Source organism: Uloborus diversus, chromosome 8 (assembly GCF_026930045.1).
Source record: "Uloborus diversus isolate 005 chromosome 8, Udiv.v.3.1, whole genome shotgun sequence".
Classification (NCBI taxonomy): Eukaryota; Metazoa; Arthropoda; class Arachnida; order Araneae; family Uloboridae; genus Uloborus; species Uloborus diversus.
This window is the reverse complement of record NC_072738.1, coordinates 93,379,876-93,451,964: the sequence shown is the minus strand read 5'-3', so window position 1 is coordinate 93,451,964 and position 72,089 is coordinate 93,379,876. Positions and strand designations below refer to the sequence as shown.

The 72,089-nt window shown below is 34.9% G+C and overlaps 1 protein-coding gene across 1 annotated transcript; it reads right to left on the bottom strand.

Moving 5' to 3' along the window:
- Positions 1–15,974: 15,974 nt before the first annotated feature.
- On the bottom strand, positions 15,975–36,174 carry LOC129227810 (clotting factor G beta subunit-like). The gene is made up of 8 exons (XM_054862422.1): positions 36,071–36,174; positions 34,400–34,663; positions 29,924–30,043; positions 23,349–23,419; positions 19,706–19,800; positions 18,543–18,796; positions 17,545–17,711; positions 15,975–16,340 (listed from the first exon to the last, which is right to left on the bottom strand). The coding sequence occupies exons 1-8, from the start codon at positions 36,135–36,137 to the stop codon at positions 16,152–16,154; spliced, it is 1,227 nt and encodes a 408-aa protein (XP_054718397.1). The 5' UTR covers positions 36,138–36,174; the 3' UTR covers positions 15,975–16,151.
- Between the last annotated feature and the right edge of the window lie 35,915 nt (positions 36,175–72,089).

Here is a 72,089-nt window from a genome sequence, read left to right as displayed (position 1 = left end):
GTTTCATAAGACCACAATGTCTAAAATTTCCTAAGTTAAAATATAAATAATAGAAAATTCATTGAAAAATTCTGCGTAAACGCTTCTCGATCTATCCTAATCTTTTAGGTATTCTGGGAATGCATATTCATTGTAAAAACGATTCAGAAACGTTCCTGGAAAATAATAGGCAGCTGATATGCCCAATCTCTTCCAGTAACATATCTTGAAAAACCAGGAACGTTTTCTGCTAAAAGTCAGTAACCTTTCTGAAATTAACCTTAAAACTTTCTGAAGAAATGCGAAATATTCCCTGTTATAGCCAGTCATGTCTCTAAAATCTTCAAGAAAAATTATCGTAGGTTTAGTGCAATTGATTAGAACCTTCCTGATTTACTAAGAAGGCTCCATAAAAATCAGAGCGACCACGACCAAAGTTATTCAAGAAGGAACCAAGCATATCTCTTGCCTACAATTCCTTGCTTGCGAAGCTGTAGCTATCCACTGACTTTTCTTGCTCTCATTGGGAGCTTAGTCAAACGGGACAGGCCGTAAGCAACGTTAGGCCGATACACTTAATAAACACGCTCATTCAATCTTTAAACTGGTTGCTAAAACTATTTTCCACAAGAGTGAAAAGTCTGCACGCGTGGAACTTGTAGCGATTCAGGAAACTTTTTTGTGAAAATACTTGCTTTTACGGGGAAATAGGTGAAAACGTGTGAAATCCCGAGACGTTCCACGGAAATAACCAGTAACGTTTCGGAATTTTTTTACAGTGTTGTAAAACACCAATAGGGGCCAGTGCATCAGTCTTGGTCACTTCAAATTTACTTATATACTTTGAAGAAAGAAATGAAAAATATTAGTCTGGTATTTTGTTGGTAATTGATGTAACTATTATATTGAATCAATTTTATTCATCAGCTATTTGAATTCAAAGTAAGCAGTGTAAACTCTTCGGATGGGAAAATGTCAGATAGCCACTACTGAAATTTTGGAGTAGCCACTATTTGATTTAACTTGAGGTTTGGGTAAAAATTGAACAAATTGCAATTTTGGCATTTTTAAAAATTGGGACAATTTAGGAAAAGTTGGGCTATAATATACTCATTGAGTTTTAAGATGAGCAATTAATATTGTAGACCCAGAGTTTAAAAATGTACTTCACTGTGGCCACTATTAGTGCGTTTTAAACCTTGACGTGGCCACTACTGAAGCACTTGCCCACTACTAGTGTGTTTTACCTTATTTGTTCAATAGTTCCATTCCCTGAGGTACCATTTTTCCATTTCAAAGAGCAACCGAATACAGCTGAATGTCTTGGGTTGCAACATGCGTTTTCTTTAAGACACATTTGTTCAATAATGGGGTTGTTTCCTTCAGTCAAAAGTAGTAATTTTTGTCACTGAAATTGATAGAATAAGTAAAAAAAAACATTGAAACAGAAAGTACTCGAGATTACTGTTTGCTCTGTGCTCAGATGAGGGGAAAAACCATCGCTGATTTTTCGGATGATCATTGACGATTTTATGCGCTTGGAATACGCTGAATGAACATGATTACTCTCCCAATGGGGTTGTTTCCTTCTGTCAAAAGTACTACTTTTAGTCACTGAAATTAAAAGAATAAGAAAAAATAATAGCATGTGCACAGAAAATACTTTCATTTTCCCAACAGTTGTTTTTTAATTAAATTTTTAAAACGTCCGATTTTTCAAACAAGGCGTGGTCGATGACGTCACAAATGATGCTGTTTGGCACATCTTTCTATCGCGTTACCACGTTATGATAATCAAGAAGCGAATTAAAATTGCGCTCTACGCTTGCTATCAACAATATCGTTGCCAATACACGTGAGTAAAGATGAGAATTAACTATATTGCTCTGTGAATGGCAACAATGAATGGCATTTCATCATTTGGGATGTCATTGGCAGAAGCATCAACAATGAAAGCGCACCGATTTAAGTAATTTTTTAAAAATATTAAACTTAAACAAATTATTTAAGTAATAGTCATATCCTATGTTCCATGCTCTTTCAGAAAAAAATACTTTTAAAATGTTCGAAATAATCCCATTAAATAAGTGCGTTTTTCTGATGTACTTTTTTTTTTTGCACTGCAAATAATAACGAAATTGATGGATGCCTTCGATATAGCAATAGATGTAATATTTTAGATATCGAAATACATGTTTGTTCAATACTTCCATTTTCTGATGTGCTGTTTTTGCGTTCCAAATGACTATTAAATAGCTGAATGTCACTATTAACAGCATGCGTATTCTTTTAAAAATCAGTACGCATAGTACGTTTCAGAAATACATGTGAAAAAAAAGTTTCTCTTAAATAACAAAACACCCCTCAGTATTTTTAGAATTGTGGATAGTAATATACTGGACGGATTTTAGCTTTCTATTTTAACTGAAAGAGGATGCTCAACCCTCACCCCAAACTTCATACGTATGGGAAGGGGAGTTAAAAAATACATTGAACTAAACAAAAACAATACTACATATTGTAATATACACTAGTAATAGGCATATGCATTGCAATAAAATAATTATATACAAAAAAAAACAGCTGAGGTAATTAAATGTTTCTAAAATTATGTTTTTTCTATGCTACGGCTAATGTTGAATTAAGGGGTCATTGAGCACCTTCTTAAAATTTGAGCAAGAAGCTAAAACTTTTACAGTATAATACTATTAGTAAGTCTAAAAAATGACTAATTATATACTATGACTAATTGTATAAAAAGTTTAATGCGTAATTATATCGACGTTTATTCACAAGATGCATAAAGAAAACATAAACTAATTTCGCGTCGTCCTGTTTATAAACAGGAGCTGGCTATAATAGTCTTTTGGCAGTCATTAAGAATTTTTCTCTGTAATTCTTTGCAAAGCAATAACGCATCCATGATCGTTTGCGTCATTTCCATGATAGAATCTTCCTTCACTAACAAATCAGAAAGATAATTTCTATTGTTTAGGAATGGCTCAAAATGATCAATGTGAACGTTTTTAATTGTGCGTCACCGACGCCGGTATCCTCGTAGGTTTTGGCCTCCTTTGTCACTCCTTAAACCTCTTCTTCCAATGAGTTCTGAACTGTATTTCAATAGCTTTACTTCTGGAAAGAGCTCTGGAACCAATCGCACAAAATGTCTCCAGTGGCCCAAGCTCGATTTTTAGTACGCCAAAATGCAGTTGGTTACGCGTAATCTGCAATCTTTAGAGTTTGGATTTTGAAAGAGGGGAATTTTTTTCTGTTTGCATTGCCGCATCCGCGTAAAACCGAAACTCATCCGCGTAAAATAAAATAAAGGTGTCAAATCTTAAACCGCGTATAATCGAAACCGCGTAAAATAAACCCGCGTAAAACGAGGGTCTATTGTACTGTCGTTTACATGCCCACAGCAGTATAGCTCGTTATTACTACATTCCTTCACCATAATATTAATTTAACAATTTTGCTAGCTATTGCTCCAGAATTCATTCATTTATTTCTGGACCAATAAATACAGCTTTTTTTACATGGAAGCAATTTTTTAAAAAATGATTGAAATGAGACGTAGAAATGCTATCGGAATTGTATCTTGTACTTAATTAAAAAGTTTTGCGTTTTTCCCTGCGTTAAAAGTTAAACTAATTAAATGAAGACATGACTCACTCGTCTGCAGAGCATTGAAATAAAGTGCTTTTAAAAGGACAGAACTCATTAAAAAAAGTTTCTTTCAAACTTATGTTAATTTTACTGAATTGCGAGAAATTTTCATTGTAAATTAACAAGTCACGAATAGAACTTCTAAAAAAGAAAAACAAAAAAGATATGTAATTTTTTCTGTTTTCGTTAAAAAAAAACCTTAACAAGAATTTTTTTTCCAAAGAATAAGCTCATTTAAAAAAAAAAAAAAAAAAAAAACACACACACACACACACACATATACGTATATTACTTTATTCGGTTTTTTTCTTTTTCGTGTGTTTAGTTATTTTTTCTGACACATTTTGTGTTAACTTTGGAAAACATGTTTGGTAAATCTATAAAATTCAACATCTGAAATACAATGCAGCTAAATTCTCTAAGCGTAATGTATGTTCTTTAACTAAAAGACAGCAATAATTTTAATTAATTTAATGTTTTGCTTCAAAAGCGAAAATGAGAAATTTTAAATGTGCAATGACTTTTATAATATAAAATCAGGTTTGTCAAGTCTCCGGTTTTCAAACTAGTTTTTATATCATTATTTGAAAGTCATAAAGCGGTTTGGAACTCATCTAGCTGAATTTGGTCAGAAAGCTTTTAAAACCAGTTTACATTGAAAAATGTTTGTTAACTTTTCTCTTGTAAACATTTAAAAAGTGGATTGATCTGGTTTTGTGATGAAACGCTCCAAATAGAAGTTTCTATAAAGAATCATTTAAATTTATTTGTTGCAAAACTGTTGGAATATGGTAGGTAACAGGCAGTTTTTTATCTTAATCTTCATTAGTTTCATGAGATAAACTATTGAACCATGTTATCTTAAATTATCAACAACAAAAAATAATAACTCTTACAATGATGCCTGACTTTATGACTAGACAGTTCTTAAAAGTACATCTTGCGAAGATTTTTCTCATTATCTGGTCGGATTCAAATAATTGACTTGAGTATGACACCTTGTTGGGCATGCACAATATATTACCCTCTATTACTCCCATAAGAAGGCCTTGCACGAAGTAAACTGTCTGACAAAATGCTGCTTGCAGTTTTGGCGGTAAATCCGAATATAATCTGGCTAGCGTCTTAAATTGAGAGGGCGAGGTACTACTTCCAAGGGGATTAAAAACACTTCAAAAAATAGTAACAAAAGTGGTCAAATTTCACGTGTTGCATTGAATAGGGGATCAACTCCATTCATCACATACTTCCAGAGACTACAAAATATCTACACTAAACAAAAGCACATGACCATTCTACAGACTTCATATTTCTAGTGTTTAGGTGCCTTTCACGGAAATTCTAAGCTTGAGTCAAGTATATTAAATTGTGTATAGTAGCTTTAAAATGTATCAAAGCGTAGTAAGATATTTTCTGATACCATAGTTCAAAAGAATTACTAATGAAATATTTCTAATTCATGTTTTCGAGGAGTACCTACCCTAAAAATATTTCTATTTTGGGTATTACTTGATTTTGCGCCAAACCTTATTTTGCTATATTAAGCGGTTTGCATTCGTTCCATCAGCATTTTCCAATTGAGTGATATTCATCAAAAATCAGTTAATTTAATATTAAATAAATTTCAATCATTTACTATAAAATTTTAACTATTAGTTGCTTTGATTTTATTCTAATAACAAATCTTTATAGCTTTCACTCTTTCTGTTTTTAATCTTCAAAAAGATGTTTTCTTTTTAGGAGGAAAATACGAAACCTAACCCCCGAAAAAAGCGTTCTTGAAATTTGATAGCCTATCTAAAAATCCGTCCTGAAGAAGAAATTTGGAAAACGTGGGATGAGAAGTTTCTTCAGAAAAATTCAAGAACAACTTTAAAAAATAGTGTACCTTTTCCACGCAGGGAGTAAAATGTAATTCAACTTTCACTTTCTGCATCTGAGGTTGTTTTGTTGATAGGATTCCTTAGTCAGATTATCGCGTTTCGAATAAAATATTTCATAACGGAGTAATGATAATGGAGTAATTAATAATTACATCATTATTCTGATATTTACGAGAGATTTGCATCAATTTGAATTTGGTGGTATTTTAACGAAACTGCTTCAATTGTTTTAATATTTTATTCCAAACTGATATCGTCGTCTCATAGCAACAATAAGATATCCTACTGTTGCTTTGAGGCGACGATATAGAGACTACTGCTTACTCTTCCAATCCAGTGCACGGGAAAGTAGGCTTGTTTAGTTTTAGACGGAGCTTCTTGTTTATCAGTTTATCTCAAAAGCATTTTTAATTGAGTAACAGTTTTATTATACTACCACCTCGTTCAAGCAAATTTTTTAACAATGAAAAAATACGTTCTTGTTATAATGAGGTCGTTTCCGAAATTTAAAAAGTATTTTTTTTTTCTGAAAGAGCATGCTTAAAAACATAAGATCTGACCATTTTTTAAACAATTTTACTAAGTTTAAATTTTTAAAATAAAGCTTTTATCGATGCGTTTTCATTGCTTACGGTTCTGTCGATGACATCACAAATGATGAAATGTCATTCACTGATGCCATTCACAGAGCACAATATTAATTCCGCCTCTTTACTCACACGTACGAGCAACGATATGGTTGATAGCAAGCGTAGAGTGCAATATTTAATTCGCTTCTTGATTATCATAACGTAGAAACGCGGTAGACAAACGCTCCAAAGTACATCATTTGTGACGTCATAAAGACGACCCCTTATTTTCAAAATCGGACATTTTAAAAAATTAATTAAAAATGAAGCGTTGGGAAAATAAAAGTTTTTTTTCTCGCTCCATGTTTTTTTGAGCAATCACGATTGCTTATTGCTTTCATTTGACTGTTTTTGGCGTGCTATCATTTTCCCCACCGGCGCGGCGCCACCCTCTGCCAGCACCACCCGTCGCGTCGACCGGCCTCACGATGCTGCTCCTCTAGCGAAAACCGTCTCCAGGTTGCGTCCATATCCTACACACACACGCATACATACACGCACCAACACACACGCACACACAAACACATACACAAACACCACCATACACACATACCCTTACACACATACACAAACACATATACACACACGCAAGCATACAGACACCTACACATACACACAACTGCCTACACATTCATGCCTGCACACAGACACAAACACATATGCTTACACACACGCACACATACACATACCCCGCCCCCACGCACACAAACACTCATACACACAACTACCCACACACTCTTGACTGCACACAGACACAAACACACATGCCTACACACATACACATACCCCCCCCCCACACACACACACAAACACACACTCGTGATGTGCGAAAAACATAATTTGAATTCAAGATGACAAAATTCAAATTAATTTTTCTTTTTTTTTTTTTTCGCTTATTCTATCAATTTCAGTGACTAAAGTAGAACTTTTGACTGAAGGAAACAACCCATTTTGTAATTTTTTAAGTAATTTTTTCGGAGTTTAAAAAGTAAACTTTTAGGAACTCGCCCTTCACGCTCAAGTGCCATCAATGATTTAGGTGAAAAATCTTACTCTGTACACTAAGTTGGAAGCCACAGGACGTCATTAAACATTAAATAAAGAACAGTAACCATTATGCCCATAAAAAGATCGAATGAAAGAATTCGGCGCTGTCGATAAGTGAGTGCCTAACGAGGTTTCCGAAAACTTTGTAAGGTGGTTCGATTTATTAGAAAGTTTAAAAAAGAGAAAACTCGAACACAGATAACTATTTTAAACACATTTTCAAAATCAAAATGTTTTTTTTTTCACGATAGTTATGGTTAAGAATTGTTTAGATGTGGTCTGAAACTTGAATCAAAATCGGAAAGAAAATTTGATGTGCTGGAAACACTTTTTCTGAAGTTCAAATGGCCGGAGGCACACAAGCCTTGTGTTCCACTACTTTTATTTCTATATATTTTAATGGACAATCACGTAACAAGAATCTTTTATAAGTTAAGAGAATAAACGACACACTGAAATTTCATTTTTAAGAGCTAAAATGGCTAAAGCTTTTAATTTTTTGGACCAAGCTTGTTTCTGAATTGCATTTCAGTTAAAACTGCAGAGTTATAAGTGAAAAATTAATTTTTCTTTGTTATTATTCTTTTGTTTTAAAATAATGATTGCTTAATACTTGCAATTCTGGCTTAGCTTTGGCCATTTTCACAAAACTGCTTTTGCAACTGTTTTGATTAATGAGGGAGGGGCTAAGCTGTTATATTATCACTAACCGAAGATTACTCTGAAGTTTCGGAGACACGGCTGGCTTTAAATGGGAAGATTTCTGGATTTTTCAGGAAGATTACTGAATTTTATCGGAAAACGTTACTGGTTTTTGCGAGATATGTTACTGGCAGAAATTGGGCACATCAGCTGCCTATTATTTTCCAGGAACATTTCTAAATTGTTTTCTCCAGTGTATTTTTACACAACTCGAAGATAAATATTTATTCTACTACACTGTAAAAACGATTCAGAAACGTTCCTGGAAAATAATAGGCAGCTGATGTGCCCACTTTCTGCCAGTAACATATGTCACAAAAACCAGGAAAATTTTTCGCTAAAATTTAATAACCTTCCTGAAAAATCCAGAAATCTTTCCGTTTTAAAGCCTTTGTGTCTCTGGAAGTTCAAACTTATCTCTGGTAGGGATAATATTACAGCTTGGCACCTTCCTGATTTATCAAGACAGTGCCAAAGCAGTACTACAAGCATGACCATAGCTAAGCTAGAATTGCAAGTAAGTATCAAGCATCTCACTTGCACTTCTGGCAAAGCTACGTAGTCCATACTTATTCGCTTCCTTTGGGAGTTGAATCAGCATGGTCGAGCCGCAAATAAACTGAAGCCGATACACCTTATAAATACTCTAAATTAATCTTTAAACTAAGAGCTAAAAATATTTTTCACAACAGAGAGAAGTCTGCATTCGTGCAATTTGTAGCGATTCAGGAAACTTTTTGTCCTTGATACGTGATATTTCCAGTAAGTGGATAAAAACCATTGAAATCCCGAAAGGTTTAACGGAAATAGGCAGTAATGTTTTTGAATTTTTTTACAGTGTATAGCTTGACCACGAAATGAAGGCTGATGACCTTGAAGCAAAAACATCATTTGCATCATTTGTAATAGGTGGTTTGTTATTATTTTAGAATAGATAAGATTAGCGAGACCATGCCTCTTACAATTCGGTGCTTTCTGGTAGATTCTACCTATTACAAAGGATACAAATGATGTTTCGTTTCAAGGTCATTCATTTCGTGGTCAAGCTTTACTTCTCATATATGTAATAGCCAATGATCGAGTAATGCCCCTGACGTCATCAACAATGAAACTCGTGCCACGGCATGATAATTTGTTATTACGTTTTGGTAATGTTTGAAATGTAGGGAAAGACTTTATTGTGACAAGGCTGAACTCGATCCGGTAACTTAACTGTTTTACTGGTACGATTGCTTCATTTCAAGGGAATAAAGAACCGAAAGAATGGTCAACAATGAACGCTACCTACTGGAGTTTAGGGTTAATCCACTGGAGTTAGGGTTAAAATTCCAACGATCAAAATATATCCAAACAGGCAATGGCTTCGTTCAAATGTAGAGGCAATTATCATCCGTCATATCTTGATGGGTGGTTTTCTAGTAATTGTATATTTAGATAAAGAATAAAACAATAGCACTCAGAAGTTTTTAACAGCTCCTATACTGCGGATTTATTAGGGGGGATCGGATATTTTTAAGAACTTTCTTTATATATTGATTTAATGAATAAACGACAGTTGCAGTGCTAAAATACTTTTTAAAAAGCTAAAATTATGCATTAAAAATGTAACTGGGGCAATAACAAAATAGTTTTGAAACATTCAAACTTATTAGACAGTAAAAAAAAACATTTTATCGTAACATTTTTGTAGTAAATAACATTTTATATTGAATACGACAAAAAGAATGGCACCGTGTACGTTTTGTAGAACGCTATAAAAACAATTCCGAAGCGTTCCTGGAAAATTAAGGGGGGCTGATGTGCCCGGTTCACCTCGAAATGCCAGTAACATATCTTGGCAAAAATAGAAACGTTTTCCGGTAAAAGTCAGTAACTATCCTAAAATCAACCCTGAATTTTTCTGAAAATTTTGGAAATCTCCGTGGTTAAAGCCAGTCTTATCTCCGGAACCTCTTGGAAAATAAGGTCGATTTAATGCACTTGATTAAACCATTTCTGATATACCAAGAAATCTCAGGAGACATTAATGTAACCGTGGCCAAAGCTGAGACAGAATTGCAAGTAAGAGAGAGAACCAAGCATCTCCTTTTCCTTTCAAAACTGCAGCTATCCAGAGACGCATTCGCTCTCATTGGGGGCTTAGTCAATCTGAATGGGCCGTAACCGAACATAAGTCGATTCGCTTAATAAACACGCTAAGTCAATCTTTAAACTGGTAGTTAACAATATTTTTCATAACAGAGAAAAGTTTGCATTCGTGCAGCTTCTAGCAATTCACACACACACACATACCCACACACTCATGCCTGCATACAGACACAAACACATACACTCGTGATTGTGAAAAACATAATTTGAATTCAAGATGTCAAAATTTAAACTTTTTTTTTTTGTAGATGGTTTAACAAAACCTTCCGTTTTTCGAAACTCTGATAGGATGACTGAAACCATTTAAATTCTAGCCGCAGCACGTGCGAAAAGAAAACGTACGTAAACTTCTTCTTTTTTTAGTTTTACTACAAATGAATGCAAACACGAAAAGAGCGGAAAGGAGAAACACAAGAACGCAATTTATAATGATTAGTACATAAATGTATAAAAATTATCTAGAAATATGTTTCGAGCACAGTCATTTTTAACAAGAGTAGTCAGGAAAAATTGCGCTAATCAACTTTTGACTTATGAGTTTAATTAGAATGCGTGCACTTGTTAGTTTTTCAGAGGAACGCATTCTGCTCTTATTTACGAGAAAACAAATCGAGTTTTTAATAGGAGTTGTTATTTTTACGTTTGAAAAGTGTCGCAAATCCTTTTTAGTAATTATTCTATCTTTTGCATCAGAACGGATGAAATTTCAAAATTTTATTTTCTCGCTTTGATTTGTTTCTTTATTTTTAAAGTGCTTTCGCCATAGCAAAAATTTCTTTCTATTTAAAGCAAATGCTTTTCATTATATTTTCTGTCAATGTTATTTTATTTTCTATCGTGCATTTTTATTTAAAACCTTGCGTTTTGAATACTGTGTAAAATTATATCTATCAAATTCAAAGTAACAGATGGAAAATGAAACATTTTTAATACACAGAAAAAGAGTTACGCTTTAACTACTTTCAAAAGTTAATACAAGATTTGTGTCAAACCAAGTATAATTTTAAAACTGATTTGTTTATCCGTTTTAGATCCTTAATTATTTTGAAAGTATTATTTTGAAAGTATTGTTTTTTAGTTTCATTTTTTTCCCTGTTCTTCTTTTTATTTTGTCAAATGCTCAGTTTATAGTTCCTTAAAAGGAAATGCACTTCTATAACTACTTTTGATAATAACCTATTTTATTTGGCATACATTTTGCAATAAGTTTCTCGTTTTATTTCGTAGAGCTAAATGTAGAATTAAGTAATAAAAAGAAAAAATAGTAAAAAAATAAGAATAAAGGGTAAATCATAGTCACCTGCACCACCATTCCAGCTTTGCGGAACGTCAGTGGCGCGGCGAAGTGAAAGAAGTGGTATTTAAACCAACGCCCCGCCGCCAAATCCCCCGTTTGGGGACAAAAACACCCCCTAGAGGTCTTGGTTTTGATATTGTTACCAATCATAATCATTGAGAAGGAATAGATGGAGAGAGTGCAACCCTACCTTCCCGATACGGTAACAGTACCATGTGACCTGGGGAGCAATTTCGAGTTGACCGTAACCGCTGAAGAAATTTTCATTAGCTGAAGCCATGAATGATAACAACCTTTAACTGTAGAAGGGAAAAATCAGATTTATAGTAATAGTGCAGTATTCTAGCATTGTAAACTCTGAGGAAAAAGCCACATTAGGAGGTCCAGTAACTTTTCCGTAGCATGTAGGAATGTTTTTTACTTCTAAATAAAGAAAAAATCACATTTATGTGCATTCAACGAGTATATATTCCACAGTTGCCTATAATTTTTAAATTTTTGTGCTTATTTTACCTATTAAAGTTATAGAACATTGTATATCTTGAGTGCAAATAACATTTTAGTTCCATAAAAACACTTTTTACTTAACTAGTAATTATTTTAACGGCTCTTAAGCATTTTGTGTACATTTGCTTTGTTGGCGAGTATCTTCTCGTTAAGCTTCTGTGAACAGCAGATGCGCAAGAATAAAGATTTGCTATTTTTATGCTTCAATTTAAATACTAGTATGCCTGCGTATGAAGTCATTTTAAAACATTGATTACAATACATATGATACCATAAATTTTCAGTCAATAACAGAACACTTTAAACTATTTGTACATGCCCGTCATTTCAGGGAATAAACATCAAAATACATGAACTATGCAATTGCATTATATTTTAAAATCCGGAAAGAAGTGAGGAGAGGGAGTTTGAATGATAGGCCTGTATTTGTATCCGTTATTTATTTATTTATTTATTATTATGCGGTAAAGGAGTTGGAGCCAGAGTTGCTCAGGATTTGTAACACCGATTTCATAATAAGCGCCGTCGCATCGTCTGAAAAATATTTAATGCCAAAAGAGCGATTGCGTCCCAAAACGCGACAACTTCCCAGCCAAACAAGTCACCTGACCTGGGAAACATTGGTTCCCAAGCTTATTTCACTGAGACATTTGCGATGGCTCCCTCCATTAATATTCCTTCTCAATGATCATAATACAGTAGTTAATACACGAGTAGAGACTTGTGACTATGAAAACTTTTCCGGAAGGAATTTCTGGCTGCGCTAATGCGGAATGTGCACGTTTAGGTAGTGGCTTAAGTGAAAAAAAAAACTTTCAGTTTATCTTTATTTTAATGTATCATTTATACAGGAGGGTGTAACAGTTTATGAAATATAAATTTTTAAAACGGGGGATATTCTTTTATGCTAACCCTGTATATTATACTGTAACTTTTGGAAAAATAGTAGCCCCAAGTTTTTTTTTAAGCTCACACGACCACGTTACAATTACTTCGCCCCAGTTTTCAAATGTCGCTAAAAATCATAACCGAATGTCTCCTTCAGCTGTATTTTCAAAATGAAATTCTATGCTTTCACTCCAATTTGTGCATTATTATTTAGATGATTGAAGTTATGGCTCGGCCATCACATTTTAACTAAATCGTTTTGTTCAGACTACATCAGCAAAGCCAAAATACATATTCGGATTAGTCCCGTTACAACAAACTTCAAGAGACGGCGAATTTTGTTCGTTGTAACGGGACATTCGTTGTAAAAATGGGGTTGATTACTCATTCCATAAAAAATTAACATTTTATTTTAGTGGTATTCGTTGAAGGGATATTTCTCAGTATATTATTTCACCGAGGCTCATTTCGTATTCCCTGGAAAGCGCGCTCCAAAATGTGTAAACATCGGATATTTCGCAGCAATTATGCTCTTGAATATTGCCCTTAAACATGTTTTATGATTACTTGATTGCATTTGGCGAAGAATAAGTCTTATTTTTACGCTAAATTAGGCAGGCTTTCTGTTAGACATTTATTTTTGGCATCAATATTTCTTTTAGATCTTATTTCCCCTGAGTGAACTGAAGGTTTCAATCACATAGTACGCTACTAATAAAATTTAACCAAAATTGGAATTTTTCAAAGACGGTGTTTATACCTTTAACTGTTGCCATTCGACAATAAGTAAAAAGTCCTGAAACGTTTGAAACATCATTGAAATGTCTTTAAAATAGACGTACTTAACTTTTTATTACCTTTTATAGCGAACTGCAGTTAGTCGTATAAAAAGAAATTAAGAGTGAAAAATGATATGAAATTTTCAGAGAAAAGACAAGATGATATTCGCAAAAGATAAATAAATAAGACAAAAAAGGAATGCTGGTAAATAATGTTGAGGGAAAAAATTTTAGATAGTGTTCGGAAAAACGTCAATCCAAGCAAAAAAAATGTTGTAAAAAACGAAGAGGAAATTATTTAAAAAGCTCTTTATGTTCTTTTATCTACTTTGAATTTTTTGCACAGATTATCAACGGCTTTAATCAATACCTGCCTTCATAGAAAACTAATTTTCCCTATCTATCACATGAAATTGATTTTGATATTCAGGCGATAAATTCGGAGTGCAGTAAAAAAGGCGATTCTTTATAGAAAGATAATTTTTACACTTATTTTTGTTCCTATTGCATAATAATATCAATTTCAATGTTCATTTTGTAACGCAAACATTAATTGCGAGTGGAAATAATAATCACAAGTTATCAATTGTGTAGTTTGCTTTACTTACGGTATAGTTATCCACCAGATTTAGAATATTTGTTGCAATGCGTCGAGTTCCCAGTACACATTGGAAACACGTTTGGAACACCTAAAGTCGGAATACTTTAAATCCGGAAAAAAATGTTCCAGTTGCTTAAACGTGTGCTACAATGTATTTCCAATATGCTCCGTTGAAAAGAAAGTATACTGAAATATGTTTCGAATATATACCGCTCAGGACATTTGTTACATTTGAGAGCAGATTGGGAACACATTTGAGCATTCTCGAGCAATCATCGCAATATTTCGACCGAATTTAATTTCAACTGCTTCCTTAAACTACCAGTTAACAGAAATTCTCAATATGATGATACAAGAAAATTCGTTGCAGCAAACCGCTGTAAAAAAGGGTGGTCTTCTTTGGTCGAAGACCGTCTGTTTCCGGCGGTGTTTGATAGCTTCATTGCAAGATTACCGGTATAGTAGAACTCATAACAGTGGGAACCGGACCCCAATGGGATAGTTGATTTTTTTCTTAAAAAAGGGGTTGTTTTTATTAATAACAGCAAATTTGTTGAAAATTGGAGAAAAAATCAAAGAAACAGATTTTAATGAAAATCTTGGGTAAATAATGTAAAAAAAATGCAAGGGCTGGATATCTAGCTACTGACGACAGCCAATAATAGAACTGCACTATGTGACGGCGACTTTTCACCCTAATAGTGTTCGCGCTGTGCCTAGCACATGTAGTCAGAATCACTTTGCGAAAAATAGCACGCTTCTGCCTCATTATATTTTTCTGAAACTCTTAAAGAGATTCGGATAACCAGCAATTTGGAGAGCCGAAGTTTGTATAGTTGGAGATCCACGGTATAATCAAAAGAGCATTCCATTAGTGCTGTAAAAAGTGTTCCTAAAAGTGTGCTGCAAAGTGTTCTGACATGCGATAGTAAGAAACAATAAAATTAATTTGAATCCTGACATTTTTAATTCAAACTATGAGTATAGAAACAGCTCCTGTTCCCCCAAGCCTTCCTGTCCTCCTGGGCGGCTACGTGTGTATAGTTGTGTGAGTATGTACGTGCGCGCGCGCGTGTATGTGTAGGCACGTCTATGTGTATGAGTTTGTATATGTGTGAGCGTGCGTATGTGTAGGACATGGACGCCACAGCCCAAGAAATGCGGATTCCGAGGGACAGTGGTCGGGACCAGAGGAACCTCGCCTGCAGAGACCGGTGGGCGGTGGTGCTGCAGAGGCCCCTGGTCCAAGCTGAAAAAAGATCCAAACGTCAAGGACGGTCAAATGAAAACAATTAGCAATCGCTATTGCTCAAAAAAGTTCTCGATTGCGTTCAAAATAGGTTTAAAAGGTGTTCTGAACCAAGTGATTGTTCTGAAAACTGTTCTCAGAAGTGTAATGAAAACTGTTCCAATGCGTGTGTTTCTGAGTGTTCTAAAAAGCTGATAACTGTTTTTAGCTATGTAATAGTTTTTTGTACGTTTCATGCACAATTTCAATCAGTATCGACTTTGACACAAAATTAATTTTTCAGTATAACCAAAAGAAATTGTTTTTGATATTGAGTCAATACAAATAGCTTACGTTCATTAATATTTTCTTTACCTAAAATATTATCAACCAAAATAAAATATGTATATTGTCCTTCAAAACATGTAAGCATTTTTCTTATTAGTTTGAATGAATATATTATTTCAATGTGTAAACATTCAACAGAATTTTCTCTGAATCAACAACAAAATTTTTATTTCCACCAAAATACATACCGTTTTTTTAATTAAATATTACTAAGAAAACCTTTTTAAAATCGTAAGTACAAATGAAAGGACAAAAACTGTTTGGATTAAATAGAATTTAGTTCTATAAATTACTTTTATTAGCAAATAGACAAAATATGAGATTTACAACGTTTCCCTAAATTGAACTTAGAGAGACATATTTCTTTTGTTTTGAATAAATTCCTGACTAATAACCAAATCCTTCATCTTGAGCAATTTATAACATTTTCACCTCTTGAATTGTCTTTATTTATTCATATTTTCTAAAATCCAGTCTAAATGACTGGACACACGAGTGTATACTCCTGGATACCCTGGTTCACCACATAAATATCCAAAAGAGACAACACCCACAAGCACCCATGGGTGGGCTGGATGATAAGGTTTAAGGTTGGGGAGATACTGCTTGTACATCAATGGACCTCCAGAATCAGCCTGCAAAAAGCAATGTATGTAATATATATTTAAAAAAAAACGCTAAACATTATACACCATTATCAAATCACAGGAAAAAATGATGGTACAACGAAATGTTCCTTTTTGTTTCTGTGTACCGTCATTTCAATTCGTCAACTACGTAACTTAAGCCTTCTAGAACAATAAACATTTTTTTTTAATATTTTACAAAGCTACAGAGCACCATTAAGAAACAAAATTTACTGTGAAATAAGATAATGTAGTTTTGACAAGGCTTTGTAGTAACTGTTGCTTATAAAATCACAGAAAAAATGGCGGTGCAACAAAATTTTCCTTTGTGTCGCTACCGTCATTTCAATTTGTCAACTACTTAACCTAAGCCATATGGAACAATAAACATTTTTTTTATACTAGTAAACTATAGAGCATCGTTAAAAAACAAAATTTACTGCAAAATAACATAAGGTAGTTTTGACAAGACTTTAGTAACTGTTACTACTCGTTTGTCGGTTGAAAACGCTTCATCATTGTTTATTCTTTCTGATGACACTAAAATCACGATCAAGTGAATTTTTGCTATCATACATAGAAAAAGAGGGCTTGGCCTTATTGATCTACATGGCTTTATTTGGAACACCCTTTATTAATGATGTTTTTATTTTTTGAGCAATCACGATTGCTTATTGTTCTCATTTGACTGTTTTTGAAGTTCCTTTGATTTTTCCCACCGCCACCCTCCGCACCATCACCGTCGACGGGCTCCTCACGATGCTGCACCTCTAGCGAAAACCGTCTCCAGGTTGCGTCCATATACTACACACACGCGCATGCATACACAACTACACACATACACACACATACACCTACACACTCCTACACATACATACACCTACACGCATACACAAACACATACACACATACAAACACATCCACACACGCATACATACAGACACCCACACATACACACAACTACCCACACATTCATGCCTGCACACAGACGCAAACACATATGCCTACACACACATACACATACCCCCCCCCCCCCAGACACATACACACACTCGTGATTGCGAAAAACATAATTTGAATTCAAGATGTCAAAATTCAAATTAATTTTTATTTTCCGAGAAATTGTTCCTCCTATTCCGATCCTATTGTTCCGATCCTATTGTTCTCGCCTGTGAACAAAATGGAATCTGGCAGGGCTTGCATATACACTTACCTGACATGCATCTTTGCCTCCCTCCGAAAGTCCAGCGCACAACATATCCTCCGTAATACCTTGAGGTACGTTTCGTATGCCCACTCTCGCATAACTCTTCCTGCATTGTGCATTTGGTACGACAGGTAGATCATCAACAATATGAAGAATTGGAGTTTGCTTGCCACCTGTTGTTTAAGAAAGAAAAAGCAAAGAAATAGATCAGAGCATTGACAAAATTGATCTTGATAAAAGTTCACAAGAAAGAAGTATTTATGAAAATCCATGTAGGACAACTTTTGCAAATGTCACTTTCTCTTCGTTTCCAGAAACTTCTTCATTTACAGTTTGCGTTACAATTGCGTAAAGTAGGTGCGCACAAAATCTGTGCGCATCACACACAGTTTTTAAAACAAGTAATTTGATACTGAACTCAAGCAATGGAACGACTTTTACACACACTGTTGCAACCCCTCTCAAAGAAACAAAATCGTTTTTTAATACGAAATGATTTTGCCTTTTTGACTAAGTAGTGAAAATTTGATTTACGCAAATGCCAGAATATGATACCATATCAAAAGTTGGATTCTTTTTGTTTATATAATTTTAGAGTAGTGGTATAGTCATGGAAAAAACAAAGCATTCTTTCAAATGTGTTGACTATTTACACTATAGACCTTAGACCTATAAAATGCGTCAATTTTTCTGAAAATCTCAATTTCATACTTCGCAATAAAGAATGAAGAAGAAATTCTTATTTCCAAGAAAATCTCACCTTCAGGAACTCAACACACCTGTGTGAGTTCTTTGTTACCCAGAACCAAATTTAAACAAAATTTAATAAAATCACAAATTCAACTGCGCACATTCACGAATCATTTACGAATCAATTTTGAGAACTATTTCTTAAAATACAGCTTAAAATTTATTCTGAAACTTATAAAGTAAAAAATATTTATTGGATGAGAAATCTCTTTACTGAACTTCAAAAAGGACTTCATATTTAAAAGACTACATACCAAATGAAGTATCGCCCCATCCCAGAAGAGTTGTGTTCTTCCCAGTAAGATCAAGATCAGGACTTGGTAAACAGATGTGGGCAATCATTGGGGTGAGGATCTCTTTGTCTAATGTCAGCATGGCAAGGTCATTGTAGTAAATACCGTCCTGATATCCTGGATGGATGGTAATCTTTACTACATTGAACGGATGTCCCTCGTCTACATGAATATTACCAACATGAACTGTGTACTCTTCCGGATTAGGACCAGATCTAAAACAAATAATCACAGCCTTTAAAAAAGCATTGTAAAAAAATGTTTTTTGGTTATGAACATGTAATGCAGTGTAATTCCGAGTAATTACTTTTAAAAAAGTTTTAATCGTTTCCATAATAGAGTTTTATCTCCATTAAGTGGAAGTTAACACATGGACATCACTTTTTAAAAGTTATTTCAGTTAAACGTAGTATCATCAGTGCAGTCTATCTGTGATATTTGGCAGGCGCAGGCCCGTCGAGAGGCCATGTCAGCCTAATCGGAAACTAGGGCCCGGGCCTTGGGGGGGGGGGGCGACACTGACGCAAAAAAAAAGAAAGAAAAGGAAAGAAAGGAAAAAATAAGAAGATAAAACAAAGGAAGAAATAAAATGGGGAGAAAAAACTCCGACTAAGAGAAAACGTAAAAGATTAAGTAATTAAAATTTATTCTTTTGGTATTAACTGTTGTGGTACTTAAAATAAAGCAGTTTTGATTTTTTTCTTCCCCCCCCCTTTTTTTCCTTCTTTTAAAGGGGTGGGAGGGGCTCGGCGACATAACTCGCAAGGGCTCTTGGCTCGCTATGGCCCTAAGCAGGTCAGACGCCCTGAGAACTACTTGAAGCCGACAAAAGCACTAACATAAATACATATCCAGAACATTTTTCTTTCGATTTTCTTCTATGCATTTAGTCTTTTTTTTATTCAACAGAAAAACATTATCGAGGCGGCGTCTCCCAAACTGATCAATATTGATCGACGTCAGTAACTAATATCATCTGCTGCCCCTGCCCTAAGCGCCCAATATTCATACATATTATTTGCTGAACAATAAAGTCAAGGATAACACGGAGCAGAAAGAGTAAAAGTGACATAATATGTAGTTTGAAAGAAAGAGATAATCATCTATTCAGTCAACTTTCTTACTTTTTAGTCACAAAGCAGTGAGCAGCAGATAAAATGTGGACTCGATCAACCAGACTACCACCGCACCAGTGTTCGCCTCTTTTGCGGATGGAAACCTGTTTGGAATGAAATAGTCTGTACAAATCAGATGCTAAAATAAAATTAAAATGAGCATATACAATATAAATTTTTTAAATAACGCATTAACAGATTTGGCGTTTAATTCATCTAAAAGATTTTATGTAGATAAAAAATTTTATGTCATCTAACTATAAACAATATTCAAAATGCTGATTATTCTTTTACCAGCACTGTTATGAAAGTTTCCAGTTCCACAAGAAATTTCCATTTTTCGAATTTTAAATGTTTACTTCATTTTCAGTCTCAATACTACGATTCAAGTTTTTTCACAAGGTGGATCAAATGTTAAGTAAAAAGTAAGAGCTTCAAGTTAAAAAGCTCCAGCAAACCATTCGTTGAACAAATAGAACCAAAATTTTAGGTAAAATGATTTGAAACAACGCAGTGCTCACGGTTACGATTGCAATGAACGAATCTTCAAATTTTCGAATGGCATCACCCACTCTTTCCTTCACAACTGATCCACTAAATCAATCAGCAATTGAAAACTCATAAATGGCATTGGAACGATTGGCGCGTGACTATTATTTCTCATTTTCAAATTCCAGTCTAAAGTAACACACGTTTTATACACTCCTAATGAAAAGTTTTCCCACACATCGTGCTTTTTCACATGATGTTCCGTGTGTGATTGGTGCTTCTACTACAGTCTAATCTTCAGAGCAGAAATTACTAAATAAAGGGAGCAAGTAAAATCATCTGCTTAGCAAAAGCTGAGGCAAAGAAGCCTGGTCACGTGACTCAACAACGATGAATGGTTGACATGTTTTACGTGAAACTAGTAAAAGAAAACTGATTTCTTCCAATGATTCGCTTTAAAATCTATCTCATGATGGCTTTGGAACTTTGCTTCGCTAATGTATGTCTTCACTCCCTCTATTTTATCTCTTCTCAATGGTATAATCCTATGAATTATGTTTATTTAGGCAACGCGCCTCCTGTCTTGTGTTATTAGTCCTTTATGATCCTCTTCTTTGCAAATGCTTTAATCCGGCAATTTTCGTCTCACGCCACTCGTTCGCACGCCATTTGTAGTTTTTCAATGCGCGGATAAATCAAGGAAACTAAGGTGCGTGGCTATTCAAAAATTTCGAAGTTCGTTCACTGTAGCCGTAATTGTGATCACTACGTTATGTAAAAGCATTATAATCTCGATCGCATACTTTTAAAAAACCTTATCAAAAATTTTGATAAGGTAAGGTAAGGACAGTAACTTTTAAACTACCTATGTATTTCTAAATATGGCGGTAACAGATGTGAAAATATGCGAACAATACATTGCAAGGAGGGGAAAAAATATTGCTCATATGCTTAAAAAATTTAAAAATTATGTCGATAAATGTCCCACAATCTACTATATAATTCCTCTAAATGAATAAATATGCGTTAAGTGTAGCATGTAGTCTAACTCAATATATCGCCCGTTAATTTTGGCGTTTAATTCATGTTGAAACAGCGAATGAACTTCCAGCAATAACTCCTACTAAAACATTTTTCCTATTAAAAACCATGTCTTTATAAATTAAATGTTTAAGTGATGCAATGGCGCACCGAAGGGAAGGGGGTTGGGGCTGAAAACAGCCCCCAGAGCCATTGGTTTTAACATAAATGCAAATTTTAATACAGTTTATGCATATGAAAGAGCTGCTTTGATCAAAAAACCCCTTCAAAAGATATTTTTTATTTAAAAAATCCCCTTCAGAAGGTATTTTGCATAACCCCCCCCCCCCCTCCCCAGAAGGTATTTTTCATCAAAAAAAAAACCTTCCAGATGTTATTTTTTGATCAAAATATCCCCTCCAGAAGGTATTTTTCATCACAAAAACCCCTCCAGAAAGTATTTCTGGCTGCGCTAGTGATGTGATGACTTTAAAGTCAATCAACGATTTGAAAGTTAGCTTTTAAAAAGAAAAGAAGAAAGTGTATTTGATACGATGTCTCACCGATGCGCCATATTTAATTTCATGCCCTGAGATCGTATTTTCGCCGGCTCATTCTATACTGTATACAAAGTATGAGAATTTGTTTTTTATGTGCATTGCGTGTTAGCAATCATCCAGGTGTGTGTTTGTACTTTTATCAACCAACCTGAAAATAATAAGTGTTTGTTGACAGGGTGGGGTCCCAATGGAAGGTCATGGGAGGTCACTGTGACCTCTGAAAATTTTTCAAATTTTGTCTGACGATTCGGGGAAAATTATCATCATTCGGAGAAATTTGAAGTTCTATTCGGAAAAACTATCGTCATTCGTCGAAATTTTGCGTTCCACACGGCAAAATTGTTATTATTCGGCAATTTGAAGTTCTATTCGGCAAAATTATCATCATTCAACGAAAATTGGAATTCTATGCGGCAAAACTTTCCTCGTTCGTCGAAATTTGGAGTTCCATTCGGCAAAATTATCATTGTTCAGCAGAATTTGGAGTTCTATTTGGCAGAAGTGTCCACTTAGGGGAGAGGGGTGATTGCGCCATTGAAATTTTTAGGGGGGTTGTTTTGAGGAATATTTTTCTCATTTTTAGGGCTCTTGCTTTTGGGGGGCTCGGCGTAATTGAGGGAGGTGCGCTCTTGCCCTTAGGGGGCACCCCTGTATTTGGCAAAATTCTTATTCGGTGAAATTTAGAGTTTCGTTCGGTAATTTGGGACTTTCCAATCTCCCAAAAATTTGAGTTCGATGAACTCCTGCTTGTTGGATTACCATTTTCTTCTTTTTTATCCCATTAAAATGAAAACGTTTATAAAAAGCATTTTAAATTAGAGTATCAGTACTCAGAAGATTTTTAGAAATTTTTGAGCATTTTCGTTTTTTTAGAGCAATCGCGATTGCTTATTGCTTTAATATGACTGTTTTTGGCGTCCTATCATTTTATTTTCCCACCGCCACCCTCCGCATCATCACCGTCGACCGGCTCCTCACGATGCTGCTCCTATAGCGAAAGCCGTCTCCAGGTTGCGTCCATGTCCTACACACAGGCGCATACATACACAACAACACGCACACACACACGCGCGCACACACAAATACATACACCTACACACACATGTGCAAACACATACACACACACAAACACACACTAAAACACATACATACACACACACGCATACATACACACGCATACATACAGACACCTACACATACATACAGACACCTACACATACATACAGACACCTACACATACATACAGACACCTACACATACGCACACACCTACACTTAACTACCCACACACTCATGCCTGCACACAGACACAAACACATATGCCTACACACACATACACATACCCCCTACACACAAACACACACCCCCCCACACATACACAAACACACATGCCTACATACACACACACTCGTGATTGCGAAAAACATAATTTGAATTCCAAATGTCAAAATTCAAATTATTTGTGTGTGTGTGTGTGTGTGTGTGTGTTTGCGTGTGTGTGTGCGAAGTGTGCGTGCTATGCTCTTTGAGCTCTTTGTCTATAAATTCATAGCGTTTGTTGTATTTTAGAAATGCCTCACTCACCATCCATGGAAAATCTCCTTGTCTTGATGCACGTCCACCAACTGGCGATACCATTGGCACAGAACTTAAATCTAAAAATTATATGTATTCTTAAATGTTTCACATTAAAATAAACAATAGAATTTTGTTTTTTGTTTGTTCTCTTACCACACAGACATGAAAGAAAATCTCGTTCTGCAAAACTTCTAACGTTCTTTACACATTTTTGAGAAATAGAAGAAGAAAAAGCTACGTATTATGAAACGATTTAATAAACCACATTGCTCGTACTAAAGCTGCGGTTTTTTTTCTTATTTTGAACATTTTGATTTGGGTATATATGTTTCTACGTGGTTAATAAACCGAAAATAAGTTTTCTTACCTTTTTTTTTTAAGTGATCTTTGAACGCACAGTCAAAAATAGTATTGAAACCTGAGTTGCAATTTGAAAATATGGTCTGAGTCCTTTTGTTAAAAGTGGATAGAGGTAACAACGTTTTAAGAACTAGTTTATTAGAAGATTTGAAGCAAAATCAGGTTTTAGGGCTTATGCTAGTGGGCGGGGTTTTCTCTCTCTTTTTAACTTTTTGAATAAAATTATATTGGGTAACGGCATTAGTAACGGACAAGGGTCCAGTAACAGACAGTCGTAAGTTTGGATTTAAATAAAAAGAATTTTAGGCTGGTAAAACTGATGTTGCTGTGAACCATGAATACGGTGCAACCAGGCCCGTATCCAGATTTTCATAAAGGGAGAGGTTTTAATCTTACCTGTAAGGGGGGGGGAGGGATTCAATCCCTCACAACGTTTAGTTTTTCGATCCCAATATGGCGTTTACACACCTGTAAATACAGCTGTAACCCCCCCCCTCTCTTCCCCTATAAGGATAATTCTGGCAAAAAAGTAACCAAAGTATTCCTTCATTTTACAGGTTAACTTTAACCGAACCTTGTTTGTTTCTTTTTATTTAAATCTGTTTACTATGCGGTTTATTGCAACAAGTATTAAAAACTCTCCACACATTTTTTTATGTAATGGAATGCATGTCAGATTTTATGTTCTGAAATAATGCTCTATACGTAATTACTCGTAAACTAAACAAGAACGAGCTTATTGTAGATGCAAATTACAATACTAAACACAATCACTAATACATCTTCATAGCTGCAACATATCCCAAATTCATCATTACCTCCTTTCAATAAGCAATGTTAATGCTTTGTATACACTGGTGTGCAAAAATTAAGGACGAAGTCGAAAAATTAGCATGTCAGCTGAACGAAGAGGCAGAGCGGACAGAAAGACCAATCAGGAGATTAAGTAAGGTGACGTACGGTAGCACATGCGCAGATATGCAGGCAGACGTAAGGGGGGAGTGTTTGAGTAGTATAAAGCATGTTGTCGGTGTAAGATCAGTATTTCTGGCAAAGAGATGGCACGCCGTATAGCAGTTAAAATCACACCGAGTTGCTGCCTCAGCGAGAAATGGCGAATAATCAATCTGTTAGACGACATCTGGATGCTTTTACCCGAGGTCAAATCATTGGGAAGTTGGAGGAAGGCCGCAGTGTGACAAGTGTGGCTGCAGAGTTCGGAATTGCTCACAGCATCGTTTCACGACTTTGGAGACAATTTCAAACTTTAGGAACAGCTATCCGGGGGTTCAGTAGTGGTCGTCCACGAGGAACCACGCCCGCAGATGACCGGTATATTGTCTTACAGGCCAGAAGAAACAGGCGGCAGACAGCGGGAGAAATCGCTAGACACACGACACGGGCGACTGGACGACCGATATCGCGTTTTACCATGGCCAGAAGACTGCACGGTGGTGGTCTGTTTGCACAACGCCCTATACGGTGTGTACCTCTAAAGCCTGCCCATCAGAGAATGCGTTCTCTGTGGTGCCGGGAACACCGGAATTGGAGAGACAATGAATGGGGACGAGTACTCTTTACAAATGAGAGCAGATTCAGTCTGAGTAGCGATTCTCATCGCATATTCATCTGGAGAGAGCGGAGAAGCCGCAATCATCCCTTGAACATCATTGAAAGGGACAGACATGGAAGTCGCGGTGTTCTCGTTTGGGAAGGCATCATGCTTGGTAGTCGTACAGACCTTCACATCTTCGACGCAGGTTCAGTCAACGGGACCCGTTATTGTAACGAGATTCTTCTTCCATATGTGCGTCTTTTTAGAGGCGCTATGGGTCCGTAGTTCCTTTTCATAGACGACAATGCACCATGTCATCGCACTGTAGCTGTCGAACAGCTCTTAGAGAGTGAGGATATTGAACGTATGGATTGGCCGGCACGATCTCCGGATCTCAATCCCATCGAGCATGTATGAGATTTTCTAGACAGACGCTTGGCAGCTCGTACCTTACCACCAGTAACGATTCGGAAGCTTCGATTGGCGCTGCAAGACGAATGAGCAGCAATGCCTCAACAACTCATTGACACCCTCATTCTCAGCATTGGCAGACGCTGTGAAACCTGCCTAGCAGTCGGGGGATATCATATCCCCTACTAAAGACCAGATGTTTCTTGCTGGACACCCATCACAGGGATGTTTTGGCCTTCAGTCGCATTGCGCTCCATGCTACTTTTTCAATAAAGCTTCTTTTTATCCCGCTGATTTCTCTTTTAGTAAGTGTTGCTTACATTACACATGTCCTTACGTATTGGGGATCTTACGGTATTAAATGTTGATTTGGAAAGCTTTTGTACAAAGTTATATTGGAAAAACCGTCTCGTCCTTAATTTTTGCACACCAGTGTAGGTAGATCATTCAGCTTTTCTTCCAGCAGTTTTTCCAAAATATTACTTCATTCGGTGAAGCTTTAACAATTGTAAATTACATACTATTTGAATGTTGTGTTAAACTTTTTAAGTTAAAAAAGAAGAAAGAAATACAATCGTTTAGGTCCAACCGAGTTGAATTACAGAAAAAAATTACAGAATTACTGAGTTAAATTACAGAAAAACTTCAAAGGAAAGGGGACGCAGGCAAACTTTAACATTAAAGTTAATTTAAGTCAATCATTTTCTTCATTTGATACATATATATATATTCCTAATGGGAGGGGTTTAACCCCTAAAACCCTCCCCTTGGACAAGGCTCTGGGTGCAACCATCTAATGTTTTTAAAGTGAATTTTATGAGTCAGTTGGTATTTACAAGGCAGTGGTGGAAGGTTATGAACAGCTACCAAAAGAACTGCCGGTGTTTCATGTTCATTTGAATTTAATAAGGTTTTAGGTCTAAAATAAAGAACTTTTGCACATTTTGAAGAGAAAAAGGGAATTTTGTCCATTACTCATCCTTTCTTCATCCTATCTCTTATTGGGTATCATCAGAATTTTCAGTTTTTGTTACTTGGGGTCAAACTTTTTTTTCGAAATTGAGCAAATAAAGATGGAATTAACTAATTCAGAGGATCCAGAAGCAGCCAAACGCTAGATGAGCAGTAGTTGCATAAGAAAAAAATAATTTTAAAAGTCAAAATTCATTAAAAGGCTCAGAAAAATTGAGATAACCTGAGAGCAATAATACGCATATCTGTTACTGTTGCCGTTACTTTATTCCATATTAATATTTAGTATTACCAATACTGCCGTGTGCAGGTAAACGGCAGTATCTGAAAAAATGAGTTTTTGAGATATTTGAAGAAATGTGTGGTGGATTCAATACTAACAATAGGAAAATGTTGGAATTAGATGCTTTGTTCGCGCTTTTTTTCCAGCGGAAACCAAATAAACGAGCTAAAGATACGTACACGAGACACTAAAGATAACGTACAATAGATGGCAAAAATGCAAAAAAACGAAAAATGAAAAATTTGCAGTTACTGCCCTTTACCTGTACACGGCAGAATAAGTTAATATATTGGACACTCTTTGAAATTAAATCCTATCTACGCAACTGCACTACTGATGTGATTTCGCACTTAACTATTCGTGAGTAACGATTAGAAGAACATTTAGAGAGTTTACCGTCTTTCTAGAAGGATGTGAAATGGGGATAGCAAAAGGTTGTTTACAAAAGTTTAGGGATTTTTGATTTTCCTTTCCAACTGAGTTAAAAGAACAAAGTAATTTGTTTCCACTATTTCTACTTGTCATGTAGAATGATGTTAGAAATATTTGGTAGATAAACTATGAAGAATTTCATCTTCAATGTGAAAACAATTCATAAACGTTTCTAGAAAATAATGGGCAGCTAATGCGCCCTATTTCTGCTAGTAACTTTTCTTGCAGAAAAACAGGAACGTTTTCCGCTAAAAGTCAGTAACCTTCGTAAAATTTTTCTTAAGAATTCAGATATCTTCCCGGTTAAAACCAGTCATATCGCTGGAACCTTCAGATAAAACTTAGGTAGGCTTAGAATAACAGCTTGACACCTTCCTGGTTTACTAAGAAAGCTCCTAAAGCATAACTGCAATCATGCCCAAAGCTGAGCCGCAATTTCAGGTAAGTACCAAACATCCTACTTGTCTTCAATTCTTGCAAACAGACTGAATCACGGAGAATCATTGGCTCTTATTGGGAGCTCCGTCAATCTGGACGGGTCGCAATCTAACGGAAGTCAATCTACTTGATAAATACGTTCAGTTAACCTTTAAACAGGTATCTAAACATGCTTTTCACAACAGTGAGAAACCTATGTTAGTGCAACCTGTAGCAATTTAGGAAACTGTTTGACATAAATACTTAATTTTCATAGGAAATGGATGAAAACCTGTGAAATGGCAAAACGTGCCAAGGAAAGAAACAGTGACGTTTCGAATTTTTCTACACTGTTCTCCTCAAGGCTTTTTGTACCCAGGGACAGATAGAAGCAACTAAGCACGTCACTACTTATATGTTAGGACATTAGAAAAGGGATGGAGGGCCGTAGTGTCCTGATCAGTTAGGCATTGGACATGGGGCCGGAGGGTCTCCGTCGTCATTAATGGTGACTGGGCGACGTTAAATATGCTTGTGGTCACAATGTCCTCCAAGTGAAACGATACCTCTGGGGGTGCCAGACCAGAAAGTTATTCGGCTCCTGGCCTGGTTCTAAATTCTCGAACTGTCCATAGATGGTACAACCATCTATTGTGTTGTCTTCTGAAGGAAAAGCGCCTGGCACGCAGTCCTTCATTGTTTGAGGGCCAAGAGGTTCCTTTGATGGTTGATAGTTGAAAAGGGATGGGTTTGCATTGCAGGTTTGGGGGCCCCTTTGTCTATCACAGAATTATGTAAATCATTTATAATGTGTACTTTTGAATCCCTTTTGGTGCCCTAATGGTCGCAAGGGTTTCTCGTAGTTATGACATTAGCAACATTTAAAGTACGCCACTGCACTAGAAGTTGGTGTGAAATAAACTTATGAAGTTGGTATAATTTATACATAGTTGGCATGTAGTTTAACTTTTTTTTTTAGTTTTTTCTTACTAAAGGACTTTAGGGTACATGTAGAAGTTGCATTGTGGCTATGAGCTCAGGTTGAGTATCACTACTCAAGAATTTCTAAAATGCGTATATGCATGTCACAGTTTTCAACCAGTAAAAACTTTTTAGGGAAGGAAACCGTTTTTTCATTTCCCCCCCCCCCTTCGTCTAATAAATAAAAATGCAGCCTACTCTCGATAACTCGAATTCTCAAGGTACCGGCTAAAATTGTCGAGTTGTTGGTAGTTCGAGTTATGGGAAGTTTCCACAACAGTCTCAAGAGTTCGGGACCCGATGAAAACTTTAAAATAAAAGTATATTCAAGTTATCGAGATTCAACTGTACGCAGGGAAAATGGCTACATAATTTTATTTGCTAACAAATAGCAATGAATTCATATTTTCTTGTGTGCATATTAACTAAGGAATATACTGCCGTGATAAGCCCAAAAGTCGTATCTGCAGCTGAGTTCAAAATGAGAAATTGCCTTTCAAAGTTTGGCGCCTCTATGTATTTGATTCGGATGCAACTTTTTCAGATTTTTTAGAAAAATATTTCACGTTGACAAATGACCATAAAACATTGTATTTAGGTGAAATATGTAACACAGAAGCAACAGATGACGGTACCTCAATTTTGATAAAAAGTGCAGATACCACTTTTGTGCTTAGCACGGCAGTATAGTCTTGGATGCAGACTTCTCTCCTCTCTCTTAAGTCATCATGGATAAAGGGGAAGATACGAAGTTAAAATATTTTCAATATTTGAAATACACCACCAGCTCAGTCATCCCAGCCAAGAACTGCAGTTTCGTGCCTATTAGCACTCATTAGCCCGAATTAGGAAGTGACTGAGCTGGAGGTGGAAAACCTCTTAAGGAATCCAAGAGTGCCAAACAGTACTATAGGGCGGTAACTTACTGAAATGATTTTCAATATTGGTTCTAACTACCATTACTTTCCCAACAATTTTTTTAAATAAAAATGAACACAGGAAGTGTTTTCAGCGCACGTTTGTGCACTACAAATAAGTAAATGATGAATGTGGATGGAAAAAAAATAAAATTATACAAAACAGAGAATGTTACATAATGTGAAAAAATACTGCAAATTATTTCTTTCAAAACCTTCTTGGCAAAGTAAAATCAACTTTTTTGTCTCTCACCTAAGGGGGGATCATATTTATTCGAATCACTGGTGTCCACTGGAAGCAGGGAATCTTTTATTTCGAAAAACTTTTTTTCAGTTTCCGATGTCCCTGTAGAATACATGGTAGTACCGCATTCTGAAAATAAAGTAACATATGAAAAGTTCAAATGTAATTATTATTGCGCAGAAAAAGGTGGACATTTTGCTTTTAAGGTCTGATTTGTTGCATAATCATGATGTTTGAAGCACCTCACTTGTATTAGAGACGGAATGCCTTCATTCGGAAAAGCAGCTATTATTTAATCACAAGCAGAATAAATATTTAAGATGTGGCATGTAAGTAAGAGCTTGATTTAATTAACTGATGGCGTCCTGAATCCAAATAGATACCAGGAGTTGTTGTCGGTCATTTTCCTTTCGAGTTTGCTCTACAGAAACGGCTGCGGAGTCGGAGTCGGAGTCAAAGGCTTTAAAACTCTAGGATTCAGAGTCGGGAGTTGGTCATTTTTTGCCGTCATTAATATTCAAAATTTTTGAGTTGTTCAAAAAATACCCTTAAAATAGCTCAATTAAAAAGTCCATCATCAAGAATTTTTTCCAACACACTTTCTTTGGAGCAAATCTGTCTTTATATGTTCGGGGTTTAAATTTATCTTAAATTTCTCCGTAGGTGCTCTTGTTAAATTTTTTTTGAACTGTTCAAAATTGAATGCAAAACTGTTCAAATTAAAAAATGAAGTATACACTGTAAAAACGATTCAGAAACGTTCCTGGAAAATAATGGGCAGCTGATGTGCCCAATTTATTCCAGTAACATATCTTGCAAAAAACAGGAACGTTTTCCGCTAATATTCAGAAACCTTCCTGAAATTATTCAAGAAACTTCCTAAAATATTCAGAAATATTCCCGTTAAAAGCCAGTCGGGTCTTTAGAACTTTAGTGAGCTTAGGTAGGTTTGACATAATAGCTTGACACCTTCCTGCGCTTCCAGGAAAGCTCTAAAAGCAGTATTGCAAACACAGCAAAAGCTAACACAAAATTGCAAGTAAATATCAAGAATTTTACTCACCAGCAATTCTTGCAAAGCTGCGCAGTCCATGGACTTATTCGAATCCTTTGGATGCCTTAGCAGTCTGGACAGGCCGGAAAGCCGATGCACTTTATAAATACGCTCAGTTAATCTTTAAACTGGGAGCTAAAAATATTTTTCACAACAGCGAGAAGTCTGCATTCGTGCAACTTATAGCAATTCAGGAAACGTTTTGACAATGATACTTGATTTTCCAGGAAGTGGATAAAAACCATTGAAGTCCCGAAACATAACACGGAAATACTCAGTAACGTTTCGGAATTTTTTTACAGCGTACGAATGGGAGGTTCTTGACGAGAATCGGACTGTTAACTCAAAAGTTATTAGGTAGGACAGACGTACAGGCCAACAAACAAACAAACAGACAGAACGACCGACAGATACACATTTCCCCCCAACTAAAAGCCCTACTTTCCAACTTTTAATTCTTCAATATTTTTAAACTATTTAAAAAACTTTCTAAAACTTTTTAAAGCTTTTTGAATTTTTTCCGCCATATTTTTAAGAAGCATCGAGCATTCTTCCATGCGTTTTTCCCCGTTCTTTTACAAGAAAGTAGGCAAAAATGGATTTGTTACTAATATACACTGTAAAAACGCTTCAGAAATGTTCCTGGAAAATAATGGGCAGCTGATGTGCCCAAGTTCTGCCAGTAAAATATCTTGCAAAAACCAGGAATGTTTTCCGCTAAAATCCAGTAACCTTCCTAAAATTGTCCTGGAAGCCTCCTGAAAAAAAATCAGAAATCTCCCCGTTAAATGCCAATCGTGATTTTGGAAAATTAGAATAAATTTAGGAAAGTATAATATAATAGTTTGGCAGCTTCTGATTTATTAAGGAAATTCCAAGAGCATTATTGCAGACATGGCCAAAGCTAAGCCAAAATTGCAAGTAAGTAACGAGAATTTTACTCACCTGAAATTCTTGTAAAGCAGCGTAGTCTATACTTATTCACTCCCTTTGGGAGCTTAATCAGTCTGGACGGTCTTATTCGGACAGAAGCCGATACACTTTACAAATACGCTCAGTTAATCTTTAAATTGGGAGCTAAAAATATTTTTCACAACAGTGAAAATTCTGCATTCGTGCAACAATGATACTTGATTTTTCCAGGAAGTGGATAAAAACCATTAAATTCCGAAACGTAACAGGGAAATACCCAGTAACGTTTCGAAATTTTTTTAGTGTAGTTCCTTTTCGAGAAAGTAGGTTTAAATGGATTTTTTACTATTATTACATAGTGGAAATAGATTTGTTACTTATGTTATAATGATGCACAGTACAAAAGGGGGCAATAAATATTTTCTTCATCACCTTGAACCTCACATGAGGCTCCTACGTTAAACAGCGATGCTTTCTTTTTCAACTCCGCTAATTGATTTTTCCTTGTTCAGTGACGCTATTTATGACACACACGAGCCCTTACAAGAACTAATACAATGTTAAAATTCAAAACAAATTTAATTTAAACCAATCATAATTAAAACTACGTTTGATCTGTAATCTATCGTGTATTTCATGTATACGTTTGATCTAGTTCCTTTTCAAATGAAATAAAATTATCAAGATCGGTCCATCCTTTTAAGAGCTGCGATGCTATAAGCAGGTACACAAAAGCACACATTAAAATATAAAACCCATCTTTTTGCTTTGAAGATTAATAGACATACCCTATCCTGAATTGACTAGAACAGGAGTTCTCGAACTTTTTCGATTCGCGGCACCCTTTGAAGATTTAGAATTTTCTCACGGCACCCTAGTCATCTCTATTATGTAAACAACTACTAAGTAATTATTTTCAGGGATTTTTTTTTCCACATCAGCTCACAATTCGTGCACATATGTGCAGCATATGAGAAGTACAGGATCATATCCTCCTCCAAAATATTCCGGTGTTTTTTTATAAGGACACCATGTTAGTAAGGCGAACCATATTCCTATTGTACTACAATCTACTTTTATATATTATTAAAAACTCGGGGGGGGGGGGGGGGAAGGCGGCACACGACGACCTTTTTCTTGTTGGATTCGTCAACTACATAATTTCGATTTCAAGTACAGTATGCTACTTTTTTTTATTCTAGTTAAACTTCAGGGAACCCTGTAGAAATAAAATTTACCGTAAAACAAGATCTGTTAGTTTTGACACCACTCTTCTTCAACAACTTTTGCAACACCGTTACACTGGTAGTTAAAAATGTCTTGTTGATAACGCTTTATCATCAGTTAGGACTTTTGATGACACTGAAAGATATAGTGAGTTTTTTTTATACTGTATAAATACATGGATTATTTTTTACTGGTCAACCGGGCATTATTTAGCGCACTCATCTTACATATATATTGATATCACGGACACTTCGCGGCACCCCTTACCTTTTCCTACGGCACCCAGTTTGAGAACCCCTGGACTAGAAGAATGAAAATTCTTGTCAAGATTTCACACTGCCAAAGACAACAATAAATTACATTACTTCAAAGACATGGACGACCTGCTATAGATTTTCTGCAGAAGTGTTTGTGTTGTACTTTTAATACGAAAATGGAATCAGTCACAACAGCTTTCATTTTATAAAACATGGTGGCTGATAAAGCCCAATAAAGTTACATTGTTAATCCATGATCAAAACAATTTCTTAAATGTTCTTAGAGCTAAAGTTCAAATTAATTAGATACTTATTCAAGGCTAAAAAAATCTAAACTGGTATTATTACAAAAATCCACAAAAACTGTTTAATCGTAGCTGATGAGTTTACCAAATTTTCTATGTTCCAATAAAGTTAAAATATATCTTGTAGCGAAAAACAGACTTCATCCACACCGAATAAAATTCCCTCAGAACGATGATGTCACGTCTAGGGTCTTTAGCAGTGGTTCCCAACCTTTTAAAATCTAATGCCCATAAAATTGATTTTCGCAAATAACGTCCAAAAATGTTTAATCTAAAAAACAAAACAGCTCATGCTTTTGTCCTTAAAGTTAAGAAAAAAATATATTTCTTTTTAACTTTAGACAAAGAAAACACCTATTTCTAAGCAATTTGTCATTAAATTTAGAAGCAATTAATAAGACGGTTGACATTGCCTAGTTATAACAATTTGTTTAGTATTTGGTATAGTTTCAAACAATGCGCATCGTATTTTATTCGAAGTTTATAACCCAAAACAAAAATGTTCCCTCCCTGTCTTTTTTTCTTTTTTTCTTTTACGAATCACTTAATGATTACTATATAGTTAGCAAGATTTGATACACCTGATTTATAAATAATTTTATTTAGTGACCGAACAATGGATCCCAACTTTACCCCACAGAAATCCCATTTTTCCTTTTTGTGGGTAATTAACCCCAGGTTGGGAGCTGCTGATCTCTAGTGAAGTTTTCGTTGTTAACTGACGATTTACCTCTCTTACGTGCTTTTTCTTCATCAATTTGCTTCATAAGCTTCTCCCCAAGAACCAGGGGCATTCCGCAACAAACCTTGGGCACGCCTTTCCCCACCCATCCGCAGAGTGTGGGCCAACCTTTCATGGCGAGTGCTGCGGCAGCAAAACGACATATCCGAACATCTTGACAGGGATTTCTACCACCCCCTGCACTGGTGCACGTCGGATTCATGTGTGTAAAGTTCCATCGTAAATATTCTTGCAACATTGTTCCTCTGTCACCTAAAAAATATGGATAAATAAATTCATAAATAGGGTAATTTCCCCCCTCCCCCTCCCCAGGGTTAAATTTTTTCAGAAATTGGATTTCGTAACACCACCAACGAAATACGCTGATTTGCGGGGGAGGGGGGTTAACAATAATGAATTGCTTTTTGCTCTCGAGAGCATAGTCGATGTTAATTCAATTTTTTTCAAATTAAAATGTCCTTACTAACTATATTTTTAGAAAAAAAACTTTAAAAAATGTAAAATATTTAAAAAATATACAGATTCTATATTATAATTTTTTTTTTCGTTTTAACAAAATTGTGTATTAAACTTTTAGTGTTGTTAAAACTAAGCACTAGCGTTCCTTGTTCAAAACACCAAAAATTATCTAAATAAGTCAAATCACTAATCAACTTTTAACTTTGAGTGAGATGCGATCTTTGAAAGTTGTTAAATCGTTGATTTTTGTAAATTGTGAGATTTTACAGAAAGCTTCCATTAAAAAAAAATAAGCCTGTTCCGTGCATTTTTCTAAAGTTGGTTTTGAAAAAAGTTTTTGTTTTTTGTTTAAACCAAGTCTTTTTGGTTTAAACCGATGTTTTTTTTTAAACACTATTTGTAAGAAAAACAATTTTATCTTTATAACCCATGAAGATTTTATTAATTGTTAATGAAAGTTTAATATTCACCCTTGTACCTAATTTTTTAATGATTAATTAAACAATTAAGGGTAAAATCTTGTAATTTCATTTCCTCATAAAAAGATGTTTCTATAAAGAAAATATTGTTTGAAAATCTATTAATTACTAAAAAATAACTGCACGTAAATGGACCTTAACATAAAAAAATAATTAATGAAATAATTTACTGTAAGAGCTTAGACATGATTGATTATAAATAACTTAAAATAAAATCTTATAAATTAATTTCTCCATAATTATAGCGTTCTACAATAAATAAATAAAAAGTAGAATTAAAATCGTGTATTCTTAAGTATAGAAAGTATTTTACAGTACCTACAAATGAACCACAAGTCTGATGTCATTACACAACTTTAGAAATCAAAAGATCAACACATATTTCTTTTTAAGATTTTTAAAAAAGTTACTGATCATGTAACAATTCACCTAATGTATCAATAAGAACGCTTATACAAATAAGGCAAATAGACTACGAATATCATTACGTTATATTTCGTTGTAAACATGATTTTTCCGAGATTAATACGTGTAGGAATTCAATTTATTTATTTATTTATTTGTTTACTTATTTATTATTTATTTATTTATTTTCACTTGAGTCTTTCACCTCAGTAAGAAAACATTTAGCTCAAAAACATTGTTTCTTTGGTTCACAATCAACGTTTCTATTTTTTTCAGTGAAATAAGTATTCATAAAAAGATTTGATTAAAAACTTACTACTTGTTGATGCCTCAATACAAATCCATAAGGTAAGACCCAAAACCGTGATTACTGACCTAAGCATCGTTTTTGAAGGCAATGGAACCTTGAAGGCCAGAAGAAGCTTTATCAACGATTTCCCCCTCCCCCTCTACCACCTACTTCGGCTGGACCAAACCAGAATAAACAGGTACGAAAAACCTGAATTCAAGGAATCCTTCGTTTACGGGAAGGAAAGAGTTAGTATCGAAATTGGCAGGAAATCGAAATTATTTTTTGTAAGTGCTTCCTCGCGATTTGTGTAAAAAGAGGGAAATTGCTATCAAAGGAATATCCTGCAGGACTTCGTAAAAAATTGCAACCAATCTTTCTGATCTTTTGACAATCCGGACTGATTGGAGAGGCGGGAATGTTTAGAATTACTCAGCATATGAATACTTTTAGTCTGTGTTATAAATCATGATGAAAAAACACAAATTTAAGCCAATTTAAATTACAGTTTGAAGCATAATGGGTTAAATTACTTGGAGATGAATTCAGCTCACAAAATTACTGTGTACTTTAACTGAAATAGTAATTTCGTTTTTTGTGAATAGTAATTTTGCTATTTTTCTCTCAATCTGGAGCAAACCCTATAACTACACTGTAAAAAAATTCCGAAACGTTCCTGAATGTTTCCATGTAACGTTTCGGGATTTAAATGGTTTTTATCCACTTCCTGGAAATATTAAGTATCATTGTCAAAAAGTTTCCTGAATTTCTACAAGTTTTCCAAATTCAGACTTCTCTCTGTTGCAAAAAAATATTTTTAGCTCCCAGTTTAAAGATTAACTAAGAGTATTTATAAGGTGTATCGGCTTTCATTCGATTACGGCTCGCCCATGATGATTAAACTCTCAAAGGGAGCAAATAAGTATGAACTACGTAGTCAATGCTTAATACTTGTAATTCTGGCTTAGCTTTGGCATTCTTTGCAATACTGCTTTTGCAACTGTCTTGATTCATCAGGAAGGTGCCGAGCTGTTATATTATCACTACTTAAGATTACTCTGAAGTTTCGGAGACACGATTGGATTTAAATGGGAAGATTTCTGGATTTTTCAGGAAGGTTACTGAATTTTATCGGAAATTTTTCCTGGTTTTTGCGAGATATGTTACTGTCAGAAATTGGGCACATCAGCTGCCTATCATTTTCCAGGAACGTTTCTGAATCGTTTTTACAGTGTAGTAATTCAAAATTTCAATATTACCCTGCATTTGTTCAAAAAGAAAAAAAATAAGCCTTTTTTTTGGAAAAACAAATTACAATATTTGTTTAGTAATATTAGATAAAATAACTTTGTGTAGTACAGCCTGAATTTCAAAAAGACTAAACTTGCTGTTAAATTATATATTATTGTACATTTGCAATAGATTTGATCTTAATCAAAACCAGATTTCAAAAAGATTTGCTCGCTTGACGCAGCCATAATTGATTCATACTCATTATTAAACAATGGGGTCGTTTCCAAAATTTTAAAAGTTTTTTTTTCCTGAAAGACCATGCTTACAAACATAGGATCTGACCATTTTTTAAATAATTTGTTTAAATTTAATATTTTTAAAAAATTACTTAAATCGGCGCTCTTTCATTGCTTAAGCTCCTGCCTATTACATCAGAAATGATGAAATGCCATTTCGTGTTGCATTCTCAGAGCAAATATTTAATTCGCATCTTTAATCACGTGTATTGGCAACGATATGGTCGATAGAATGCGTAGAGCGCAATTTTACTTCGCTTCGTGATTATCATAACGTGGAAATACGATGGAAAGATGCGTCAAACAGCATCATTTGTGACGTTATCAAGACCACACCTTGTTTGAGAAATAGGACATTTTAAAAAGTTAATTAAAAAATAACTGTTGGGGAAAATAAAAGTATTTTTTGGGTCCAAGTTATTTTTTTCTCTTATTCTATCAATTTCACTAACTAAAAGTATTACTTTTGACTGAAGGAAACAACCCCATTAAGAATGAATAATTGTTTTAGTCTGTTAAGGTTGATACTCAGATTTAAAAAAAAAAAAAAAAAAAAAGCTCCGCTGAAAATCAGCTTTGTTAACTTATATTCAAAACAATGGAGAAAACTTTTTTTTTTTTTGTGTAAAAATTACGCGGAAACGAAAAACCATTTATAGAATACCTTCGATACGGCAATCTAGAAGTTTTACCAGCAACAATCACAGAATGTAGTTATTAGATTGTTGATTTTTTTTTTTTTTTTTTTTTTTTTTTGAGAGAGAGAGAGAGAGAGGAAAGTGTATTAAAAGAATTTTAATAAAAATAAAAGTCCTCTGTGTGTGTGTGTTGTCAAGCAGTTACAGTTGTTGAGATTTATATATGTCCTAGACTATTCAGCTCGATCACAGGGGAGTAAGAAACTGACTACTCTCTAGCTATATGGAAATCCCACGACTTAAAAACGAAAAGGTATGGAGTTTTAAAAGAAAGTAGCATTCGATTGTGAGTTTTTGTCGTAGGAGTTACAGCAAAAGTTTTGCGGTTAAATAATGTGTTTGTTGGATGTATTACAGCCTTTTGAACCGAGCTTCTTACACTGTAAAAACGATTCAGAAACGCTCCTGGAAAATAATAGGCAGCTGATGCGCCCAATTTCTGCCAGTAACATATCTCGCAAAAACCAGGAACGTTTTCCGATAAAATTCAGCAACCTTCCTGCAAAATCCAGAAATCTTCCCATTTAAAGTCAGCCATGTCTCCGGAACTTTAGAGTAATCTCAGGTAGTGATAATATAACAGCTTGGCACCTTCCTGATGAACCAAGACAGTTTCAAAAGCAGTAATGCAAATATGGCCAAAGCTAAGCCAGAATTGCAAATATTAAGCATCTCGCTTGATTGCAATTCTTGCAAAGCTACGTAGTCCATACTTATTTGGCCCCTTTGGGAGTTTAATCAGCGTGGACGAGCTGTAATCGAACAGAAGCCGATACACCTTATAAATACTCTTAATTAATGTTTAAACTGGGAGCTAAAAATATTTTTTACAACAGAGAGAAGTCTGCATTTGGCCAACTTGTAACAATTCAGGAAACTTTTTGACAATGATACTTGATATTTCCAGGAAGTGGATAAAAACCATTGAAATCTCGAAACGTTACACGGAAACACTAAAGAACGTTTCGGAATTTTTTTACAGTGTACACATTCTCTTTATTCCTTGCAGTGACGGATAGAAGCGGAAGGTCATGGGAGTCATGTGGTCATGAACCCCCCCCCCCCCCAACCCGAACCGTTGACAATAGTATCCGTCCACATTGTGTTCAAACTCTTTACAAATAAAATTTTATCTATTTCAGGGGTCTTTTTTATTCATTAATTATTTTTAAAAGTAAAATTTTGAAATACTCCTTTTTTTCAGTGCTTATGACATTAATTTAGCATTTATTCTGCATTAAGCGCATTATTCCTGGCCTATTTCGTGCTTTTCATTGAAACCCAAGCAGTTTCAGTAATTGTTCGTACCCGAAACCGTAGGTTCGCTCTTGGGAGGGGAAGGGGTCATTCTTCAGAATGACCCCCCCCCCTAAAGTAGTAGTCTGTATCCGCCACTGATCGAGACCCACGTGATAACAGGCCAGACAACTCCCCTCCCCCCCGCTTCGTTACGCCACCAGTAGTCGATCTTTGAACTTGGCGCGAAACTTAAAAACAGTGCAGTTTACCAGTAGTGTTGCTTGCTCTGGTTGATATAGATGAAATAGGAAATATGTAACTTCGGATGCATATTTTTGAATACAATTCTGTTGGATTTATCTCTTCCTTCCCACGTACCGGAATGTAGATGCAATTAAAAAAATATATGTATAATATAAGTCTTAAGTGTCTGCTGAGTGAAAAGTGAGTCAGCGAGTTCCGCTGCCGAACAACCTGCATGTAAAGCAAAAAGCTGGACGCCTCATGGAATAAATTTCAAAGTTCGGAGGTAAGTACTCTTTTCTCAGATAAACAAATTTACATTTTATGCAGTTAAGATTTCTTAAGTTTTCCTCCATTACACAAACAATTGTCAGTTTCCTTTCCGATATCTTTGTCTGTAATTTGTAATTTCAGCATACTGCTTTAATATTGAAACGGTTAACTTGCAACTTTTTATTTCTTTATTTTTTCAACTTTGAACACGCATTTATTCGAAATGGATTTTCCAAATTAACAATATACATATGTCAAAATTTTCTGCGAATATACTTGTTGCTATCAGAAGCGTAACTTGGTGTTGATATTCAGTAAAAATGTAAACAAGTTTATTGAAACAGGCTTTTAACTGAACTAATCTTATATTTTCGGTTTCGATTAAATTGTTTTATACGCTAGCATGTGTTATTTTGATCAAAAAACATTCCTTGATGGGTTTCCGTAGTTCTGAGATAAAAGATTAGATTTGAACGCCGGAGGTCGTGGGTTCGATACTTAAACATTTCCCCCCAACTACGCCCCTGCAATGTTATTCAAACAAGCTGGTTCTGTGCGTAAATTAAAAAATATATATATGGTTTTTTTTTCACTGTTGTCTTTAGGTTTTATGATATTTATGCACACATTGTGGTTAAGTTAACGGTATTCATAATTTCTGGGCTTGCGAAAGATTAATTTTGAGCAGTGGATACACAACGTGTTTTTGCCAAATGCTCTATGCTTGTTTGTTTATGCTTAAAAAGGGCAAAATGTCTTGAACTACATATTTTTTGAACTCCTTGGGTTTTCTGTTAATAAGCTTTCAGGAACTCTGAAACTGTAACATAAATTGAATTAAAGGGCTGTCTATAAAGTATGTTACAAACTTTTGAACAAATCCCCCCCTCCTCCTTGTTACATGTAACGCTGTTCAACATGAGCATATTGTTATAAACAACGCGTGATGTCACACTTCTTGTTATCCCCTCCCTTCCCCCTGTCACAAAACTGTCACATTGATTTCCTAAAAGAGCATACTTAGCAAAATGTTGATCTAAATTTAACATATATGAGGTTTTAAGTTTTAAAGAAAGTTGCTAAAATGGTCATTCTATGAAAAGTTTTTTGAAAAATATTACTTTGTCATCAATTAATGCTTTTTAAAATAATTTTTCAAAAGCCTAAAATGATGAACAATTAAAGCCCCCCCCCCCCCGACACACACACACAAGAATCATTAGCAGCAGAAAAAGCTAAAAATGGGAAAGTAGCCGAATTCCAAAAAAAAAAAGGCTGTTTAGATATTGAATACATTTTTTGATATACAACATACAGTATTCATGATGTATCATTCATTCTTTAATTAACGTTTTTCAAGTTGAATTCCTGTGTAATTTTTCGAGAGTGCCCACCGAAGGGAGGGGGGGGGGGTCGGAATCATAGTCTCATAGTAATGATAGCTTTTCAACGGCTATAGTTATAAATAACTGTGCCCTTGAAATTTTAAGGGAGATGGAGATGTTTTGGGTTTTTTTTTTTTTTTTTTTTTGAAGGTTTCATAATTGAAGGGGGTAGGGCACCGTCTACTTTGGGGATTGCACCCAAGCATTCACGTCTTTTTAAAAGCATAAATTTGCTCAGCTAAGTTAACATTAATAATCTGGTATTATGTACTTTAATTTGATGTTATGTCTTTGAAACATATTGCAGTCCTGTTTCCCGTTTACTTAAGTAAAAATGTTTATTTATTTTTTAAAATTTCATTTAATTGTTATTCAAATACAATAGTAATATTATTTTTTGTTTTGATGTAATTGTAAAATGAAAGTTCATTTATTTATTTGAATACTTCTTAAGACTTAATGTTTCAATACAATATACGAGTACTTAAAATGCGATTAGTTAAAAAACAATTTCTAATGAAAAATAAAACTGTGTTTATTTATCACTTTGTTTTAACATGATTGTAAAATAAAATCGTGTTTAGTTATTTGAATACTTTGTAACACTATGAATTAAGCTCAGTGTATTTTAATGTATGATTATCGGTTCCTTTTTATGTTTTCAAATGAAAAAGTAGAACTTGTAATGCTACTTGAATAACAGAAGACAATAATAAATAAACCAAATAGTTTTATTTAACCAAAATATTAATCGAAGTGCTCCCTTCCCAATATCATTGTGGATCGACAAACGATGACGTCATTTGCTAGTTGGATGGCCTTCCTATCTCGAAGGCCTCGCACTGATTCCTTATATAAAAGTATACTAGCATGTTCTCATTCGCTTGACCAAAATAAACGAACAAAGTGAAATGAAGTAAAAGAACAATACTATATATCTGTTAAAAGTTGAAAACAATAATGATTCAATAATTTACCAATATTTTTTTCCTACAAAATTTAGCTGCAGCTGCCAATATTACTTTTTGTGAAAAGCGATGTCAGAGCATATCAGTGCGAAAAAAAGACTTCATCACCTGAATAATTTTCACAAAATGAAATTAAATAACTATTCTGCCGTCCTAAGCACAGATGTGGTATCTGCACATTTTATCAAAATTGAGTTATTGTCACCAGGTGATCGTTAGTAATTTAATTTACCTAAATGTCAAGTTTTTTGGCAATTTGTTAACACGAAATATTAAAAAAAGCTTTAAGAAAAAAGTCGTAACTGCACAGTTAGTGTAGTTTGCTAAGGCAATTTGAACGTAAGTGACAAATACTAAGCCTTCAAAGTGGTATCTGCGCAGTTACCACTTTTTTCCTTAGTATTTTTTGTAGATACGACTTTTATACCTTAGTAAAGCAGCATATTTAATAATGTAGCAGTTTATTGTAACACAGAATATTAAAATTAGTTTACCGTTGAATAGTTGATACAGGTTGATAATAAAAACTAATACAACTTTGCTTAATTCTTAAGGTAAATATTCAGCTTTTTCTATTTAAATGTTTATTTAAAATGCAATTCTAAAAATGAAATGCATGTAAAATATTCATATCTAATTCTTTCAGGCAAACAAACCGCATTTCATTCTACGGCCAGTAATATTTTTATTTAAATATCGTCTGCTGTCAAAATTATCTTCATGCTCGGTAAAAATGAATCTAGAAAATAAAACATTATAAAAAACACTTTCTTTGAATATAAAAAACAGAAAATTGTTATGGATTACAGTGTCCAGAGTTTTGAAAATGGTATCTTTCAGAAGGCAGATTCTGTTAGATTTGTATTGACAAAATAAAGCGAAACAGCTAAGTCCAAAGAAAGCAGATGTTTTTAGTATTATTTAATGATACTTTGAGCACGTTTTACTAAGCTATTTTTGTCGTATGTGTGCAGATACCCCTAAAAATGCCTAGTAATTGTCACTTACGGTGAAAATAGCTTAGTATATGAAAAGGTTTTGAAAAGAAAATTTGTCGTAACTACATATATTAATTTTAAACTAAGATTTTTACAAAAATACTCTCTCACGGTTTTTAGATGTTATTTACGAAACAACTACCGCAAGTTGAGCATTTAATTAAGTCATAATTCAAAGAAACGAGTTGTGAAACTTTAATCGTCAATTTCTCATTTTGAGCTCTACTGCAGATACCACATCTGTGCTTAGCACGGCAGTATTGCTGACAGAAGTTGTTTGTGCTAAATTTCATTTTCTTTTCCGATTCTTTTTCCCCTCGCCTAGAAAACTGGATGTTCCCACGACTAGGCAGAAACACGAGAAAAATAAACCGAGCTGACTGTCAATTTACTTCCACAATTAAGATCCATTAAGTGTTGCATTACTTAAGAAAGAATTCTCTTACTAATACTCATGAAATTGATTGTGACAGAAGATAATTTTTCAGTTTATGGCAGCACATTTCTTAGCAAACCATATGTTTTCATTTTTCTCATGTTACTGGTTTAATAGCTCATGGTACTTAACAGTCTTATTTACTTATGTTTGCTAAAAACCAAAACTGAGTTAAATTAGGAGATTTTTATGAGACTAATGAACTCTTCAATAAAATTACAGTAACCCCTGGTTATATCGCACCTCGTTACATCGCTCACTCGGATATATCGCGCTTTTGCTTTGTCTCTCGAAAATACACACTTTAAAAAAAAAATGTTGCTTGACATTTCAAATCACGGAAAAGGAAAAATGTTACAATTTCACACGAAAGAAGTTTTTTTTTTTTTTTTTTCCTTTCTAATCAGTGAACAAAACTGGTTTGTTTTCGATTGGTATGTTTTCTATACACATAATATTATTGTAGCTACAACGTTCGATTCGTATTCCACAGTAAAACAATAGAAATGTTTCAGTTTATTATTATTATCTTGTTTTAAGAAAAATCTTACAACTTTTAACGAATTTTCTTTCTGCGTTTGTTAAGAAAATCGTCTTAATATGTATGATAATAAACTAATCATTTTGTACGTGTATTAAATCCTTACTTTTAACGCTTTGTTTACATCTCTCTTTTGGATATATCGAGCCTTTTTGTTGTCCCCCAACATTCGCGATATAATGAGGGGTACTGTAATTGTATTACATTATGAACTAACATAGATGGGTATGGTTGAGGCGTTTTGTGGCAATTATTTATTAATCAATAAAAGCATGCAAAAATGATAAATATGCAAAAAGTTAAAATTAACTCCTATCAGAGGTGGTTGTAATTTAAAAAACAAAAAAAGAAACTGTATGATCACACTGCTCTTAAAAACTTTCCTTGCAGAGGCTTCTGGTGAAGGTTTGGAATAGTGGCACACTCAAGGGGAGGGTCCATGGGGCCCGAACCTCTTATAATCCTTGATTTTTTTTTTATTGACTATAATCCTATTTATATTATCCCTAAAATAATTCCAAGCACAGGTAACAATAATTTTAGTTTTCATAAATGAAAAAAATAAAATTTACTTCTTACTCTTTCTTCCTCTGCAAAATCAAATTGTATGTGAACATAAATTGCTCCATAACGGTGATTTTGCTTCTCTGTTTTTATTTTTAATTATGATGAACGTGATTCATTCCTGCACCTTTTTGTATTTTAATTAGATATTTATTATTAATAAATTTATTTTATTAATTGATGCCAAATAATTATTGAATAATTCTTTTAATGTTCTTTATCCCAGACAATCTACAAAATCAAAAGAATATTTTTGGATGCGTGTTGGAGTATGATATGAGAATGGTGGACTTTCGATTTTGGATACCCTCCCCTCCCCCTTGAAAAATTCCTGTGTGCGGTTTGTAAAATAGTAAAAACGCATTCAAAATGTGTGAAAACCTTATAAACTGGTGCTGACCAAAAGAAGAATAAATGAGTAACTAGTAAATTAAATCCTACGAGAGAAGAATATTTAGGACTATCGCGAAATGTGAAAGATACCTGTTACAATAGCGGTACAACAGACCGAGCAGACATAAATGCAAATACAAATACAAATACAAAAGTGACGACCAGCAACAGGCTCTGGGTTCAGCTAGACTGGTCCTAGTCAATTTACAATCCCCAGTGAAGATCAATGGCCCTCCTTAAAACAATCTATAGTCCAGTCATTTAAACTTAAATTAGGTAAGAATCTCGGAATTCGAGATACCCAGCTGTGAGTCTGTAAATACTTGTATATTGACACCCTAAAATTTGTCTCAAAACCTACATAGGTAGGGTGTACGCAACTATTAAATTTCAAGGTCAAAGGTCACAAATCGGTTTTTTGCGCTTTTTTTTGTAAATATCTTATTTCCTATGGGTTTTTTGCTATTTGTATTTATTATCAATATTGTAGAATACAAAATTCTCTACAAATTTTGTTTAAAAAATTTTTTTATATGGTGAACCGTTTTCGAGATAGAGGGCGAAGAGAGAGCGCGGTCACAGGATCACTTCAGGTCAACCGGTGCCTCCGGTCGAAAACGCGCCATATATAGTTGATGAACTATCGATAAATCAATGATTATAAATATTTGACAATTTTCATTGACTATTATATTATATTTTATCATTTCCTTCATGCATTAAATCTATATCTTCTCAATAATACTGATAACCGTTTCCCCAAAATTAAAAAATAATTAAGGTTAAAACTTAAATCATAATATAATTATATTCCTATTTGCACTAACTAATTAAAAAAGTTGGGAAAGGAAATGTAAAAACGGAGATATACTCGACTAAAAGTTTTAATAATTATCGTCATTTCAAAACACATATTTTATTTCTGCACGCATTAAGTGGCTGTGACACAACTTCTGCGCTTTTTAAAAAGGGAAAAAAATAATTTTTAAAAGTTTTTGAGAAACTGACAAATTTGGATGAACTAGCTGCAGCATTTGAGGAAGAAAATTTTTCGGCTCATAGATTATTAGAGAGTAGAACTCAAACTTTATTGGCAGTCTATAATGCTCCGAAATCTGTGAAAAGTCTCGATCATCTTCGTTATATGCATTACGTCAAGTCTACAAAATTTAATAAACCTGTGCAGCTTTCAAATATTCCACCAACAAGTGCAGCTGCTCATCAACATTTCAAACGTGTATATTATCAAGTTCAAACTTGGTTAGGGCATGATTTGGAACCCAAGGTATGGGGTTGGGCAATGCGAAACTATTTTCTGAAGCCTATCATGACAATTTTACCACCCGCTATAGAAGATTTGCTAAATACAATTTTCTGCAACTGCAAGAGTGGTTGTGGTTCGCAATGCGGATGCAGGAAAGCGGGCTTGCAATGGTCTTTAGCTTGTGGTCATTTTTTTACTTTTAATAAAAATAAATTTATTGAATGATATTTTTTAATAAAAAGATTAATTTATAATTTATTTGGTTTTTTTTTTCATCATGTAAGAAGCTATTAATATTAATAGGTTAAAATTCAAATATAATTCCTATATTTTCATTAACAATTCTGAAATTACATGGGCAGGTAAGTGTTGATAAGTAAATTAATACTGAATAAAAAGTGGATAGGTTAGGAAAAAATGATAAAATATAATATAATAGTTAATAAAAATTGGCAAATATTTATAATCATTGATTTATCGATAGTTCATCAACTATATATGGCGCGTTTTCGACCGGAGGCACCGGTTGACTTGAAGTGATCCTGTGACCGAGCGCTCTCCGCCCTCTATCTCGAAAACGGTTCACCGTATAAAATTTTTTTTAATCAAAATTTGTAGAAAATTTTGTATTCTACAATATTGATAATAAATACAAATAGCAAAAAAAAAAAAAAACCCCGTAAAAAATGAGATATTTACAAAAAAAACCGCAAAAAACGATTTTTGTGACCTTTGACTTTGAAATTTAATAGTTGCGTACACCCTACCATATGTTGGTTTTGAGACAACTTTTACGGTGTCAATATACAAGTATTTACAGACTTACAGCTGGGTATCTCGAATTCCGAGGTGAACTTACTATAATGACTGGACTACTACTCCTTTGCTCATTACCACCTCTTCCGGTAAGCTGCTCCAAGGTTCCACTACCCCGCTATAATAATAATTTTTCCTAATATCCATGTTAGCCTGAGATTTAAATAGTTTAAAACAATGACCCCTTGTCCTGTTTTCAGTGCTAAACTTCAGCCCCGTAACATCTTTCATTCTAATAAGTTTAAGCAACTGAATCATGTCCCCTCGGTCTCTTCTTTGCTCAAGACCATTTTTATCCTTCTAAGACTGGAATCATAGTCTAAATGAGAAAGTCCATTTATTAGCCTCGTAGCCCGCCTTTGAACCCTTTCCAATACATTAATATCTTCCTTAAGATAAGGAGACCAAAACTGAACAGCATATTCCAAATGAGGTCTTACTAAACTTCTATATAAGGGCAGAAGAACTTTTTTAGATTTGTTTGAAATAGATCTCTTGATAAACCCAAGCATTTTATTGGCTTTGTTACTAGCTATGGTGCACTGTTGGCTAAACTTTGAATCCTGAATAATTAAGACGCTCAGATGAGTAACTTTTTCTGCCTGACTAATGACTGAACCTTACAAATAATAACTTGTACACTTATTTCCATGCCCTAAATGTAGCACTTGACATTTCCCAACATTAACTGCCATACCCCATTTATCAGCCCACTCCGTAATATGATCTAGATTCTCTTGCAGCTGATTTGCTTGCTGAATATCTCAACAACGAATTCTTTGTTCCTCTTTCCATTCCATATAAAATTTTACCTCAAAAATCTAATGAGAGCAAATTAGATAGTCTTGCTCACTTCTAGTACTTCTTCAAAAATGTTGGAAGTAGGAGCTTAGACCAAAGTATTTCAGACAAGCCTCGTGAAGAAGTTGCGGCAGAATTTAGACTTAGACTATGACTACCTGGAGAAGTACCTCTACCAAATTGACATTTACGGTCCTAAATGCCGAGTTTTTGCAAGAAAGATGAAATAATAGACAGGAATCGTTTGTTGTGGAGATTCCACAACAAATGGTTCCTGTCCACTCTGCGTGGAGGTACCACCAAAGAGAAGCAATACTGGAGCGTTCAACCCCTGCTGACTTTTTCTTCTCTCGTATAACTTGTGTTTTTGTTACTGTTACCTTAGAGGAATTTGTCATTTTCCTTTGCACTGGAAATAAAAAAAATAGTAGTACATTATGAGAAAATACTAATAAGCACACACAGTCGAGTCCCGACTTACGCGAAGGATACGTTCCAAGACTCCTCGGGTAAGTCGAGATTTCGCGTTGTAGAAAAGGGTATGTATACAATTTTTTTTCAAACATACCAAATTCTTTTAGACACTTACAAACACCCCTGAAACTGCTTTAAAGCATTTCTCAACTATACATTAAAGTTTCTTATAATTAAGAACCGTACTTTTACTGTACTTAAAAAATAAAAAAGCTTCTTCATTCGACATAACAAACTGTTAAGATGCACAAAATAAATGATCGATGGCAGTGATTTATGTAAAATAAAACTACATGGTACGTACATCCCTTATACTTATTGTCGTGCTACCGTCGACGTACTCTTTAGTTGTTCAGGCATATCGAATATCTTAAACATTTTTTCTTTTTCCAGAAACTTTCTTTTTCTTCCCATCTTTACAAACTGTAGATGAAACAGTGTACTAAGGTGCCATTTTATTTCATCAACTTTAATATTTAGAAAGAAAAAAGAAAGAAAGATGCCGAGTGGTTAATTGATGCACTAACAAAGCTATGCGTGGACTAATATGGTGAAGGGAACTTCCGCTATCAGTGACGCTAAGGGATAAAATATATTCACGAAATCAATATTTAGGACCCAATAATGAAACCGATACTTCTTTCAAAAAAAAATTCGTATTGCGGACGAGGAATTCGCGTTAGCCCTAAAATTCGTTACTCGGGAAAAATTCGCGTTATAGCCATTTCGCGTAAGTTGAATCGCTTTGTAGCGGCAGTCGACTGTAGTAGATTTTTTTTTTTTTTTTGTGTGTTAGTATGATAATGATAATCTAAAAACTATCATCATCATACTAATATTTTCATTAAAAAAATTCTCGATAATTCAACTCGAAAATATTTTTCTGTTTTTGATTACACACTTACAAAACTGGAACAGTATTAAAATGGTTTAAAAAAGCATAATTATAATGCATAATTTTATAATAGACACCTCAACATAATTTTGCTGATTAACTAATAATTTTCAGTCGTTAACAAAATATTTAATCCCTAAAATCTAATATAGCATTGAATTTCTTGAACTTCTATATCTCTTAGCATTCTACTGCATCATATTTTTCAAGAAGCTCCTCCAATAGTGAAATATTTTGTACTTTTTTATTTTAACGTTGGTACAGAAGATCTGTCAACTGTAGCCATTTTCAGAGCTAGTAAAATCCTGGATTTCTCCGAAAAATGAGCCAGAAAAATCCGTCACTGCTCAAAACTTCTGAATTCCCATAAGATTTAAGTACTTTTAGATAGTTCATCCTCTCCCCCCCCCCCCCTTGTCATTGGGTAAAGCTTATTCATTTGTAAAGCGGAAAAAACTGAAATTGTTTAAAATAATATATTTTAAACGAGTTTATGCGGTCTAACTCTCACTTATAACGAGTGCGAGAGACTGAGAAATTTGCTCATTATATCCGAGTGCTCGTAAAAACGAATTCGTTAAAAAACACAAAAAGACACACGTTATTACTTCATTTGTTTTTACTTCCTTTTACAAAAACGGAAGTATTTTATTTGGGTCATTCCATGCAAAATGAGCAAAATTCGCAAAAAAGTGGTGGCCGCATGGTAACAGATTTTTATGAAATTTGGTATACAGGTTCCTTTTATGCCTACATAAAAATATCTAAAATATTTTTGCTTAAAATTTTTTATTTGAATGATTACATGCGATTGAAAATTGGTCACATTGAACAGCATTCTCATAAATGCTAAATGTTGCACTTTTGAAGGCTTGTATCTTATTAACTATTTAATGAAAACATAAAAGTTATATGTTGTTGCAATCTATGGAGTAGGGTAATTAATCTGATGTCAGTAAAATTTTCAAAGTTATTATAGTTAACTTTTAACTGAGTTTCAAAAACTGAAAATATTTCAATTTTCTCATAATTAAGCATTTTATTTTTTAATCTTAATCTTTAAGGAATGCATTAGCTTTGAAGAAATTAATACCCAATAATGTGCCAAGTATCATAAGAGAAATGCCATACTTTTGAAGTTGTATTTTAACTCCTTTGTCTTCAAAATAAGTTTTAAACTTAGTGACATTTTGCAAAAAGATGATTTTCCCCTTCACATACCCACAAAAATTAAAATGAGGGAAAATTCAGACAACTTTCAAATTTTACAAGAATATAGAGCTGTGTTTCTACTATTTGCTTGAAGAAACTCGAAATTGGTTTTTGATTTCCAAACGTAAAATAAAATTCAGAAAAATAGCCTTTTTTTTATGGGTCAATTCATACAGGTTCGACGGATGGGTGCGCTCGACCATTTTTATTTATTTATTTATTTTTTTTTTTTTTTTGAAATTCTTATTCCTAAAAGCTGCATATAAAAGATGTTTAAAACCACTTTTATTTTTTCTCTCAACTAGACCTTTGATTTTTTTAGAGTTCATCAAAAGTGATTTTCGTAGTCAAAAATGGGACTTTTAGATTTTTGCATTTTGGCCGAAATCTATTTGAATTACATTTATGACAGTTAATTTAACGCTTTGATGTTAAAGGGCATAAGGTGATAGTCTTACATGCTGAGTTACGTAGCTGTAAGTTAATAATTAAAATAATGGCAACGGGTTAAAGTTCAAGGCCAAATGAAACATTTTACTCATTTCAAAGGGGGATAACTCGCGTAGGGGACGGAAACACAAAATGAAATACGACAAAAACTAATCACTGGAACCATGCTAAAAAGAATATGTAACTGTTGCTGTGTGTTTGTGCACACTTTATAGATTATAGCCCCTCAAAAATCGGAAAAATGACGAAAATGACATTTTTAGACCCTTATAAACCAAAAGGGGATGGAATTAAAAATAAAATTTCCTGGCCAATTGAATATTCCGTTCAAGTACTATACATGTTATACATATTGTTTTTTCTATTTGGTTTGTAAAAAAGATACAGGTCTTTGAAATTAAGCAATTTTGCTAGTCAATTCACACACTAAAACAAGTAAAAAGTGTGAAAACGTCATGGCACCTTCTTAAATTGCGTATATTGTACCCTATATAATACATTATACTGAAAAAACATATTGTAATTTTCAAAATAATTATTTTAATTTGATAACTTAGAAATATTTGAACATGAACGAGTGGAATTGACTGAGCTGGCGGTGTATTTCATGTATTTCTGCCTTAGCTGTGGCTATATGGCGTTAACTTACTGAATGAACGAGTAGTTTATATTGTATGGAACCTGTATGGATCGACCCTTATGTGAAATTACGAGAATTCAAAGAATTGGATAAACGACTAAATGATGCAAAAGCAAGTAAAACTAACATTTATTTCAATTTTAAAAAATGTACATTTCAGACTGTACTTCATAAACATGCTTTTCAGAAAATGAAACACGAAAGAAATGGTTAGTTTTGCTAAACTTATAAAATAAAAGGAAGTAACTAATGAAATTTTACCTTTGTTCAAGTTACTCTAGTAACAAAAAAACGCTGATACCAATGATTAAAATTAAGTAGCATCTAAAAGATACTTCAATATATTATGTAAAAGAAAATTGAGTAAATTTAGAGCATTCCCTCATCTTCAAAAAAACATTTGAAATAGAGGAAAAAATGAAATTTTTGGAAATTTTCTATTTTTTTAAGTACAATTTCGTCATCAAGAAATTCATAAACAGTTACTAAATTAGAGCAGATAGTTACTTATAGATAGTTTTTCAATTTGAATCATTTTTAGTGTTATATTTTCATTAAAAGAGCTAGAAGAGTGATTTAAAATCTGAAATAAATTGGCAAAATTTCAATCTTTGTTAACATCTCCGATTCAAAAAAAGATCCGAGTGAATTTTACTTTGCTCTTTCTCAATAGAGATTTGTTTATAGAATGCGGAAATATTTATTTTTTAAGTGTACGTTTATAACTTATGGAGTTATTGAGTCACAAACTGGCAGCAATGAACTCTGAAAAATTAGGCTTAGCGTAAGCATCAACTTCTAACTTTAATAACAAAGCAACAAACAGTTTTTAAACTTTCATACTTTGCATTTCCTCATAGATATGCATGGTTTACCTAAATAAAAATTTTCATTGAAATCTGTGACATGTCAGCCACAGCTGATTTGTTCATTTCGCATGGATGGCCCATTTGCGAAAAAAAATTTCACTCAAAAATCGACCTTAATTTCCATTTTACTCACCCCCGAATGATATTGAGTTTATTTCGACTCGACCACACGTGGATAAGTGCCTAAGAACGTATAGACACGCGAAATATCCATAATGACGACTCCCGAGTTAATTGCAACGAATTTTCTCGTGACGTCTGTATGTATGTATGTGCGTATGTATGTATGTGCGTATGTATGTCGCATAACTCAAGAACGGTAAGTCCTAAGAAATTTGGTACGTAGACTCCTAGTGGGGTCTGGTTGTGCACCTCCTCTTTTGGTGGCATTCGGGTGTTTCTAAAAGGGTCTTTTGCCCCTTTTTGGGGGGAAATCATTGTTAAATTCGATGTAAGCTCAAGTGGTGTTATAATTAGTTGGACACTTGGCAATATATCGCCAGTCTCTTGGTCGCCAAGTTTTGTCGCCAACTTGACGACAAATTGACGATTTTTTTTTTCTTTTTAAATCTGGTTTCAATTTGGCCACTGCTGGTGATATTTAGAGAGTAAACTATAGAATGGCCAGTAATGGGGAAATGACATTAAATTGGAGTAAAAGGAATTCATGTGATGCACACATCCACTCGCTTAATTTCATTGACTGAGTGTTAATACTCTGCCAAAAAAAGAATGTATAGTTTACAACACAGTTATTAGAACAGGAAGAAGTATAAATATTTTTAGAAAAATAGTTGTTAAAACATACCGTAACACAATCAAAATACTTTTTAATCATGTAGAAAATAGACTTTCAACTATATTATAGTAGGTGAATACTTCAGGGCTAGGGGGCTAGGTCTGTGGACGCCGCACAGTGCGGTAGCCAATGGACAAAAGTGGAAAATGCAACTTTTTTTTTCTTGCTTTATTTTATTAATCTTTTCAAAGTGACCTCAGTGAAATGTAATTTGAGCTTTTAATCCGATATCATGAAAACAAAGGATGGAAGTCATGTTTGAGCAAGTGGCAGATCGCATTTGTCCATCAGTGAAACAAGTTTAATTTAGTAGGCTTTTCTTTCGTGTTGATGACTCATCGGTAATTTTTTATAATGAAATTTTTATATTCCATTTAGTACGGAAGGCATCAAAAAAGGTGAGTGAGATCTTTTTTTTTTTTTTTTTTTTGTTAATATCTTTAAATAAAACTTTTTTTGCTTACATATTTAAATAACGTTAAGAAAAAACGTTCAAAGTTTTCAATTTTGACCCAAAACACTCTTAGTTTCTGAAGTATATTGATTTTATAACGATAATACATCATAAAAATACAAATATTTCCTGCTTTAAACTGCTTTAAATAGTTCTGAGTGATTTTCCAAAAACTTAACATTTTTCAATCAAAATTTTTTTTTAATAAAAATGCTGAAAAAAATCTGAAAAAATGTATACTTACTCTTTAATAAAAACTTAAGAGAAAGGTAGAGGAAGCTCACTTTAACTATGCTACAATAAAATAAATTACAAAATCCCTTCAAGAACGACTTATGTTCAATTTGACCGTAAGAGAGCCGCACTGTGCGGCGCTGCACAGACAGCATTCAGAGATCACGTGGCTGTGCTATTAATTCTAATTGTACCTTAGGTACCAAAAATATTTTTTTTTTTAAGTTGTATTTTATCACGTTTGAATTTGTTTTCAATTGTAACTTGAACAATCTAAAGGGTGATCTGTGGTAATTTGCATTCAAGCTGAGTGCTCCGCAGACAGCTGCATTAGCCGGCATGACGCAAAATTTCGGGGTCACTAGATTTTCAGTAACACTTGCTTGGTTCTTTCCGGCATGCCGGAAAAATCGAGGTTAGGAAAAAAAAAAACAATAGGTACTATATAAAAATATATGTTCAGCTTAAAAAATAATATAAGTTCTATTCATATCTTACTAGTATTAATAAACAGTTTAATTTTATAAAATTATTAACTAACCATGCTATTTGTTATTTTAACTGGACATATACTACTCAATTGCAAATATTTAAATAAAACTTAAGTTAAAACTAAGCAAACGTTTAACACTAGAAAGACGGAAGCGGTCATTTTGACCGCAAAACGATTTTCAAATGCTCATATTTGCTGCGTTTAATTTTCAAACTCTTTTTCCTTCATTGACTTTTCCTAACTATTTATTAAGATTTTACAACAGTATTTTTTTTCCTTTTAGGATTATTATTATAGTCGCTATAAATGTTTATACCTAGAAAGACTGACTACGGTCATTTTGACCGCTAAGTGAACCTTTCTTTATGCATCCGTTTTCTTCTTTTTTCGCTTATCAGTTGTGTGTACTATGGACTATTGTTAGTTGTCAGGGTGCGTAATGTTCTTTTGAGCTTGAGTGGTATCTGTTGGTCAGGTTTAATTCTTTGAACTGTTAGAAAAATGCGAAACACCTGCTGGTTGCATGGTTTCAGTTTTCTGCTATCTGCACAGGGGGCAAAGTTGGGAAAGGTAAATTTGAAAAGCATGTGACTGGACACGTGAAATTACTTTGGGTCTAAAAAAAAGGAAATATAAACAGGTAAATTACAAAAATGTTTGCTGGAATTGTTTTGTGCACCAAAACATGTGCTTTGCTTGAAGCATTGACGTTTATTTTCTTCGGTGATAATGAAGTGCTCAGTCACATAATTATCTTCATGATGTCGAGATGAACCGTTGACAAGCAAAACTTATAGGAACATTAACAACTGAAACTGTTGCAGATTTATATTGTAACGGAATCGGTGCGACTTCCGCTTTCTTGAAATGAAAACACAGTTCTTGATAAAAACACAGGAAATTTATTTACACTATGTACAGGAAAGATCTTCAACAACTGCTAAATTATTCATCAGCAATTAAGCAATTATCACACAACACCGTAAACTCAACGTTTACACACGTATTTACTTCCAAATACGAAAACAACACAGCGAAATGCCTCGCTATAAACAGAGCAAAAGCTCTCAGTTCGAAATATCAATCGAAACTAACTGTTTATCCATCGCTAACGGCTTAAATACACCGAAAAGAAATTTCTCAAATATTCCACACGCTTCTGTAAAGTAGTAGACCGTTATCAATGAAAAGAAAGAAAATAGGGGTCGTATACTTTAGCCGAATGAAAAAGGGGTTGTATATTCATTACGGGAAACTATTTACAGGTTACGTTACTACAATAATTACTATTTACAGGATTTGTAACATTGCCCCTTCCTAAGGACTGCACGTCCCGGGCAGTACAATCCCCAGAAAGGGTGCAAAACTTCTATCACAAGTTTACAAATATACACATTAATTAATAACTAACAGATACAGAAAACACAATAATAACAAGAAATATTACTAAACATTAAAAGCAAAAAATTATCTACAACTTTTATCTTATCAACCATGGTTGCTTACGTAATACTCATGAACTATGGCCATAGTATGGGGCTAACCGATCATAATGTACAACCCTAGGTTTTGCATTAGGTGATTTTTGGATCCTCACTACGACGTCATTTAGTCGGTTAAGGACTTTGTAGGGTCCATCCCAATGCGACTGCAATTTGGGTGACAGACCTTTCCGTCGGATGGGATTCCATAACCAAACCTTGTCGCCTTCGTTGAATTCATGTCCAGTAGACCTTGTGTCGTATCGGGTCTTCATCTTCTCCGCCGCGATGTTGATTCGCTCTCGTGCGAAGTTGTGAACGTCTTCCAACCGGGCCTGGAGATCCTGGATGTACTCCTCAGGCGATGAAGGCGTATCCGGAGGACGACCGAAGACGAGATCACAAGGTAGCCGAAGCTCTCGTCCGAAGAGCATCTGAGATGGGGCATATCCGGTAGTCTCGTGGACAGCACTGCGGTAGGCCAGCAGGAACAAAGGTAGCTTCTTGTCCCAATCCTGTTGATTTCTGGATACCATAAGTGAGAGATTATTCAGGATTGTGCGGTTAAATCTCTCCACCATGCCGTCCGATTGTGGGTGGAGTGGTGTTGTCCTAGTTTTCTCAATTCCGAGAATTTGACATAGGTCCTTAAACACAGCAGAGATGAAATTCCTCCCTTGATCGGAATGAATCTGCAAAGGTGTTCCGTATCTCGAGATCCAATGTTGGACTAGAGTCTCTGCTACGGTGGTAGCCTCTTGATCTGGAATGGGATATGCTTCCGGCCATTTGGTGAAGTAGTCGATGGAAACAAGAATGTATTTGTTCCCATCAGCAGTTCTTGGTAGAGGACCCAGGATGTCGATCCCAATTCGTTCGAAAGGAGCTCCAACGTTGTACAGATGTAGCTTCCCTCTGCTTCTTTTCTTCGGTCCTTTACGAGCAGCACAGGCGTCACAAGAATGGCACCACTTCTCCACGTCATCCTTCGCCTTGCTCCAGAAGAAGCGTTCCCGAACTTTATTGAGGGTTTTCAAGACACCAAAATGTCCTCCAGTCGCACTACTATGTATTTCTTTCAGAACATCTGAAATCCTTGATCGGGGAAGTAGTAACTGCCACCTAGATGTTTTGCCGTCGTCAGATTCCCATTTTCGGTGTAGCACGCCGTTCCGTAAATGGAGCGAGTTCCATAAAGCCCAGTATCTTTTTGTTGCAGGACTGAAGATGGAAACGTCCTGCCAGCTAGGGCGTCGACTGTCACTTTCCATGAACTCTAAAATTGGTTTAATGTCGGGGTCTTCAAGTTGATCTTTTCGAACTTGGTCGTCACTTGGTCGTCGCAGTTCTCAGGACAGGGTCTCCTTGATAAAGCGTCAGCATTACCGTGAGATAACCCTTTTCGATGCTTGATCTCCATGTCATATTCCTGGAGCCGCTGTATCCATCTGGCTATCTGACCTTCCGGATTTTTGAAGTTCAAAAGCCAAGTTAATGAGGCATGATCTGTCCGAAGCAGAAATTTTCGGCCGTAGAGGTAATGATGGAAGTGTTCTACAGCTTTCACTATGGCCAGTAACTCCTTTCTGGTGACGCAGTAATTTCGCTCCGACTTTGATAAGCATTTGCTCCAGTAAGCGATGACATGTTCATTTCCGTCAATTTCTTGGGATAAAACAGCTCCGATGCCCTCGTTGCTCGCATCCGTGTCTAGGATGAAGGATTTTTCAGGCCGAGGATAGGCGAGGATAGGCGTTGATATTAAAGCCTCCTTCAGTCGTAGAAATGCATCTTCGCATTCTTTGGACCATTCAAACTTTTGCTTGCTCTCCGTCAGCTTATGCAAAGGTCGTGCAATGTTGGAAAAGCCCTTTACAAACTTCCTGTAGTACGTGCAGAGCCCCAGGAAACTTCGCAGCTGATGGATGTTTTCGGGACGACTCCAACTCTTGACCGCAGATACCTTTTCTGGATCGGTTTGTACACCTTCAGAAGAGATGATGTGACCAAGGTAGTTCACTTCCCGGCGGAACAAATTACATTTGGACGGGCTTAACTTCAGATTGGCTTCCTTAAGCTTTTGCAGCACCTTCCTAAGATTTGCCAGATGTTCTTCGAAACTGCGTCCCACGATGATAATATCGTCTAAGTAGACCAGACAGGATTCGTAGGAAAGTCCTCTTAACACTGTCTCCATAAGATGCTCGAACGTAGCTGGTGCATTGCAGAGGCCGAAGGGCATCACTTTAAACTGCCATAAGCCTTGTCCAGTTGTAAATGCTGTCTTTTCTCGGTCATCAGGGTGTATCTCAACCTGCCAGTAGCCGCTCTTCAAGTCCAGGGTCGAAAACCACTTGTGTCCGGAAAGAGTGTCCAAGGTGTCGTCTATCCGTGGAAGAGGGTAACTGTCTTTCTTGGTGATTTCATTCAGCCGTCGGTAATCGACACAAAATCTGGTGGAGCCATCTTTCTTTCGGACTAAGACGATGGGAGAAGCCCAAGGACTGGATGAGGGTTCGATGACATCATTTTCCTTCATCTCTTTCAGGAGGGTCTCAACTTCTTCCTTCTTGGCGAATGGTAGTCGTCTTGGATGCTGCTTAATAGGGGGGGGGGGGGTCTCCAGTGTAAATCCTATGCTGCGTTAAATTCGTACGGCCGACATCCTCCGATGCTGATGAAAACAGATGCTTGAAGTCATCCACCAATTGTTCCGCAGCAGTTCTTTGATCTTTCGTTAAGGGTGTACTCCCAATTAACTTCGATGTCAAGGACTCAGAAGACACAGTTTCGGGGGAATTGATTCTTCTAATGATGCAGTTTACTGGAGTACAAGTTGCCAACACTTCACCTTTTCGGATATTCCTTGGCCTTTCACTCACGTTGGCGACTCTCACAGGAATTACATCCTTACAAAGGTCCACAAGCGTAGATGCCACCAGCACTCCCTTTAGGCTATTGCTTAGGTTAGGGTATTCAATGAGTCCAAATCGAAAACTATTGCTTTCTTCAAGGGAGCCAGGTATTAATGATTCTGACCTTGAGGGAATCGATAAATCTTTTTGGGCTATTATTTGATGAGCGGATTTTACATCACTTTCTGCAGGGAAAACAGCTATGTCTTCTCTCATAGAGTGCAGCTCATTAGTCTTGAAGTCGAGAGTGAAGTCATATTTCTTCAAAAAGTCCAATCCGAGAATGAAGGGGTCCGTGATATTAGCGACGAATGCCGTATGATGGTAGGTGGCATTCCCAAACACTATTTCTAAGTCCACTTTACACTCAATCTCAATTTTGTCGCCTGTCACAGTCTGGAGACTTACGCGTGGCGATGACCACAACAGTTTCAATCCGAATTCACGAGCCACGTCTGTCCTAACGATTGTCACATTGGCTCCAGTGTCGACAATCAGTTTGCAAGGATTCCCATTTACATGGGCGTAAATGAAAAGTCCATCACTGCCACTACTGGAAGAGGAAATCTGCAGAGCTCTGGTGGTGTTGATTTCCTTCCCTCGCGTAGCTTGGCGAACCGGACAACTCCATCGCAGGTGTCCTTCATTACCGCATTTCCAGCACTTCTGCTCTTGTTTCTTTTGGGCTGTTATGCTGCTCAGATGTCTTGCCAAGTCGCCGAGTTGTCTCTCAAGTTCAGCGAGGTGGGACGACCTGGAATCAGACTCATCAGCTTCCCGAGTCCGGATTAAATGGCGATCCACACGGGTTGCTTCTTGGGCGGCCTCGTATCTCATCGCATATACCAAAGCGGATCTCAGGTCGTTTACATTCGCCATCCGGAGGGCCTTCTGGATCTCAGGATTCCGAACTCCGTCGATGAAGTAGTTGAGTGCCAGGTTGTCTCGAACATCCGCAGGACAGTCGCAAAAAGCAAGATGCGACAGTCTCTCGACGTCCGCCGCTAGCTCTTGCAGGGTTTCCCCGGTTTTCTGGAAACGGGACTTCAACTGGAGTCGGCTGAAATCTTTCTGGCACTTCTCACCGAAGCGAAGCTCCAACGCAGCTGTGAGGGCGGCGAAATCCAGGCGCTGGCTGTCTGGAAGGGTCTGGAGAATGTCCGCTGCGTCACCCCTCAGGGATGCTGCAAGATGACAGGCCTTGGTAGCAGAGTCCCATCCGTTCGCTTCCGCCACTATCATGAATTGAGTTTTGTAAACCTGCCACGAAGTTTTCCCATCAAATGTGGCAAGTTTAATGGACGGTCGAGCAACCGATGTGGGAGCGCCAAACTGTACAGAGCTGCTTTCCGCGGTCGCCAATATCCTTTCCACGTCCTTAAAGATCTCTTCTTTAAATAGATGAAATCTTCTATCTTCTTCTTCCAGTTTATTTTCTACAGCATTGCATCGGCCTTCAACGTAACTTAATTTTTCTTCAAATTTCTCTTCGATTTTATTTTCCACTGCGATGAATCGGCCATCAACTGCCTCAAACTTTCCTTCAATAGCATCAACTCGATGCTCTATCTCATTAAATTTATTTTCCATCACGGTCTTTACCGAAGTAAGATCGTTTTTAATTTCCTCTTGGTTAGAAACTAGGTCATTTTTCAGCACCGTTAAATCACTTTTCAATTGGTTTTGATTAGCCGCCATATCATTTTTTAATTGTTCTTGATTAAATGTAAAACTTGCAGTCAAGTCACTTTTTAATTGTTCTTGATTAGCCGCTATATCACTCTTCACAGAGTTGATTGCATCAAGCAGTTGTTTTAATTGTTCATCCATTGCGCGAGTAATCACCATAAAAATAAAGTCCAAATTTAAAAAGTCTTTATGAAAAAATGTCCAAAGTCACACTTACTGCAAGAAAATCCTGAAGTAGCCCCACGTTGGGCGCCAAATTGTAACGGATTCGGTGCGACTTCCGCTTTCTTGAAATGAAAACACAGTTCTTGATAAAAACACAGGAAATTTATTTACACTATGTACAGTAAAGATCTTCAACAACTGCTAAATTATTCATCAGCAATTAAGCAATTATCACACAACACCGTAAACTCAACGTTTACACACGTATTTACTTCCAAATACGAAAACAACACAGCGAAATGCCTCGCTATAAACAGAGCAAAAGCTCTCAGTTCGAAATATCAATCGAAACTAACTGTTTATCCATCGCTAACGGCTTAAATACACCGAAAAGAAATTTCTCAAATATTCCACACGCTTCTGTAAAGTAGTAGACCGTTATCAATGAAAAGAAAGAAAATAGGGGTCGTATACTTTAACCGAATGAAAAAGGGGTTGTATATTCATTACGGGAAACTATTTACAGGTTACGTTACTACAATAATTACTATTTACAGGATTTGTAACAATATCTAAAACAGATTATGGTTTGAATGAACAGTCTGACTTATCTGAAGAGAAATATATTTCTAGCGATGAGAATAGTTTGCTTTCATGAGATTATTGCGAATATTTTTCGGAGCCTAGATTTGCAGAAAAGGATTGTTCTTCTGAGTTAGAATGAGAAGAAACCTCGCTAATAAAAACTGATGCTCAAAATTTAAAAAGTAGTGAAAGAAAGAGTGAAAAGGGTCCGACGCCGAAAAAAAGGAGAAAATTTCAAAAACAAAACTCTTATTTCTTCAATTTCCGCCAAGTCATCCCCACTGATCAATTTTGCTGCATATAAATAAGTAAGTACCTCAGGAAAAAGATTAAAATAGTGTGAAATTAAATTATGCGGAACTAAAACTACGAGCATTTGTTCCAACTTCCAAACAAAAAACTGTTAATGACTAATATACAGGTGACGTGATAACATAAGTATTTCGAAATACTGTAAAAGATAGTAATGTACGGTATCTTGCGATATTAAGATATTTTTTAAATCAAACACATGCATGGTTGATTATAGTACTTGTTAGTTATTACATGCTAAGAAAATTTCCTCTTTTTTGTACAAATTTCCTCTTTCTCAATGCCAATTGTGTAAAGCATGTGTATTTCACTTGATCGAACGTAAAATAAAAAAAAGCTATCTGAGACTTATTTGCAGACTATATTAGGATTAAATTGTTAAATTAAACTTTGATATTATGAAACAAATCTTTTCTATGGCTGAAAATCCCAAAAGGAGGAAATTTCTATTATTTTAAGTATGGCGGTCAAAGTGACCGCTGCTCGTCTTTCTAGGTATACGCAAAACGCCGTCTTTCTAGTGTTAAGCAGTAAGTTATCGTCCCTAAGCCAGTGCCAAGGAATTTACCATAGCTATATTCAATAAATAAAAACTAAACTCACCTCTCCAGCAGTAACCAAAAATAATTTATTCAAAAAAAAAAAAAAAAAAATATGATCGAATCACAGTAGCAATGGTTTGCTTTCTTATTGGAGCTGAATGGGGAAATTTATTTTTGTTTCGTTGCAAAATAAACCTCAAATAATCCGGCATGCCTGAAAATTCGAATTTCCGGGCGTGCTGGTCAACCTTGATTTTTTCCGGCATGCCGGACAATGCGGGGTAATACGCTAATTTTCGATTACTACTCATGACTCGAAACCCATGTCATTTATATTTCTGGGTCTGATTTCGAAAAACAATTTTCTGTACACTCAAAGTCTTTGAGTATGTTGGGAGGTGGCGAAGCTGAAATCACATTCGTCGTTATCATCGCCGCTTTCTTCTCTCTCTTTTTCATGTACACAGCTATTTTTCTTTCCTGCATACTTGTATTTTAATGTTGCATATCTGCGTTCTTGTATCTTTATATATTAATAGGCAAGCCGTTTTCTTTCGGTACTGATTCCTCCTCTGTTTGTGAACCGATTTCCGTCATTATTTTTTTGTTTAGTAGCTATTGCCAAGTTTTGGTGTCACCAACAAAAAATTTTGAAATCGAACGCTAATTAACGGAGATATTAACTAAAAACGCATTTTCGTCCTAAATGGCTCTTTCTACGCGAACGGATGATGCATTTTTTTTCGAATTTGATATGGCTGTAAAGGTCTTTAAAAAATACTCCTAACGAAAAAATTGTCAGGGCGCCCAAGATCCAATAACCTAAATCCACTAGAAAAAAAGTTATAAGCATTTTTTAGCTAGCGAAACTCAAAAATTTTAATTTTATCTCTTTTCCATTGTTAAAATTCATTGTTGGAAGCGTGAAACATTAAGTTTTAATTAGTTTTTTAAACAGCTCTTTCTACATGAAAAATGCATTTTAGCGCTTCGAGCTTGGTACGGTTGGAAAGCTCGTGCAAAATACTATAAAACACGTTCTACCCGATAAACCGTTCGAAAATGCCAATCCGCTAAAATGGCTAGAAAACGCGCTAGAAGCGATTAAAAGTTAGTGAAAATTCATTTTTATTTGCTTTTTCACGCGACATAGTTAGCGAGAAGAAATAACTGGATAAAATTTTGGTGTTGCCAATTCTCGCTTGAGCATAAATAAATGACATACTTGCATTTGCTTTTATTATTGAGGTTTTTTGGGTAGCTACGGGCATTTAAAATATTTTCTTTTTTGATTATGTTTTCGCGATTTTAATTTAAATAAATCATTTTACGGAGTGAGGGACGGCTTTCAGTTCCAGCTCCCAATAATACCTGCATTTGCTATCACCACAATCAGATCTCAAGGTGAAACTTTTGATAAAATTGGCGCATTATTACGACGTCCAGTGCTTTCGCGTGGACAATGGGGTTGTTTCCTTCAGTCAAAAGTAGTACTTTTTGTCACTAAAATTGATAGAATAAGCAAAAAAAAAAAAAAAACAAGGAACCAGAATATACTTTCATTTTTCCAACAGTTATTTTTTAATTAATTTTTTTAAATGTCAGATTTTTCAAACAAGGCGTGGTCTAGATGACGTCACAAATGATGCTCTTTGGCGCATCTTTCTACCACGTTTCCACGTTATGATAATCAAGAAGCGAATTAAAATTGCGCTCTACGCTTGCTATCAACCATATCGTTGCCAATACATATGAGTAAAGATACGCATAAAATATTTTGCTCTGTGAATGGCAACATTGAATGGCATTTCCTCATTTGTGATGTCATCGTCAGAAGCGTAAACAATGAAAGCACACCGATTTGAGTAATTTTTAAAAAATATGAAACTTTAACAAATTATTTAAAAATGGTAAGATCCTATGTTTTTAAGCATGCCCTTTCAGAAAATTTTTAAAAAAAAAATGTTTACAATCAAAGATCATGCCTACTTACAAAGAATATTGTTTGTACAGAAGTTTTACGTATTAAGGGAGTTTTGCAGCATCATTTCATTCAGAACGAGTTCTTTAATGGGGTTGTTTCCTTCAGTCAAAAGTAGTACTTTTTGTCACTAAAATTGATAGAATAAGCAAAAAAAAAAAAAAAAAAAACAAGGAACCAGAATATACTTTCATTTTTCCAACAGTTATTTTTTAATTAATTTTTTTAAATGTCAGATTTTTCAAACAAGGCGTGGTCTAGATGACGTCACAAATGATGCTCTTTGGCGCATCTTTCTACCACGTTTCCACGTTATGATAATCAAGAAGCGAATTAAAATTGCGCTCTACGCTTGCTATCAACCATATCGTTGCCAATACATATGAGTAAAGATACGCATAAAATATTTTGCTCTGTGAATGGCAACATTGAATGGCATTTCCTCATTTGTGATGTCATCGTCAGAAGCGTAAACAATGAAAGCACACCGATTTGAGTAATTTTTAAAAAATATGAAACTTCAACAGATTATTTAAAAATGGTAAGATCCTATGTTTTTAAGCATGCCCTTTCAGAAAATTTTTAAAAAAAAAATGTTTACAATCAAAGATCATGCCTACTTACAAAGAATATTGTTTGTACAGAAGTTTTACGTATTAAGGGAGTTTTGCAGCATCATTTCATTCAGAACGAGTTCTTTAATGGGGTTGTTTCCTTCAGTCAAAAGTAGTACTTTTTGTCACTAAAATTGATAGAATAAGCAAAAAAAAAAAAAAACAAGGAACCAGAATATACTTTCATTTTTCCAACAGTTATTTTTTAATTAATTTTTTTAAATGTCAGATTTTTCAAACAAGGCGTGGTCTAGATGACGTCCCAAATGATGCTCTTTGGCGCATCTTTCTACCCCGTTTCCACGTTATGATAATCAAGAAGCGAATTAAAATTGCGCTTTACGCTTGCTATCAACCATATCGTTACCAATACATATGAGTAAAGATACGCATAAAATATTTTGCTCTGTGAATGGCAACATTGAATGGCATTTCCTCATTTGTGATGTCATCGTCAGAAGCGTAAACAATGAAAGCACACCGATTTGAGTAATTTTTAAAAAATATGAAACTTTAACAAATTATTTAAAAATGGTAAGATCCTATGTTTTTAAGCATGCTCTTTCAGAAAAATTTAAAAAAAAAAATTTTACAGTCAAAGATCATGCCTACTTACAAAGAATATTGTTTGTACAGAAGTTTTACGTATTAAGGGAGTTTTGCAGCATCATTTCATTCAGAACGAGTTCTATAATGGGGTTGTTTCCTTCAGTCAAAAGTAGTACTTTTTGTCACTGAAATTGATAGAATGAGCAAAAAATAAATAAATAAATAAATAATTAAATTAATAAAATAAAATAATAAAAATAACATGGCCTTTGGCGCATCTTTCTATCGCGTTTCCACGTTATGATAATCAAGAAGCGGTTTGTGCTCTACGCTTGCTATCAACCATATCGTTGCCAATACACGTGAGTAAAGATGCGAATTAAATATTTTGCTCTGTGAATGGCAACACTGAATGGCATTTCATCATTTGTGATGTCATCGGCAGAAGCGTAAATAATCAAAGCGCACCGATTTAAAAAAAATTTTAAAATATTAATCTTTAATAAATTATTTAAAAAAATTATTAGATCCCATGTTTTTAATCATGCTCTTTCAGAAAAAAAAAAAACTTTTAAAATTTTGGAAACGATTCCATTGTGAAATTGGCGAACTTTATCCATTTTGGCACCAATGCCAGGGCGAGAAATATTTTTCTTTTGCATTCTTAAAATGAAGTACAGAGCAAATTTAGTTCCTTGCAAATTGTATTTGCAAGGAACTGACTACGAATCAAGTCCCTCTTTAAGGTGGGGTTTGTTAAATTTTAACCGTTCGTGAAAAGGCGGAGGAAATAAATGACAAGAGGAACATACAATGGGGAGAATGAGACATCAAGCTTTTTTTGAAGAACGTCTATGAAAAACAGTGTGATATGTGGCAAAGGGAAGAGGGTTTATGGTGAAGTGTGAAACTTTGCGACAAAGAGGAGAGAGATTAGAAGTTTAGAAAAGTGCATTTGTCAGTTTTCATCTAAACCGTAAACAAATCACAAATACGATTCTTTTAAAAATAGCAATTTTATTGCGACGTCCAGTGTTTTTGAATGGACAATTTTTAATGTAGCAAGTAGGATTTGTTTATTTGACTGTTTGGAACTTAATAATTCTAACGGCAGAGGTCAAGGCAACTTACTCAATAATATTAAACTTATTAAAAGAAGCATGGTTCATGCAGAAGTTTTACGTATAATCTGAGTTTTGCAGGATCATTTCATTCGGGAAGATTTCGATAATTGTTAAATTGGCAGGCGCTCTTCATCTATTGGCCTCAAATTTTTGGCACCAATTGCAGTTCAAGAAATGTTTTTACTTTGCATTCGAAAACAAAGAGTAGGGAAATTTATATTTGCATACGGTTGCTATAAAAGAGGGGCTGTCCACGAATAAAGTCCCGCTTTAAGGTGGGGTTCACGAAATAGTAACAGTTTGTGACAAGGGAGAGGAAAGACATGACAAGAGGGGCACACAATGGGGAAAGTGCAAACTTTGTGACAAAAAGGGGAGAGGGTTGAAAGTGTTGAAAGGTGTGACATCAGTTATGCACCGCCCTTAACCGTAATCAAATCTCAAAGACGACCTTTTTGAAAAATTGTACTTTGTTCGCGAAGTCCAGTGTTTTCGAATGGACAGTTATATGTTGCCAAGAGTAGAGTTCGTTCATTTCATACTTGGAAATTTATATTTCTAATGACGATATCATAGCAAATTACTCAATAATAGTAGAAGTTTTATTGAGTAATATTGTTCACGCAGAAATTTTACGTATAAACTGAGTTTTGCTGCTTCATTCCTTTCTAAAATTGGATGATTGGCAATTTTTATCCATTGGCGTGAAATTTTTTGTTTCCAATGCCTGCGCGAAAAATGTTCTTCCTTTGCATAAGTAAACAAAGAGTAAGGAAATGTCTATTTGCGTAGGGTAAGCACAAAACAACATGGTATCCAAAATAAAATTATTCAAGCCAGGAATTTGACGACCACACCAATTTCTTGATGGGGTTGTTTTCTTCAGTTAAAAGTACAACTTTTAGTCAATGAAATTGATAGAATAAGCAAAAGAAATAACGTGCAGCCAGGAAAAACTTTTATTTTCCCGACAGTTAGTTTTTATTATTTTTTTTAAATGTTTGATTTTGGAAATAAAGCGTGGTTTTATGACGTTACAAGTGACGTACTTTAACGCGCTACTCCATAGCCGAGCAAAATTTTTACTCTTTGCTGTCAACCATGTTTCCAGATTATGATAGTTTGCGTTATGCGCTAATGACAACAGTGAATGGCATTTCATCGCTTTTGATGCCATGGCAGAAGCGTAAAAAATGAATTTCAATCTGCGCATCGATTAAAATAATAGCTTAAATATATTAAATGTTTTCAAATTATTTATAAAATGGTTAAAACCTTTAGTTTTTAAGCATGCTCTTTCAGAAAAAAAAACTTTTAAAATTTCGGAAACGACCCCATTACCGAAGTATCCCCTTTCATCCATTTATTTTGAGGTTAACAGACAAAAAGCAAAAATGAAATAAATTATTACTGTTTGTTATTTTGTATTTACATATAAAAATTGTATGCTTCCAGATATGCAGTAAATATGAGTAAGAGTAGAAATAAAAATGTTAGAATTAGTTAAATTCATACAAATTTTCTCAAATATTCATTTATGAATATGGTCGAATTTCGACCACAGGGCAAACACTAGTTCACATAATTAGTTCATTTCAAATTCAAATTTCATTATGCATTTGCGAGAAGAAGAAAAAAATGCATTGCGCGGCGAGTACGAAGCTGAGCTGAAAAGGGCGATAGCGCGGCAGCACGTCAGAACACCTTTTGATCCAAAATGGCGGATAAGTCGGCCTGAGTACTTATAGGGGTTCTAGGTCATGATTGAATTAATGCTTCTAGAATTTTCTTGGAAATTCAAAAAGGTTCTAATCAATTTCTTTAAACTTACCGAATTTCCCTTGACGAATTTTATTCTTGTTTAAAATAAGCACTGAAAGTGCTCAAAATTGCCTGTTTGGTGATATTTTGATAGTTGAAACTTTAATCCTAACTCCAGTGGATTAACACTAAACTTCAGTAGGTAGCGTTCATATTTGAACTCTTTTTCGTTTCTTCATTCCCATGAAATGACACTCTTACTAGTAAAACAATTAAGTTACCGGATCGAGTTCAGCCTTGTCACAGTAAAGCCTTTCCCTGTATATTAAACATCACCAAAACACATTATCAAATTATAATGCAGTAGAGCGAGTTTCTTTGTTGAAACACGCGCGTTACTTGATCATTGGCTATTTTATATATATATATATATATATATATATATATATATATATATATATATATATATATATATATGAGGATATGTGACTTTAAATTGTTTTTCCTAATATTCATGCAGTTACAGGTGCCTAAAAATAATTTTTCATTTTGAGGCAAACAATTCGCAACCCTAGAGCTCGAATACGCTACCTTGCGGTGATCAATAATACTAAAGAAAAAGGTTAAACATTCCATTCCACGTGTTTTCTTTGTGGTACATTACAGGCTTCAACCAGTTTGTGGTGTAGTGTAAATTCAGAAGAATAGGAAAGAAAGCTTCCCACAAACACGATGAAAAATTTCTGTCATTCACTAAGCGTCAAACCAAGTTATAAGTTACTGCGTGTGTTTGTTTTACCTTTTTCATTCGCCATTAGACATTGGCAGCAGCGCCCCCTATAAATTATTGGAGTTGTGAATAAAACTGATCCTTGTGCATCAAATTACCATTTTTAGATTTGCGTATTTTTTTCCTGCACTTAATTTGTGAACATACCCTAAGTGAATATTAGTGGATTCTACATTTAAAATAAGAGCGATAATAGCTTGAACTTAATAAAATAACTAACGTAATGCAATTTCCTAAATAACTTTAATGCTTCATTTTAAGTGGAAGATATTACCTTCTGTTAAATGCATAAAAACGGAAACATTAAGTAATTGGAACAAAAACTTGAAATTGATGTAAAAAGAGAATAATTGGTGCAATAATATAAATATTAAAGATAAAAGTATGGAGAAGGGAAGACAATATTTAAATAGGTAGGAGTTTTTGAAGAGAAATTATCTTTAACCATAATTGCAACCGTGTAAAACTGACTAATATTACTGTGGTTCTTGCATTTCGATGAATATCATGTTTCCCGATGGAAATTAAAACAAAGCTGTTCAAAGTTAAGAAAAGAAATGCACAGAATTAAATTTTTTTAAATGCATTTTTTTAAGCCATTAGGTATAATTAGTTTCCTTTCAAGTCACTACTATGGTTTACCTTATTAATGATAATGCAAAGAAAATGAATGTAATGGAATAAGTAATATTTTAAGTATAGTTTTTAAAGAGTTTCGAAATATGATGCTCAATATAGAACCCTCACAATTATATTTTGTTGAGTACCATTTAAATAATGTTACCCGCAAGATCACAGATATTTTAAAATTAAACAATTGGCTTAAATAAAGAATTATAACGAGCTGATGTGTGCATCACATGACATCCTTTTACTGCAATTGAATGTCATTTCCCCATTATTGGCAATTTTAATGTGATTCAATAGTTTACTCTCGAAATATCACCAACAGTGGCCAAATTGAAACAAATTTAAAAATTAAAAAATTAATTTGAATTTTGACATCTTGAATTCAAATTATGTTTTTCGCAATCACGAGTGTGTGTATGTAGGCGTGTGTGTTTGTGTGTGGGGGGTATGTGTGCTTGTGTGTAGGGGGTATGTGTATGTGTGTAGGCATGTGTGTTGTGTCTGCGTGCAGGTATGAGTGTGTGGGTAGTTGTGTGTATGAGTGTTTGTGTGTGGGGGGATGTGTATGTGTGATTAGGCATATGTGTCTAATTAGGTCTGTGTGCAGGCATGAGCGACCAAAAGATTGGCGATATATCGCCAAGTGTCCGCCAAATTATAACACCACTTGAGTTTACATCGAAATTAACAATGATTTCCCCCCAACAAAGGGCAAAAGACCCCCTTTGAAGCATCCGAATGCAACCAAAAAGGGAGGTGCACAACTAGAACCCACTAGGAATCTACGTACCAAATTTCAACTTTCCAGGACTTACCGTTCTTGAGTGATATGACATACATACGCACATACGCATAGCCGCACATACATACATACGTACGTACATACAGACGTCACGAGAAAACTCGTTGTAATTTACTCGGAAATCGTCATTATGGATGTTTTGCGTGTCTATACGTTCTTAGGCACTTATCCACGTGTGGTCGAGTCGAAAAAAACTCAATATTCATTCATTGAGTAAAATGGAAATTAAGGTCGATTTTTGAGTGAAATTTTTTTCGCGAATACAATACTTCCTTTTTTGTAAAAGGAAGTAAAAAAAACGTTTCTTATGAAAACATTCATTTGTTCTCTAAAATGTGTCTCATACAAAAACACAGATCATTCACGCAATTTTAATTGCAAGCTTAAATGTAGTTGAAAAAATGTTTACCGATAAAAAAATATTGTTCATCGGCGACACCAGTGGCACATCTCAGAATTTAGGGAAAATGTAACAGTTATCGGACTCAAGTTCAAATCATATGTCCTTTCTTGCCACATAATCATTCAAAGTCAGTTTACATAACTGATACAAGGCGATGGGAAAACGTTAGTATTAAAAGTGATACAGCATTAAAATTTCATTATTTAGCAGAATATTTTAAATGTTAACTATACACTTTTAATTTTGACTACAAAACCAACTCTTAAGAAGAACAACATAAATTAAGCAGTAAGATAATAACCCTTCAGCCAGTGGTAAGGCAGAACTACATGCAATATACCAATAGCTCAGTTAGGTCATTAAGAGACTGCACTTTCATCTTTGTTAGGGACTAATCACTCTGGAATAGAAGATAACCGAATTGGAAACAGATGTGACCTCCTTGAAAGAGAGAGTGCCTATAAACTGGTAGCTAAAATAAATTTAGCGCACCTGCGAGAGTGCCTTCAATTCACGAGGCAAACCTTACCTACGGGCTTTCACGAGGCAAACCTTACCTACGGGCTCTCTAAGGTATGCTAAATTTACTTTAGCTACCAGTTTGTTGGCACTCTCAGCTTCAGTGAGATAACATCTGCCCAGGGGCGGATACAGAAAAATCTTTTGTAAGGGGCCCGGAAAATCGAATAGCCCCCTCCCTCCCCCATTCGATGTTTCTCAACAACTTTATTTTTAAACGGTTTTCTGTTCTATGAACCTACTTCTAAATACATGAGTATTATGCACTAATATACTTTGAATGTGGACGGAAAATATCTTCAACGTTTCAAGCCAATTAAATACTAAACCCAATTTAATGTTATCGAGATGCTATACAATGAGCGGTCTTAATTAGGAACATTGAGGGCAATGTTATTAAATAAACCCATACCTCATTTGAGGACTTCACTTTCTAAACGGATTATATCCACTATTGAAGAAAAAGGTCTTTTTTTTTTCGCTTCCAGAATCTCTAGTATAAGCCCTATCGACCCA

Coding starts and splice junctions, on each gene's coding strand:
- LOC129227810 (XM_054862422.1), bottom strand. CDS start 36,137: ATGCTTAGGTCAGTAATCACGGTTTTGGGTCTTACCTTATGGATTTGT. Junction 19,801..23,348: donor AAGGAGATTTTCCATGGATG/GTGAGTGAGGCA, acceptor CATTCCAAACAG/GTTTCCATCCGCAAAAGAGG. Junction 17,712..18,542: donor ATGGGGCGATACTTCATTTG/GTATGTAGTCTT, acceptor CTTAAACAACAG/GTGGCAAGCAAACTCCAATT.